This window comes from Mugil cephalus, chromosome 1 (genome assembly GCF_022458985.1).
Source record: "Mugil cephalus isolate CIBA_MC_2020 chromosome 1, CIBA_Mcephalus_1.1, whole genome shotgun sequence".
Lineage (NCBI taxonomy): Eukaryota > Metazoa > Chordata > Actinopteri > Mugiliformes > Mugilidae > Mugil > Mugil cephalus.
The window spans coordinates 5,575,046-5,645,276 of NC_061770.1; the positions used below are offsets into that span (position 1 = coordinate 5,575,046).

General features: G+C 38.8%; 6 protein-coding genes and 3 long non-coding RNA genes across 19 annotated transcripts in view; 2 read left to right on the forward strand and 7 right to left on the reverse strand.

Annotated features, from left to right (window-relative positions):
* Positions 1-6,430: 6,430 nt before the first annotated feature.
* On the reverse strand, positions 6,431-12,009 carry LOC125006411 (uncharacterized protein DDB_G0271670-like). Of its 3 annotated transcripts, none has more exons than XM_047582398.1 (7): positions 11,785-12,009; positions 10,740-11,081; positions 10,310-10,513; positions 9,613-9,714; positions 7,723-7,760; positions 7,468-7,635; positions 6,431-6,865 (listed from the first exon to the last, which is right to left on the reverse strand). In XM_047582398.1, the coding sequence occupies exons 1-7, from the start codon at positions 11,828-11,830 to the stop codon at positions 6,689-6,691; spliced, it is 1,077 nt and encodes a 358-aa protein (XP_047438354.1). In that variant the 5' UTR covers positions 11,831-12,009; the 3' UTR covers positions 6,431-6,688. The 3 variants fall into 3 exon arrangements, with proteins under 3 accessions (XP_047438354.1, XP_047438343.1, XP_047438363.1); XM_047582387.1 differs by having other exon boundaries at positions 10,304-10,513; positions 11,785-11,993; XM_047582407.1 differs by having other exon boundaries at positions 10,304-10,462; positions 11,785-11,975.
* Positions 12,010-13,027: 1,018 nt separating this feature from the next.
* Positions 13,028-15,382, reverse strand: LOC125006475. The gene is made up of 3 exons (XR_007112584.1): positions 15,207-15,382; positions 14,487-14,658; positions 13,028-13,416 (listed from the first exon to the last, which is right to left on the reverse strand). It is a non-coding gene; the product is annotated as an uncharacterized LOC125006475 (long non-coding RNA).
* A 3,893-nt stretch (positions 15,383-19,275) lies between these two features.
* LOC125006446 (putative protein TPRXL) lies at positions 19,276-23,131 on the reverse strand. 3 transcript variants are annotated; one of them, XM_047582502.1, is made up of 6 exons: positions 23,056-23,131; positions 22,010-22,351; positions 21,472-21,783; positions 20,728-20,829; positions 20,371-20,408; positions 19,276-20,270 (listed from the first exon to the last, which is right to left on the reverse strand). In XM_047582502.1, exons 1-6 carry the CDS (start codon positions 23,108-23,110, stop codon positions 20,166-20,168), a joined length of 954 nt encoding a protein of 317 aa, XP_047438458.1. In that variant the 5' UTR covers positions 23,111-23,131; the 3' UTR covers positions 19,276-20,165. The 3 variants fall into 3 exon arrangements, with proteins under 3 accessions (XP_047438458.1, XP_047438451.1, XP_047438466.1); XM_047582495.1 differs by having other exon boundaries at positions 20,371-20,420; XM_047582510.1 differs by lacking the exon at positions 20,371-20,408.
* A 1,171-nt stretch (positions 23,132-24,302) lies between these two features.
* Positions 24,303-26,776, reverse strand: LOC125006469. The gene is made up of 3 exons (XR_007112583.1): positions 26,488-26,776; positions 25,767-25,938; positions 24,303-24,691 (listed from the first exon to the last, which is right to left on the reverse strand). It is a non-coding gene; the product is annotated as an uncharacterized LOC125006469 (long non-coding RNA).
* Positions 26,777-30,946: 4,170 nt separating this feature from the next.
* On the reverse strand, positions 30,947-36,347 carry LOC125006423. 6 transcript variants are annotated; one of them, XM_047582482.1, is made up of 7 exons: positions 36,235-36,347; positions 35,451-35,789; positions 34,725-34,802; positions 33,992-34,093; positions 33,431-33,480; positions 33,176-33,343; positions 30,947-32,574 (listed from the first exon to the last, which is right to left on the reverse strand). In XM_047582482.1, the coding sequence occupies exons 1-7, from the start codon at positions 36,278-36,280 to the stop codon at positions 32,395-32,397; spliced, it is 963 nt and encodes a 320-aa protein (XP_047438438.1). In that variant the 5' UTR covers positions 36,281-36,347; the 3' UTR covers positions 30,947-32,394. The 6 variants fall into 6 exon arrangements, with proteins under 6 accessions (XP_047438438.1, XP_047438419.1, XP_047438429.1 ...); XM_047582463.1 differs by having other exon boundaries at positions 34,719-34,802; XM_047582473.1 differs by having other exon boundaries at positions 33,431-33,468; positions 34,725-34,817.
* A 5,335-nt stretch (positions 36,348-41,682) lies between these two features.
* On the reverse strand, positions 41,683-52,228 carry LOC125006396 (uncharacterized serine-rich protein C215.13-like). 2 transcript variants are annotated; one of them, XM_047582373.1, is made up of 7 exons: positions 52,131-52,228; positions 46,228-46,569; positions 45,795-46,001; positions 45,031-45,132; positions 43,478-43,515; positions 43,238-43,390; positions 41,683-42,720 (listed from the first exon to the last, which is right to left on the reverse strand). In XM_047582373.1, the coding sequence occupies exons 1-7, from the start codon at positions 52,186-52,188 to the stop codon at positions 42,544-42,546; spliced, it is 1,077 nt and encodes a 358-aa protein (XP_047438329.1). In that variant the 5' UTR covers positions 52,189-52,228; the 3' UTR covers positions 41,683-42,543. The 2 variants fall into 2 exon arrangements, with proteins under 2 accessions (XP_047438329.1, XP_047438322.1); XM_047582366.1 differs by having other exon boundaries at positions 43,478-43,527.
* Positions 52,229-55,427: 3,199 nt separating this feature from the next.
* On the reverse strand, positions 55,428-56,549 carry LOC124996754. The gene is made up of 3 exons (XR_007110911.1): positions 56,412-56,549; positions 56,175-56,222; positions 55,428-55,524 (listed from the first exon to the last, which is right to left on the reverse strand). It is a non-coding gene; the product is annotated as an uncharacterized LOC124996754 (long non-coding RNA).
* A 4,665-nt stretch (positions 56,550-61,214) lies between these two features.
* LOC125021407 lies at positions 61,215-65,476 on the forward strand. Its single transcript, XM_047607474.1, has 7 exons — positions 61,215-61,309; positions 62,415-62,753; positions 64,117-64,446; positions 64,575-64,670; positions 65,025-65,129; positions 65,218-65,252; positions 65,324-65,476. Exons 1-7 carry the CDS (start codon positions 61,273-61,275, stop codon positions 65,453-65,455), a joined length of 1,074 nt encoding a protein of 357 aa, XP_047463430.1. The 5' UTR covers positions 61,215-61,272; the 3' UTR covers positions 65,456-65,476.
* A 1,696-nt stretch (positions 65,477-67,172) lies between these two features.
* Positions 67,173-70,231, forward strand: part of LOC125022653 — a 4,159-nt gene continuing 1,100 nt past the window's right edge. Inside the window, exons 1-3 of the mRNA XM_047609494.1 lie at positions 67,173-67,260; positions 68,236-68,580; positions 69,184-69,261. Of these exons, the coding sequence (XP_047465450.1) occupies positions 67,203-67,260; positions 68,236-68,580; positions 69,184-69,261 (481 nt within the window). The 5' untranslated portion in view covers positions 67,173-67,202. The remainder of the gene's footprint in view (positions 67,261-68,235; positions 68,581-69,183; positions 69,262-70,231) is intronic.

The window sequence follows — 70,231 nt, forward strand, 5'->3', positions numbered from 1 at the left end:
AGATGCCTTCAGTCAAAACTGCATCATGCCTGAATCTGTGTATGAGGATACAGAGGCTCTTAACTCATGGTTTCTCTACATCTGTCAAACTGCCATAGACATTGCTGCTCCATTAAAGACCAGACATCATAAAACCAAATCGGGGGCAGAGCCCTGGCTGAATGAAACAACTCGTGCTGCCAGGCAGGATTGTCGAAGAGCTGAGCAAAAGTGGAAAAAGGACAAATTGGAAGTGTCTTTTCAAATGTTGAGGGATTACTGGCGTCATTACCGATCCACTGTGAAAAACAAAATATTTTTTTGATATTGTCTTGTTAAACTGCCACAAGCCTCGTGTGTTGTTTAAAGTGATCAGCTCTTAATGCACCGCAGACTGTTGGAATTGAGGCCTCCCCAGCTGTGTGTGAAAAATTTCTTCACTTCTTCACTGATAAAGTCAGTTCTACCAGAGCACTTATCTCATCTCCTGCCATTGACCCTTCAGTGTTTGTCCCCTGTTCTGCTGGGTTGGACAGATCTGAGCCTGTGACCATGCCCTATGTTCAGGAGATTGTTGGTCATTTGAAGCCTTCAGGTTCTCCAGATGAAATTTTCCCTCCCTGACTTTTTAAGGAGGCTTTCCAGAGTCATTAATAGCAGTCTGTCCTTTGGAGTGGTTCCTGTTCACTTTAAACATGCTGTTGTGCAACCTTTGTTAACAAAAAAAAAAAAAAAAAAAAACCTGGTCTGGATCCTAGTATTTTAGCAAACTTCAGGCAGGGTCTAAATTACTTTCCTTTCTAAAATCTTAGAAAAGATTGTCTATTCTCAGCTCATGGACTTTTTAAACGACTAAAATATTCTTGAGATTTTCCAATCTGGCTTTAAAACATTGCACAGCACCGAATCAGCGCTTTTAAGAGATTTTAATGACATATTTTAGCTACTGACTGGTCACTGTGTTGTCCTTGTACTTTTAGATTTGACTGCACCTTTTGATACAGTGGACCATGAAATCCTGATAGCTCGTTTGGAGCAGTGGATGGGCATCAGTGGCACAGCACTTGAATGATTCAGGTCCTAATAATTCAGGTGAGAATATATAAGGAAATATATACAAGTGTATGAAAATAATAAAGTTATGCATGTGTTATTGCTCAGGGTCAGTATAGTTATAAACATGGGTTATAGTTATAAACATTATTGCACATAGTAAGACCAGAGTCCCCTAGTATACAGGGAATATGCACTGGTATATGAGATGAGGTGAACATGAATTATTGCACATTAATGAATTATTGCACATTAAATAAATAATATGGGTTCTACACCCTCAAAGTGAGAAGTTATACAGGATAATGGCCACTGGCAGGAATGATTTCCTGTGACGCTCTGTGGTGTGATAAGTCTGGTGTTGAAAGAACTCCTGTGTCTGGCCAGCACGTCATGGAGTGGGTTCAAATCATTGTCCAGGATGGCTTTCACCTTGTGAAGCATTCTCCTGTCTGACACCACTGTCAGAGGGTCCAGCTTCACTCCCACAACGTCACTTGCCTTGCGTGTCAGTCTGTTCAACCTGTTGGTGTCTGCTACCCTCAAACTGCTGCCCCAGCAAACAACAGCATAGAAGATGGCACTGGCCACCATAGACTCATAGAAAATCCTGAGCATAGTCCTGCAGATGTTAAAGGACCTCAACCGCCTCAGAAAATAGAGGGGATTCTGGCCCTTTCTGTATAGGGCGTCTGTGTTCTTTCCCCAGTCCAGTCTATTATCAATGTGAACCCCCAGATACTTATAATCCTCCACTATGTCCACATTGACCCCCTAGATGGAAACAGGGGTCACCGGCACCTTGGTCCTCCTCAGATCCACCACCAGTTCCTTTGTCTTTGTCACATTGAGCTGCAGATGGTTCTCCTCACACCATGTGACAAAGTTGTCCACAACAGCCCTGTACTCCACCTCGTAACCCTTGCCGATGCATCCAACCACTGCAGAGTCATCAAAAAAACTTCTGGAGATGACAGTTCTCCGTGCAGTGGTGGAGGTCTGTGGTGTAGAGGGTGAAGAGAAAAGGAGAGAAGACAGTCCCCTGTGGGGCCCCGGTGTTGCTGACCAGCCTGTCTGACACACATCGTTCCAGGCGCACATACTGTGGTCTGCCAGTCAGGTAGTCAACGATCCACGACACCAAGAGGGAATTCACCTGCATCGCCATCATCTTCTCACCCTGAAAAGCCAGACGGATGGTGTTGAAAGCACTAGAGAAGTCAAAGAACATGATTCTCACAGTACTCACCATCTTGTCCAGGTGGGTGTAGACTCAGTTGAGTAGGAAGGTGATGGCATCCTCAACTCCGAGTTGGGGCTGGTAGGCGAACTGGAGGGGTCTAAATGTGGCTTGACCACGGGCGGGAGTTGCTCCAAGATGAGTCTCCAGTCTTCATGATGTGGGAGGTCAGCGCCACCGGTCTGTAGTCCTTCGAGAGGTCCTTTACCAGAGGTACATAAGCGGGGCTGAGGTGTACCAGGTTGTGATCTGACCTGCGCAGTGGGGGGAGGGGAGAGGAGCTGTATGCATCCTTAACATTAGCATACATCAGGTCCAGAGTCCTCTCCTCTCTGGTGGAACAGTTCACAAGCACGGTGTCATGGTTGAAGTATGGACGGTTGATGGTTTTATGACTAGGATTGCACCACTTGTTGTTCACTAGAACGGCAACCCCCCCTCCTTTCCGCTTACCGCTCCCGGTGCAATCCCTGTCGGAAGCCGTTGATGGAAACACATTGTCATCAGGAATGTCCTGGTGCAGCCATGTCTCCGTAAAGCACATTAAACTACACTCCCGATACTCCGTCTGACTCCTGGCTAACGCTGTTAACTCATCCACCTTATTGGCCAGCGATCTCACGTTTCCCATCGTGACCGCGGGGAGACTCGATCTATACCTCCTCTTATCCATTAGTCTCTGTTGTCTTTTCTTTCCTCCGCTGATTTTTCTTTCCTCTGCATCCTCGCTGAGTTCTTCTGCAGACCTCCTCAGATATATCAGCAGATCTGGAAGCCATGCCGGCGATCAGCTGATCCCCGCGTCTGTTGTGCCCGGCAGAGTGAAAGTGAAAGAAGTATCTCCACAACTGCTAACAAAGTGATCAAAACTGTTGCACCTCCAAAACTGTGGAATGGATTGCCGCACATTAGACAGGCCTCCTCACCGTCTCATTTTAAATCTTCTTCAAACCCACCTCTTCTCTCAGGCTTTTGACACTTGTAGCGTGTTTCGTCTTGTGTGAGAAGTGCGCTCTATTTTATTCTATTTCTCTTATTTATTTTTATCCTGTTTTATTTGATTTTATCTCATTTGATTTTATTTGTATCTTATTTTATTACATTTATCCTATTGTGTGCTTTATTGTTTTATTGTGTTCTGTTGTGCTATTTATTGTGTTTTTTTGTTTGTGTGTTTTTTATCTTGCTGTGCAGCACTTTGGAAACCTTGTGTTTGTTAAAATCGTGCTATATAAATAAAGTGGATTGAAATGGATATCACTGGTACCACGCTGGAATTCACTGAGCTCCTGAGAGACACATTCTTTCACAAATACTTGTAGAAGCAGTCTGTGAGACTAGGTGCTTGATTTTATACACATGTGGTCATGGAAGTGATTAGAAAACCTGAATTCAGCAATATAGTGTATTTCTACCAACCCATCACATCTGTATCTACTGTGAACACAGTTGTTCTTAAGCTGTAGTGGTACATATAAGCTCTCAACACAGCGGAGCTTCCAGTCAAGAGGCTGTATTTCAGAATCAGAATCACCTTGATTGGCCAAGTATGTGTGCACATAGAAGGAATTTGACTCCAGTCTCTTTGCTCATTGGTACAAAACAAAGCACTTAAAGGGGCTTTGGTGCAGTGGTGAGAGGCACAGCTTGGGGTTCGAAGGGCCACAAGTTCGCCTCCCGCCCTGTCTATGCCTGTGGTGCCCTAAGCAAGCACCTATCCCCCAATATGCTACCCGTGTGAACAAATGGATGGGTCAAACAGCAGGACATAATTTCCCCTCAGGGAACAATATAGTATATCAAAAAAGTGTAAAAATAAAAGTATAAAAAATAGTAAACTGTACAACATTTGACTAATCTTTAGTTTCTTGGCCACAAATGGAGGAAAGTCAAAGTTGAAACGTGCAGCAGAGAGAAACATCATGAACTTTCCTGATTTTCTCTTTAAGGAAACAACTCAAGGAAACAAAGTCAATAGTCTCTGGACCTTCATTCTAAACTATCAATCAAACAACCATGACTTTGACAAACGTTTGTATCCTACAGCTTATTTACCATAGCTCCTTTGAGTCTATGAAAAGCTGGTTTCATATTTTTATTCAGTCAAAATGAAAACTCTCCTACTGAAAACTCTCATATTGTTTCTTGTAAGGTTACTGGTATGTGAATCTAATTTGCTACTGCATTTAATTTTTATATTTTCTAAAGTTGAAATGAAAAACACTGATGAGCATTATTATTAGGAACACCACATTAACACAGGGTCAGACCCACTGACTGATGACAGTATGTAGATGGATGAACCTCTGTAACATCACCTATAGTTTCCTAAAGATGTCCCCCAGCAGATGTCGCTGTTGACCTGTCCACACCATGATCAGTGCAATTTCTGATCTTTTTTCTTTTTTCACAACTAACAAATATTTTTTTTTGTGCATTTTACATAAGACAATGGCAGCACCTCTGAAAATTCCAGGTATCCTGCTGTATCTATTGCCTTAAAGTCAGGACTGCTCCTAACAGTCTTCTTTGTTTTAGCAAGTGAGCAGGTGAAACCTGTAGGCACATGTTCAACGCACTTTCAGTAATGAGCACCAGGCCCCACTCCACCAAAAAAATGTATCTCCATTCTATTGAATGTATGTACAGATGTCATCATTAGTATTTTCAACCAAAAACAGGCTCTTCCCCTCACTAGCAGTACAACAAAATGAATCAAGTTGAAATTTAATTGAAAGTTAGATTTAGCAAATTACCACTAGAGCAAAATCAGATCTGAAAGGTTTCAGACCACACAAACCAGAGGATTTTAACATCAACCAGTTAGGAAATGACAAGAACTCCTCCATTAATCCAGGATGATTCAAAAAGTCACTTCTGTTTACTTGTCTACTTGAACCAAAGGTTCTGAAGCAACTTTCAGAATAAAAACAACTGGTTAATGCAGTCAGATTAGGACTGCATGGAAAGGCTAATAGAGCATTCACTAACATGCCATTGTCCTGAAAAACCAGGTAGAATAATATAATGTGAATGTTCTCAGTGAGGTAAGATATACAGTATTTTAGAACAATATTGTTGAGGGTGATTCCAGACACAGAAGTCATTACTATTCACAGTGGTGGTTCAAAGACACCAGCAAAGAATTAAGCAGTGACTCAAATGCCCCTTATATTAACACATGCTTGAGATTTAACTGATATGAGTTGTTCTTCATCATTAAAGATGTCACCTGTCACTGAAGACGACCAGGCTTTAAACCATGCTTAATTTTAAGACTTGATGTCACTCAAAGAGGTGTTTATTTTCACAACAATATGAATTTTTATTATTACATTTTGTTGATGGTTTTTACAGCATGATAAAACATAAATAAGATATCACACGGCATAAACTGTACAGCATATACATATATATACATATATATGTATATACACATTGTATAACTGCAACACAAGTGCTCATCTTTACTCTTAATATATTAAAGCTATACATATACAACACATAAATACTTATTTTTAACCAGAGTGTGACCTCTTCCTGTCTCTCAGTGCAGGAGACCAATCAGAAGCTTTATGGTGCCCTGGAAGTGAGATCACATCACTGTAAGCTGGCTTCATGTTTCATGAGGAGAATGACAATAAAGTATTTCTGAACAGCAACAGCAAACATGGTGAAACATAAATATATATATAAAAAAACAATAAAAATGAAATAAGGCTGTTAAAATGTTACACCAGCTATGATTTGAAAGAGTTAAGAGTCGGTTAAGCTTTTTTTGCTTGAAAGTTTTTCTTAAAATAAGCACAAAGTTCTTGTCTCTGACCAAAATATAAGATGTATTTCTTTGACTTCTCCAAATTGAGCTTCATATCAAACAGCAGCTTAAATTATTTTCTTAGAAAACATTTCTCAGTGAAAACTGTTCCAGTGACGTCGTTGGATCATCCAGAATAACAGACACGATAACACAAAGAAATCTTTGAATATTTGTCCAAAGCACTTTACAATACCTCTGAATAAAAACATTTAGCTTAACTAAAATGACCAACTATAGCAGCAGGTAACTAAAATATTACAGTTTATTTCAATCTGGCATATTTACCATTAATGTATCGACTGTGTCTCTACTTATTAAACCAATGACATGCTGGCTTTAGTCTGGTTAGACTGACCCCCTGGTTTGGACCAATATACTCTGTTATGTCCCTGTTATGTGTTAACAATTATCAGGAGCCAGTTGTAGTTCTATTAACGGTAAAGTTAGAATTAAGCAGAATGATCCTTAATCTAAACTAAAAGCCTCAATAAAACAGCTTGAACCTGAAGCTAACTGTTCAGGAGTCCTCACCACAGATAGAAAGTGACTTTTGTGTGAAATGAGTTGACCTGTTGACCACTGAGATAGCAGCATTACTACTGTAGAGTGGAGTACAGAGGAGGTGAAGCACCCATGGCGTGGTTGGTAGAGTTGGTCTCTGTCTTAGGTGCAGAGTAAATGACATTATCAACCAGGGCACTGTTGTGTGACTTGACAGCAACGTTGGAAAAATCCACTTCAGAGTAATCGAGTTTACTGGAGTCGTCTTCATCCTGGAGAAAAGAAGGAGACCAAACTTTAGGTTTTAATACTCTAATAATGTATAGAGGCTACTCATTTTAAAATAAACTAAAATAATACTCAGTTTATTCAGCCTGCCTTTGTTTATATAGATGATGGAGACAAAATAACATGAATACTTGTAACACTGTTCAACATCACCACAAACTACATCCTCTGAAATGGTTCTAAAGTTGGACATTCCTCAAAAAGTGTTTCCACAAAAACTGATCTTAATGCTCATGAGTGGAGGATTTACTGAAAGACTGTTGGATTATAATGTATTAGTTTTAATTTAGGTGTAGCTAATACATTTCTGAGCATTAGTACTGGTTGGCTGGCAGAGATACTGCAGTAGTATGAACGTCTTACATATTTGTTAGCACAGAGTTTGAATGTAGGTGGTTTTATTACAGATGCATTGATATCTGCACATACAGTATGTTAGACTGTAAGTAAAGCAAAACTACAATCATAGTATGTTCACTCTGTTGGAGTCTCCATGTTATTCCTCATTTAGAAACTCTTCAGTGTGGTTTTTATTTATTGTTTTTTTTTCTAAAGATGTTTTTTGAGCTCTGAGCTGAAACTGTACCACAGTTCTACTGACTCTCTCCTGAGGACTCTGGTTGAGGCTGTAGTCATCTGAGCTTTCAGCTCCGTTTGGTTTGACATATTTAGCGCAGGTGTAGACTGTAGATATTCCCTCAGGAGGTGAACTGCTCTGTTTGTCCTCTCTGATCTCCTCATACAGCTGGTCGGTCTGCAGGAGGAGGAACAGAAGTATGTTTTGTTAAAATCTGCTGGTTTCACAAACACAATGAAGCTCTAATATCTGACTCAGACTCACCCTTGTGATGTCAGTGTGGACTGATTCTATGGGAGACCCTGAAAAACATGCTTCAGAATATAAGGAGCTAAAACATCTCAAAACATCATTATCTTTAAGAAACTTTTAGACACTTTCCAGAAACAAAAACCAGAGGAACTAAACTTTCTGTTACAGTATAGTATAGTGTCAGTGTATTTCCAGTCGTTCTGTCAGTAGCAGCTACACAGGTGTCTTTGATCTAACGAGATAACCTGCTAGAACTAGACACTATAGTGACAACTAGAAAATTCCCTCTTGGAAATTTTGAAAGGGCTATGGGGGGCTACTGCCAGGGTTACCGTCTCTGTCAACATGGGAATTAGCACACTTTGCCTACATTTAGCACAGTTAGCTTAGGATTAGTACAGTTAATCTACATTTGGCGCAGTTAGCCTACATTTAGTACAGTTAACTCACATGTCGCACAGTTAGCACACTTAACCCACATTTAGCACAGTTAGCATACGGTAAGCATACGGTTAGCACAGTTAGCTTACAGTTAGCACACATGTGTGTGAGAGAGTAATGTGTGTGGGTCCTATTACTCTTTCTGTGTGTATCTGTAACTGTAATAACATTAAGTTACCTGTGTGTTTGTGTGTGTATGCGTGTGGTGCGCTTGCATGTTTGTAACTGTAATAACAAAGGTATCTGTGTGTGTGTGCGTTGCATTGCCTCTACAATAAACATGCACAATTGTAATATAGAGGCACGCGTTGCATTACATCCCTCTGTGAAATTTTAACCGAGGCAATGTCGCCATAACCACGTACTGGTATTGGCATGAGGTGGTCATAATGTTTTGGCATACTGACCTTTGAGTAGCGCTTTTCTACCTACTCAAAGGTACTCAAAGCGCTTTTACAGTCAGAGACACATCCACCCATTCACTCACACAAGCACACACACATTCACACACCAGTGCCAGTTGCACTGGGAGCACACACAGTATACACAGTGTCTTGCTCAAGGACACTTCGACATATGGCACACTTGGGGGATCGAACCACTAACTCTTCGGTTCATGGACAACACGCTCTACCTACTGAGCCATAGCTGTCCAATGTGGGGTGGGGGGCACATTTGGGTGTGCGGTAGGGGCAGGTGGTCATACATTACAGTGGGGCCTCTGAACAACTGCTTAGATCTTGGCATTAATAGGCCGTATGGGGAAAACGAACGCATTGTGAGCATCACATGAGGGTCCTCTTTGATTTTAATGTTGGTTCCACGCACATACAGTGAAAACTGTGGCCGCTGTGACGAGAGAGAGAAGAGCTTGTGCTGGCATTTTGCTCCCAAAATGTCATTTTGCTTTAACATGGAAACAAATGGGCAGAATGCTGGGCGCACTCCTCGCTCGGCTGTGCCTGGAGTCCAAACCGTAGGACCTACACAAATCAGAGACGCTCCATCGGAAAGCCAACAAAAATTCCTACGATTTTGTGTAATTTTTATTTCTGTAGTTCAAACAATGTGGCCACAACTTTGAACAACTTTTTTTCATTAAAAATCTCAAACTGCTCTCATCAGAGAGCGTCCATAGGGTCCCATGTTAAACGAGCCTCTAGCCCCTACAGTACAGGCTATTGCCTCGTTTAACATTAGCCCTAATTAAAGGTGTCAAGTGTCAAAACACTTCATATACATCAGAGAAATGTGACACTTTATGCAGTCCATGTTGTTCACTACCATTTTAGGTGTAAAATGTATCAGGAAGTTCAGTTCTTTGATCTTGAACTGAACTGATTGTTAATATGAACATGAGAGTTCTCTTGTTTGTGTATTTTTTATGGATGCCATCCATTATTACATTGATGTTAATGTCAGTTAAAGTATCGTCCTCTCAAGTGATAGTTGTAACCTCACCTTTTGGTTTCCTGGTCCTCCTCCACTTGCAGAAAATCATCAAAGCCACAGATAAGATGATGATCATGAAGACTAGAGTCAGAGCCACGTAAAGGATCAGATCTGAACAGTAGAACAGAAACATTGGAGCTTTACTCAAACAATCCTCCACATTCATCAACACACATACAGTATATACAGTATACACACAAACATTTAGCTGACATCAAATTATTTTACTGTAAAACACCAGGTGTCCTAAAACCAGGAGAGAAGGAGTTTAGAAACCTCCTGGTTCTGAGTAGAGCTGCAGATAATCACAACTGATGTGACATGTTGTTTAGCTTTGGTTAGACATGCACTGACTCTTGTATAATTAGTATCATGGACAGGAAGGACATCTAAAAAAAATCATGATGTTTATCTGTCAACTTTTCTGTAACTTCACTACAGTTCAGAGGGAAATACAGTCGTGTTTACTCCATGACATGTGTAACGTCACAGATAAAACAATAATACATTAGATTTACTATTACTTCAGTACTTTAACTTTTCTTTTACATGAATGAAAGTTCATTATTATACTTTTGCTGCTTTGACTTGATTAAAATATCAGATCACTTCTTCCACTGCTGTTCATGAGTCACTGGGACTCACTGACAAATACACATAGATATAAATGGATTCACACATCTACACATAGAAAATGTACCTGAACCTGTAGGTGATGCCTCATGATGCCCTGTGGCTCCAGAGGAGGAGGATGATGATGAAGATGTAGAGCTTCCTGAACTTGAACTGAGTGTTGATGATGATGTTGGTGATGATGATGATGATGATGTTGGTGAAGTGGAGGCTGATGTGAGAAATGCTGATGATGAAAAAGTTCCAGGAGTTAATGTTGGTTGTGAAGTGGTTGAAGCTGTGAGCAATGAACCAATCAGATTGATAGTGACATCATTAATACTCAACTATAAAACTATGTGTCTCTATGTGAGTATCAATTATCATGTGTTTCACAACAGAACTGATGAAAATCTGCTCTGTATTTTAGCTATAAATCTACTGTATAGGTGGATTAGAATCAGAAGTAGCTTCAGTGAAACAGACATGAAGCAACATTTTCATGACTTTCAGTAGAAACTCACCTTCTGTGACAGTGATCTTAAAATCCTCAGATGAATCTGGACTGAAAGATCTCTCCAAATAACATCTGTACTGTCCTGAGTCAGACTTCTTCAGCTGTGTGATGCTCACATACAGAGTGTCAGCTGATAGGACACCTGTGTTTATATATTCAATGCTGTATCTGTCTCTCTGAGCTTTGTCCTCAGTTGTGTCAATGAGAATGTTTCCTTCTTTACATTTATTCCTACAGAACAACCTCCTGCTTCCATATAATGAAAATGAACATCCAACTGTGATGTTTCCTCCTACTTTTCCTGGATGGATTCTTCCATTAAAAAGACCAGTGTTTCCATCCTGCAGAGCTGTTGAAAAGATGAACAATCAGATAATTAATTTCTGAGAAGACACTGTCACGGTCATTTCTTCCTTTTTTTTGAAAAAAAAAATAAATAAATAACACCAGCATGTTAAGTTGTTACTTATCACTTGACAAACTTCCTGTTTCACAACTGCACAAACCTGACAAAGACAGAGATGTAAGAACACTAAAGAGCTAGAAAGTGACTCAAGGGTTATTTTCTGTTTCTAATGACAGTTTGTTCCCTCAACAGCTTCTAGTTCAGTTAACCTGCAGGTTACAAAAGACATCCACTCTCTGTGCACTAGGAGAAACTTTATGATTTACTCTAAACATATTTTAGGTCTTTTTGAAGGCTACTTTCATGTGTTTCCTGTGTGTGAGAAGACACTCAACCTGCAGCTACATACAAATGAATTATGGTAGAAGAAAAAGTGAAGTGAAACTAAACTGTGTTTTGCAGATGGTGGAGTTAGAACATTTGTTTAAACAGTTTTAATTTATCACAGTTTATATTTTAACTGCTGCTTTAAAGACACATCTCCAGCTTCCAAACCACAGAAACCAACATGTCAGAGACACGGAAACAGAGCTCCCCATTAAAATATATTAACAAGAAAACTGACAATAAACTCTCAATGAATGAAGACAGTTCAGTTGAGAACAAAGAACGTGTCACAAGTTGAATGAAAAGTGAATGAACTCACCAAGGAAGAAGAAGAAGAAGAATATCCAAGTGTTTCTGACTTTCATCTTGAGGCTGAACGCTGCTTCTCTTCTTTCTTCACTAGCAAACCAGGAACTTGTCACTTCTCTAAATGATGGAGTTCCTCCTCTACAAACAACACTCACTCAGCTCTACACTCCTCCCATCTCTTTGTTTCTACCACAGAGTAAAAAACAAAGAGTCCATTTTAACCCAACATTTTATTTAAATCCTCCTTTTTAACTAAAATCATTTGGTTTTCAGAGTTGTTCTAAGCTGTTCATTAAATAACAATTATTATTCCTTCATAGCTGATACACTATATTTCCAAAAATATTCACCCATCTGCCTTCATACACATATGAACTTAAGTGACATCCCATTCTTAATCCATAGGGTTTAATATGACGTCAGTCCACCCTTTGAAGCTTTAACAGCTTCAGTTGTTCTGGGAAGACTTTCCACAAGGTTTAGGAGTGTGTTTATGGGAATGTTTGACCATTCTTATAGGAGCACATTTGTCAGGTCAGACACTGGTGTTCTCTCTGAGGTTGAGTTCAGGACTCTGTACAGGCTGGTCAAGTTCTTCCACACCAAACTCACTCTCCATGTCTTTATGGACCTTACTTTGTGCACTGGTGCACAGTCATGTTGTAACAAGAAGGAGTCATCCCCAAACTGTTCCCATAAAGATGGGAGCATGTAGTTGTTCAAAATGTCTTGGTATGCTACAGTATTCAGAGTTCATTTCACTGGAACTAGAAAATAAAAACATCCCATGAAACTCTGGTGACCTCTGTGTATCCACTGACCCCACTCTGTCATTTATGTGGTCTGACACTTCATGGCTCAGTTCCTGTTGTTCCCAGTCACTTCCACTTTGTTATAAAACCACTGACACTTGACTGTGGAATATTTAGTAGTGAGGAAATATCACGACTAGACTTGTTGCACAGGTGGCATCCTATCACTGGTACCACGCTGGAATTCACTGAGCTCCTGAGAGACACATTCTTTCACAAATACTTGTAGAAGCAGTCTGTGAGACTAGGTGCTTGATTTTATACACATGTGGTCATGGAAGTGATTAGAGAACCTGAATTCAGCAATATAGTGTATTTCTACCAACCATCACGTCCATATCTACTCTGTGAACACAGTTCAGCTGTAGTGCCACATATAAGCTCTCAACACAGTGGAGCTTCCAGTCAAGTGAACACACAGATGTTGAGGCTGTATTTCAGAGTCAGAAACAGAACCAGCTTTATTACAGTTATGGCTATACACCTCTGACAATGCAACAACGCCACTCTGGGACTTCCACACAGAGAATACCACACTAAATACAAGTTCTTATGTTTTAAGAGGAAAAAAGGAGCAGAGAGATGAATTTCTAGTATTGAACAATTTTCAGTTTTTATTTACGTAAGTAAATCTCACATCAGTTAAATAGTAGGAGGACTTAGCTTAACAATAAAGCCATATTATTGTAAAAGTATTTCTATATGCTAAAATGTCACTACACTGAAACATTTACCAGTACAGGGTGACTGTCAGAGAGGCCTACAGGGGTGGGGGAGTGAAGGGGAGAGGGGCCACCACCACCAGCAGCAGCAGCAGCAATCCAAACATGCTGCAAAAGAAAAGACACAAATTAGGGCACAACAAATATTAAACATGCAAATAAAACCAAAATGAGGAAACCCTCCCCCCAGTGAGCCACCACCTGCACATCTATGACCAGCCCACCTGTACTGGCACTGACAGAACCCCAGAATAGAATTAACTCAAAGTTCATTCACGAAAAGAAAACAAGAAGAAAGGAACCAAGAGAACTAACCCGAGTAACTGGCCTGGGGAGAAAACAAATCTCCCTTAATGCAAATTATAATCAAAACACTAAATGAAACAAGGTAACCAATAGTGCACAAAATATGGTTTTTGAAAGGGACAACAACAGCAGTGACTAGAGCTCAGCTACACCAGGAGCCAACATCACTTCTCCGTTCCTGAGGGTTGAACATTATACATAGTGCTGCACAGACGGGGGAGGGATTGCAGTGATTAGTCCCTTTAATGGTCAGTCTTTCACCTAAACAGAAGCAAGGGAAGTACTAAGTGCATGTGCCAGAAGTATGTTTTTGTTTCATATTGTTATTAAAGTGCATACAAAGGTAGCAAAGGCACTTACATGGCATGTTGGCATCAGCATTAAACATGTTTGAATACAGCTTTATGTAACACTGTCTACTGTACATGAACTAAGGGGACTATCATGTACTTTCAATTTAGGCCAAATCAGAAGGTATAGTTTCGCTCAAGGAGGATATATGTGACATGGAAAACAGTTTGCGAACAGTGACAAAAAAATATTTAATGGCAGGAAGTCACTCTTAAGTTTCACTCAAAATAGAAGCTAACGACTGAATTTATTTCTTTATCAACCCCCAGAAATCAACCTACTTAACAACCTCAGTTGTAACCAACAACCCAACAGTTTCACAGCATATAAAAAAGAAATAATACTGTTCAAAGTGCAAATAAAATAGGAAAAAATGGGCCCAAAATAATAAACCAACAAAGTTCAGTAAAGTCAACAGTCCAAATTAGTCCGTGTCCTCAGTGCGTTCATATTCAATGTAAGTATGTGCGGCAGTCCTTCAATGTATGGTTGTGTATTAGTTTATGTATCTGTTCATCTACCCGGGTAGTGTGGTTTTGTTTCTCATCTGTATGATGTGGTAGATGAGCTCCAGATGCGCGATGAATCTGCCTCCGACGTTACACCCTCCACGCATGTAAGCAGGTTTACTGCTCCACGTCCCTCTGGTCCGGGCTCTGGCTCCATCACAATCCACTCATACAAAACAACAACCTGCATAGAGCAGCAGTTTTTTTTAAATATGTGGTTAATCTCTTTATCTCTCTTTATACATTTATCTTAATCAACTGCGCAGTATCTATTCTCTTTTTCTTTTAATCTTAAAGCAACGAACGTGAACCATTCACATTGACCTTTGCAGATTGCATTTTTTTTTAGCTTTTCCCACCGCATGGTGTACAAATTTATGAATTAAATCACATTCAAATCATGTTTGAGAATGATTAATTGAATTACTGTCTCTCAATAACTCAAAAATGTACACGGGTGCGTGTTTTAGCTCATGAGATCAGCTCGTTTAACTATATAGCATTAACTAGCATATAGCAATAGTTTGATTAACACAGACAATTTTCCACAAAAATACCATGAGATACATCCTCAATTCACACATATACATTCATCGGTCTCCGGTTGGTTTTAAACATAGTCTCCAAAGCATAACAATACATAACAAAGATACCTTTTCCATAAAATAAGTGAGCAATTAGCCATCATCGAGAGCTGCTAGCATGCTATGCTAATCGCTAATGGTTACTCACCGGAGTTTTTCTTCTCACAAAACACGATGACACAGTGCTGCCCAGCACCCAAAAACAATTTACTCAAAAATTAAATAAAGTTTTAATCACGTTTCATCGAGTTATTAACATTAACATGCTCTCTCTCAGCCGTAGTGCGTCTGCTCTCGTCGGCATCAGTGCAAGAAAAAACCAACAACCCAGCAGAACAAACACAGTAGCTAAGAGCGCGAGTAGTGCTTATGTGAGTGAAATTGCGCGCCCTGCTGGTGAAAACAAGAAACTACAACAACCAAAAACTCATTCAGACTGTATTGCTCAACATAGTTAAACTGGAAATATTGGGGATTAGGGGGGTTACATTGTTGCAAAGAAGTTTATAAGTGGTTGCCACTTGTTGTAGAATTTGCTCACAATCCCCCTTCTTGAATATCTAATTTTCTCGACTTTCAAAAAGGACATAGCCTCTTTAATCCATTGCGTACTCGAGGGAGCTGTTGTAGATTTCCAATTCAGAAGAAGGTGGCGCTTAGCAATTAGTGAAGTAAAAGCTATCACTTCCAATTCTTTAGTAGATTATAGAGTATAGTCTTCCAGAAGACCAAAAATGCCTATGTGAGGTGAAATGGGAATTGTTCTTGAGAGTACTTTAGACATGGTGTTGAAGTAAATTTTCCAAAAGTTTGACAGAGCTGGGAAAGAGAAAAACATATGTGTAAGATTACAGGGTGAGCCTCCACATCTATCACAGACATCCACCATATCTGGGAAAATCTGTGCCAACTTTGTCTTTGAATAATGACATCTAAATTCAACTTTAAACTGTATCAAGGTCAGGCGGGCACAAATAGAGTTTTGGTGAATGACCTTCAGCGCAGACTTCCACCACTGTTCATCAAAGACCAACCCCAACTCACGCTCCCAATTCTCCCTTGTCTTGGTAGGTAAATATTCATCATATGATTGTATAGAACTGTAAACCTTTGAGATCAAAGACCTTTGCAAGGGATTGAATAATAAAAGTTCACCCCATGGCTGCTTGGGTGGGAGGTGGGGGAAGTTGGTAAATAAGGATTTTGCACAGTTCCTCACCTGGAAATATCTAAAGAGATGGGAGGGTGGAAGATTTAATTCAGTAGCTAGGTCAGCTAAAGAACAAAAAATACCTACCCTATAAAAATCCTCAAAACATTTCAGTCCCTTGTCATGCCATAAGGAGAAAGTTGGATCAGTAAACGTGGGTTTAAACACAGTTTTTTAACAAACTGTGGGGGCAGTAAATTCAAACTGTTTCCTAAACTGAAACCATATCTTGAGCATGGCGTTAATAATAATGCATCCGTTTTATATAGTACGGTCACACCCTGTCTGGCTGCCAATATGCACCAACGACCTCCACCAAACTTCACTCACTCTGGTCACACACTGGAGTTCACACTGGGAGCAGGGTGGGTTAAGTGTCTTTACCAAGGACACACCAGACAGACTAGGATAGGGTGGAGCTGAACCTCCAGTATCCTTTTGGTTATCGGACGACCGCTCTACCTCCTGAACTACTGCCGTCCATTAGCTTATGACTGACAATAAATGCAATGACAATGAACAGGCTACGTTGTCCATCTTGACTGATTCATAATCAAAAACACTGCTGATTGAAGAAGAAAAGGTAATTCCCCTAACTCAATTAGTCTGTTGGTTAAAAGTAATTTCATGAGAACTCAAAAACTCAAAAAGACTAATGGAAATTGTTGCGTTGATTTTCTTTGTTGAGCCAAAATATTTCTTTTTTAGAGTGCAGTCTAAAAAAATAATTCAGAGGACGTGTTTCAACCACTTAATTAAATGCATTGTCGCACTGTACAAAAAAACTACATTTATTGATTTAGATCAAACTTTTAAGTAACAAACAATATTTGATGGGTTCAGTTGACTCAATATTTTAGGTACTAAGATCAACTTAATATTGTGTGCAGTCTAAACTGATATTTCTGCATCACTGAACTGGTTTCAGGTTCTGGTAACTGAATAAAATTGACCAGACGACTTCATATTTTAATTCCCTAAGTGATGATGTATCCACTAACTCCAGCCACTTACATTCATGCATGCTTGAGATTTAATTGATATGAGTTGTTTTTCATCAGATTTTTCATCTGATTCAAAAATGATCAAAGAAGAGGAGAATAATTGGAGCGTGAGTGGAGCTAAGACAGACAGTTGGCAACCTGGGAGGAAATCCACCTGTCACTGAAGACGACCAGGCTATAAACTGCTTAACTTTAAGACTTGATGTCACTGAAAGACGGGGATGATGTAGAAATTCATTCTGCACAATGTTATGAATGGAGGAATCAGCTGTAAAGACCAAAACAGACTTTAATATCATATACTGTTAAAACTGCCAGTGACAAATTAAATGTCAAGTTTATTTTCAAAATATGGATTTTTTTTTATTACATTTTGTTGAGGGTTTTTACAGCAATATAAAATATAAATATGTTTACTGCAAGACAAGTGCTCATCTTTACTGTTAATATATTAAAGCTATACATATACAACACATAAATACTTATTTTTAACCAGAGTGTGACCTCTTCCTGTCTCTCAGTGCAGGAGACCAATCAGAAGCTTTATGGTGCCCTGGAAGTGAGATCACATCACTGTAAGCTGGCTTCATGTTTCATGAGGAGAATGACCATAAAGTATTTCTGAACAGCAACAGCAAACATTGTGAAACATAAAAACATATATAAAAAAAAATGAAATAAAGCTGTTAAAATGTTACACCAGCTATGATTTGAAAGAGTTAAGAGTCGGTTAAGCTTTTTTTGCATCAAAAATATTCTTAAAATAAGCATAAAGTTCTTGTCTCTGACCAAAATATAAGATGTATTTCTTTGACTTCTCCAAATTGAGCTTCATATCAAACAGCAGCTTCAGTTATTTTCTTAGAAAGCATTTCTCAGTGAAAACTGTTCCAGTGACGTCCTTGGATCATCCAGAATAACGTACACGATAACACAAAGAAATCTTTGAATATTTGTCCAAAGCACTTTACAATAGCTCTGAATAAAAACATTTAGCTTAACTAAAATGACCAACTATAGAAGCAGTGTTAAATGCCAAGAGTGGAAGGTTGTGTGTGTGTCTCTCTCCCTCTTTTGCTTCAGGTGATTGTTAGAAGATTGGCTGCCATCTGTGAGCTCCAGCATGGGACCGTATAGGCTGACTGCTCTCACCAGCTGGCCAATCAGAGACAGAGGAAACAATCTGAAAGCCCTCCAACTCCCTGGGACCCTTCTCTTGCTCTCTTGCTTGTTGGGCCCTGCTATTGTTTGAGTTAAGGTTTGTTTGGCTCAACCCCTCACAGCTCTTCCTTCACCCCCACATTATGGAAAACCTTTATTTGTAAATAATATGGTCTCTTTTGCGAGCGTTAAAGAGGAACAGCAGGTAACTAAAATATTACGGTTTATTTCAGTCTGGCATATTTACCATTAATGTATCGACTGTGTCTCTACTGATCTGAGTATAAAAGCAAGGACATGCTGGCTTTAGTCTGGTTAGTTACAGTAATCTTTGTTTGGAGCTTCCAGTGCTTGAAATAGCAGATAAAAGTATCCAGATAAAAGCTTCCTGTTCCTTGTACAGTGAAATACAAGAACAGAGTTGAGGTAAAATGTCTACAAAGGACAGTTTCCATTCATTTTAAACAGCAGCCTTGTTTGAGGCGTTTGAGTACCAACAGGGACTTCTTTCTCTTGACTCTCACCTATTTGCCTCTGGCACCAACGTCTTGTCCCTCATCTACATAGACAGATATGTGAGAGATTACTCTGTGACTGTTATGAGGATGATGCTGCTCATTTCAATTTGATACCTGACCCCCTGGTTTGGACCAATATACTCTGTTATGTCCCTGTTATTGTGTAAACATTTATCAGGAGCCAGTTGTAGTTCTATTAACGGGAAAGTTAGAATTAAGCAGAATGATCCTTAATCTAAACTAAAAGCCTCAGTAAAACAGCTTGAACTTTTTGCAAAAAAAAAAACAAAACACCTATTTAGGATGTACCCAAAATAAATTGAATGTTGTTCATGAACATTTTGGAGCTCATGCTATGATGTCTTTTATCAGTGAAATCAGAAGAAAATGACATATTGCATGCAGCATGTACTCAAACACAACTCGTGTACAGAGCTCTGATTGGTTTATAAAGCTACTACTGTCCACATGACACCCAGTGAATTGTTAAAGGGTTAATACTGTTTAATACTGTGGTCGACTGGCTGCTGCTGAACTGTGTCAGCGGCGTCACTGGTGGGCTGGAAGGCTGGTGGCTGGGCACTGGTTAAACTGAGCTACAACGACTTTTGACTAATATGCTTCAGATAAGTTGTAGTGTATTTTGGTAATATTACCAATAATAGTTAGTAGCAGGCTGTTAGTATAGGTAAAGTGCACCCCCTATGGATCCACGATGGCCTTAGCATTTGAATATACTGTGGATACTTAGGGCCAGCTCTGCTGTTTATATAATGTATTAGTCTTAACTAGGTGTAGCTAGTCCAGTTTCAAATATATGGTCTCATGGTCTTGTAAAAACACCGATCCAATACGTACCCAAAATCAACAGAAGGCTGCTCATGAATCATTTAAAGTCACAGACATGATTTAGGATACTTTTGTAAAGTAATATGAATAAAGGTTAATTCCCCAACTTCAAAATAGCTCTAACTGTTGATGGTAAAACTGTTGCATTAATTAAATTTGTTTAAAATATTAACATTAATTAGCTGGAAAACACAATAGGACCACAGCACTAAGCCGTTCCTTGTCCCAGTTCAGAACTGATAACAGTACCACTAAGCATGTTTTCCTAGAGACAGTTTTTGAGCTGTGAGCTGAAACTGTACCACAGTTCTACTGACTCTCTCCTGAGGACTCTGGATGAGGCTGTAGTCATCTGAGCTTTCAGCTCAATTTACTTTGACGTATTTAGCGCAGGTGTAGACTGTAGATATTCCCTCAGGAGGTGAACTGCTCCGTTTGTCCTCTCTGATCATCTCATACATTAGGTCGGTCTGCAGGAGGAGAACAGAAGTATGTTTTGTTAAAACCTGCTGGTTTCACAATGACACAAACAGTAACACAATGAAGCTCTAATATCTGACTCAGACTCACCCTTGTGACGTCAGTGTACATTGATTCTATGGGAGACCCTGAAAAACATGCTTCAGAAAATAAGGAGCTAAAACATCTCAAAACATCATTATCTTTAAGAAACTTTTCAACACTCTCCAGAAACAACCTTATCCTTATGACATTTCCCCTAAATATACGACCTGTTGACATGTGTCTGAAAGCAAAGTGTCATGTTGTGTTTTTGTTTCACGGCTCACTTTAACTGAACTGAAGTGATTGTTAATATGAACATGAGAGTTCTCTTGTTTGTGTATTTTTTATGGATGCCATCCATTATTACATTGATGTTAATGTCAGTTAAAGTATCGTCCTCTCAAGTGATAGTTGTAACCTCACCTTTTGGTTTCGTGGTCCTCCTCCACTTACAGATGATCAGCAGAACCACAGATAATATGATGATCATGAAGACTAGAGTCAGAGCCACGTAAAGGATCAGATCTGAACAGTAGAACAGAAACATTGGAGCTTTACTCAAACAATCCTCCACATTCATCAACACACACACAGTATATACAGTATACACACAAACATTTAGCTGACATCAAATTATTTTACTGTAAAACACCAGGTGTCCTAAAACCAGGAGAGAAGGAGTTTAGAAACCTCCTGGTTCTGAGTAGAGCTACAGATCATCACAACTGATGTGACATGTTGTTTAGCTTTGGTTAGACATGCACTGATTGACTGATTGAATAATTAGTATCATGGACAGGAAGGACATCTAAAAAAAAATCATGATGTTTATCTGTCACTTAGTGACTGAGGAAGTCACCTCTCACTCTGCAAAGCAACAATTCAACTTTTCTGTAGCTTCACTACAGTTCAGAGGGAAATACAGTCGTGTTTACTCCATGACATGTGTAACGTCACAGATAAAACAATAATACATTATATTTACTATTACTTCAGTACTTTAACTTTTCTTTTACATGAATTAAAGTTCATTATTATACTTTTGCTGCTTTGACTTGATTAAAATATCAGATTACTTCTTCCACTGCTGTTCATGAGTCACTGGGACTCACTGACAAATACACATAGATATAAATGGATTCACACATCTACACATAGAAAATGTACCTGAACCTGTAGGTGATGCCTCATGCTGCCCTGTGGCTCCAGAGGAGGAGGATGATGATGAAGATGTAGAGCTTCCTGAACTTGAACTGAGTGTTGATGATGATGATGATGATGATGATGATGATGATGATGTTGGTGATGATGATGATGTTGATGATGATGATGATGATGATGATGATGATGATGATGATGTTGATGTTGATGATGATGTTGATGTTGATGATGATGTTGATGTTGGTGAAGTGGAGGATGTGAGAAATGCTGATGATGAAAAAGTTCCAGGAGTTAATGTTGGTTGTGAAGTGGTTGAAGCTGTGAGCAATGAACCAATCAGATTGATAGTGGCATCATTAATACTCAACTATAAAACTATGTGTCTCTATGTGAGTATCAATTATTATGTGTTTCACAACAGAACTGATGAAAATCTGCTCTGTATTTTAGCTATAAATCTACTGTGTAGGTGGATTAGAATCAGAAGTAGCTTCAGTGAAACAGACATGAAGGAACATTTTCATGACTTTCAGTAGAAACTCACCTTCTGTGACAGTGATCTCAAAATCCTCAGATGAATCTTTGAACCACGTTCTCTCCAAAGAACACCTGTACCATCCTGAGTCAGACTTGTTCAGCTGTGTGATGTTCACATACAGAGTGTCAGCTGATAGGACACCTCTGCTTATATATTCAATGCTGTATCTGTCTCTCTGAGCTTTGTCCTCAGTTGTGTCAATGAGAATGTTTCTTTCTTCACATTTATTCCTACAGAACAACCTCCTGCTTCCAGATAATCTAAATGAACATTCAACTGTGATGTTTCCTCCTTCTTTTTCTGTATAGATTCTTCCATTAACAAGACCAGTGTTTCCATCCTGCAGAGCTGTTGAAAACATGAACAATCAGATAATTAATTTGAAGACAATGTCACGGTCATGTCTTCCTTTTTTAAAAAAAAATTAAATATATAAATAAATACCACCTGCATTTTAATTTGTTACTTATCACTTGACAAACTTCCTGTTTCACAACTGCACAAACCTGACAAAGACAGAGATATAGGAACACTAAAGAGCTAGAACGTGACTCAGGGTTTTTTTTTCTGTTTCTAATGACAATTTGTTCCCTCAACAGCTTCTAGTTCAGTTAACCTGCAGGTTACAAAAGACATCCACTCTCTGTGCACTAGGAGAAACTTTATGATTTACTCTAAACATATTTTAGGTCTTTTTGAAGGCTACTTTCATGTGTTTCCTGTGTGTGAAGTGACACTCAACCTGCAGCTACAGACAAATGATTTATGGGAGAAGAAAAAGTGAAGTGAAACTAAACTGTGTTTTGCAGATGGTGGAGTTAGAACATTTGTTTAAACAGTTTTAATTCATCAAAGTTATTTTAACTGCTGCTTTAAAGAGACACATCTCCAGCTTCCAAACCACAGAAACCAACATGTCAGAGACACGGAAACAGAGCTCCCCATTAAAACATGTTAACAAGAAAACTGACAATAAACTCTCAATGAATGAAGACAGTTCAGTTGACAACAAAGAACGTGTCACAAGTTGAATGAAAAGTGAATGAACTCACCAAGGAAGAAGAAGAAGAAGAAGAAGAAGAATATCCAAGTGTTTCTGACTTTCATCTTGAGGCTGAACGCTGCTTCTCTTCTTTCTTCACTAGCAAACCAGGAACTTGTCACTTCTCTAAATGATGGAGTTCCTCCTCTACAAACAACACTCACTCAGCTCTACACTCCTCCCATCTCTTTGTTTCTACCGCAGAGTAAAAAACAAAGAGTCCATTTTAACCCAACATTTTATTTAAATCTTCCTTTTTAACTAAAATCATTTGGTTTTTAAAGTTGTTCTAAGCTGTTCATTAAATAATTATTATTCCTTCATAGCTGATACACTATATTGCCAAAAATATTCACCCATCTGCCTTCATACACATATGAACTTAAGTGACATCCCATTCTTAATCCATAGGGTTTAATATGACGTCAGTCCACCCTTTGAAGCTTTAACAGCTTCAGTTGTTCTGGGAAGACTTTCCACAAGGTTTAGGAGTGTGTTTATGGGAATGTTTGACCATTCTTATAGGAGCACATTTGTCAGGTCAGACACTGGTGTTCTCTGAGGTTGAGGTCAGGACTCTGTGCAGGCTGGTCAAGTTCTTCCACACCAAACTCACTCTCCATGTCTTTATGGACCTTACTTTGTGAACTGGTGCACAGTCATGTTGTAACAAGAAGGAGTCATCCCCAAACTGTTCCCATAAAGATGGGAGCATGTAGTTGTTCAAAATGTCTTGGTATGCTACAGTATTCAGAGTTCATTTCACTGGAACTAGAAAATAAAAACATCCCATGAAACTCTGGTGACCTCTGTGTATCCACTGACCCCACTCTGTCATTTATGTGGTCTGACACTTCATGGCTCAGTTCCTGTTGTTCCCAATCACTTCCACTTTGTTATAAAACCACTGACACTTGACTGTGGAATATTTAGTAGTGAGGAAATTTCACGACTAGACTTGTTGCACAGGTGGCATCCTATCACTGGTACCACGCTGGAATTCACTGAGCTCCTGAGAGACACATTCTTTCACAAATACTTGTAGAAGCAGTCTGTGAGACTAGGTGCTTGATTTTATACACATGTGGTCATGGAAGTGATTAGAGAACCTGAATTCAGCAATATAGTGTATTTCTACCAACCATCACGTCCATATCTACTCTGTGAACATAGTTCAGCTGTAGTGCCACATATAAGCTCTCAACACAGTGGAGCTTCCAGTCAAGTGAACACACAGATGTTGAGGCTGTATTTCAGAGTCAGAAACAGAACCAGCTTTATTACAGTTATAGCTATACACCTCTGACAATGCAACAACGCCACTCTGGGACTTCCACACAGAGAATACCACACTGAATACAAGTTCTTATGTTTTAAGAGGAAAAGAGGAGCAGAGAGGTGAATTTCTAGTATTGAACAATTTTCAGTTTTTATTTACGTAAGTAAATCTCACATCAGTTAAATAGTAGGAGGACTTAGCTTAACAATAAAGCCATATTATTGTAAAAGTATTTCTATATGCTAAAATGTCACTACACTGAAACATTTACCAGTACAGGGTGACTGTCAGAGAGGCCTACAGGGGTGGGGGAGTGAAGGGGAGAGGGGCCACCACCACCAGCAGCAGCAGCAGCAATCCAAACATGCTGCAAAAGAAAAGACACAAATTAGGGCACAACAAATATTAAACATGCAAATAAAACCAAAATGAGGAAACCCTCCCCCCAGTGAGCCACCACCTGCACACCTATGACCAGCCCACCTGTACTGGCACTGACAGAACCCCAGAATAGAATTAACTCAAAGTTCATTCACAGAAAGAAAACAAGAAGAAAGGAACCAAGAGAACTAACCCGAGTAACTGGCCTGGGGAGAAAACAAATCTCCCTTAACACAAATTATAATCAAAACACTAAATGAAACAAGGTAACCAATAGTGCACAAAATATGGTTTTTGAAAGGGACAACAACAGCAGTGACTAGAGCTCAGCTACACCAGGAGCCAACATCACTTCTCCGTTCCTGAGGGTTGAACATTATACATAGTGCTGCACAGACGGGGGAGGGAGCGCAGTGATTAGTCCCTTTAATGGTCAGTCTTTCACCTAAACAGAAGCAAGGGAAGTACTAAGTGCATGTGCCAGAAGTATGTTTTTGTTTCATATTGTTATTAAAGTGCATACAAAGGTAGCAAAGGCACTTACATGGCATGTTGGCATCAGCATTAAACATGTTTGAATACAGCTTTATGTAACACTGTCTACTGTACATGAACTAAGGGGACTATCATGTACTTTCAATTTAGGCCAAATCAGAAGGTATAGTTTCGTTCAAGGAGGATATATGTGACATGGACAACAGTTTGCGAACAGTGACAAAAAAATATTTGTTGGCAGGAAGCCACTCTTCAGTTTCACTCAAAATAGTTCAGCTAACGACTGAATTTATTTCTTTATCAACCCCCAGAAATCAACCTACTTAACAACCTCAGTTGTAACCAACAACCCAACAGTTTCACAGCATGTATAAAAAAATAAATAATTCTGTTCAAAGTGCAAATAAAATAGGAAAAAATGGGCCCAAAATAATAAACCAACAAAGTTCAATAAAGTCAACAGTCCAAATTAGTCCGTGTCCTCAGTGCGTTCATATTCAATGTAAGTATGTGCGGCAGTCCTTCAATGTATGGTTGTGTATTTGTTTATGTATCTGTTCATCTACCCGGGTAGTGTGGTTTTGTTTCTCATCTGTATGATGTGGTAGATGAGCTCCAGATGCGCGATGAATCTGCCTCCGACGTTACACCCTCCACGCATGTAAGCAGGTTTACTGCTCCACGTCCCTCTGGTCCGGGCTCTGGCTCCATCACAATCCACTCATACAAAACAACAACCTGCATAGAGCAGCAGTTTTTTTTTAAATATGTGGTTAATCTCTTTATCTCTCTTTATACATTTATCTTAATCAACTGCGCAGTATCTATTCTCTTTTTCTTTTAATCTTAAAGCAACGAACGTGAACCATTCACATTGACCTTTGCAGATTGCATTTTTTTTTAGCTTTTCCCACCGCATGGTGTACAAATTTATGAATTAAATCACATTCAAATCATGTTTGAGAATGATTAATTGAATTACTGTCTCTCAATAACTCAAAAATGCACACGGGTGCGTGTTTTAGCTCATGAGATCAGCTCATTTAACTATATAGCATTAACTAGCATATAGCAATAGTTTGATTAACACAGACAATTTTCCACAAAAATACCATGAGACACATCCTCAATTCACACATATACATTCATCGGTCTCCGGTTGGTTTTAAACATAGTCTCCAAAGCATAACAATACATAACAAAGATACCTTTTCCATAAAATAAGTGAGCAATTAGCCATCATCGACAGCTGCTAGCATGCTATGCTAATCGCTAATGGTTACTCACCGGAGTTTTTCTTCTCACAAAACACGATGACACAGTGTTGTCCAGCACCCAAAAACAATTTACTCAAAAATGAAATAAAGTTTTAATCACGTTTCATCGAGTTTTTAACATTAACATGCTCTCTCTCAGCCGTAGTGCGTCTGCTCTCGTCGGCATCAGTGCAAGAAAAAACAAACAACCCAGCAGAACAAACACGGTAGCTAAGAGCGCGACTAGTGCTTATGTGAGTGAAATTGCGCGCCCTGCTGATGAAAACAAGAAACTACAACAACCAAAAACTCATTCAGACTGTATTGCTCAACATAGTTAAACTGGAAATATTGGGGATTAGGGGGGTAACATTGTTGCAAAGAAGTTTATAAGCGGTTGCCACTTGTTGTAGAATTTGCTCACAATCCCCCTTCTTGAACATCTAATTTTCTCGACTTTCAAAAAGGACATAGCCTCTTTAATCCATTGCGTACTGGAGGGAGCTGTTGTAGATTTCCAATTCAGAAGGAGGTGGCGCTTAGCAATTAGTGAAGTAAAAGCTATCACTTCCAATTCTTTAGTAGATTATAGAGTATAGTCTTCCAGAAGACCAAAAATGCCTATGTGAGGTGAAATGGGAATTGTTCTTGAGAGTACTTTAGACATGGTGTTGAAGTAAATTTGCCAAAAGTTTGACAGAGCTGGGCAAGAGAAAAACATATGTGTAAGATTACAGGGTGAGCCTCCACATCTATCACAGACATCCACCATATCTGGGAAAATCTGTGCCAACTTTGTCTTTGAATAATGACATCTAAATACAACTTTAAACTGTATCAAGGTCAGGCGGGCACAAATAGAGGTTTTGTGAACGACCTTCAGCGCAGACTCCCACCACTCTTCATCAAAGACCAACCCCAACTCACGCTCCCAATTCTCCCTTGTCTTGGTAGGTAAATGTTCATCATATGATTGTATAGAAGTGTAAACCTTTGAGATCAAAGACCTTTGCAAGGGATTAAATAACAAAAGTTCACCCCATGGCTGCTTGGGTGGGAGGTGGGGGAAGTTGGTAAATAAGGATTTTGCACAGTTCCTCACCTGGAAATATCTAAAGAGATGGGAGGGTGGAAGATTGAATTCAGTAGCTAGGTCAGCTAAAGAACAAAAAATACCTACCCTATAAAAGTCCTCAAAACATTTCAGTCCCTTGTCATGCCATAAGGACAAAGTGGGATCAGTAAACGTGGGTTTAAACACAGAGTTTTTTAACAAACTGTGGGGGCAGTAAATTCAAACTGTTTCCTAAACTGAAACCATATCTTGAGCATGGCGTTAACCACCGGGTTGCGGGTAAGACCAGAGGGCTTGGCAGAGAATCTATGAAAAAAATAAACAATAGAAGGGCAGGCGCTAACTGGATCTGTGACATATAGTAACAGGTCGTCGGCGTATAATGACAATTTCAACTCTGTGTGAGACCTGGTGATGCCATTAAAAGTAAGAGAGGTCCCCAAACTCATAGACAAGGGCAGAAGTATGTTTAACAGAAAAACAAAGAGCACACCTTGACTAGGTATTGTCATCATGGAGCAAATGCAGGGCCAGGAGAACACGAGGCGTACATCTACCACTGGCTGCAGCTACATTTAAATAGAAATAGGAGGCAATAGCCTCACCTGTTGGGAATCACTGATTTTAGGGGGAGTGGCCGAACAGGCAGAGAAGGGAGGGGGAGCTCTACCCATCACACATAGAAGGAATTTGACTCCGGTCTCTTTGCTTATTGGTACAAAACAAAGCACTTAAATAAGTGTAAAAATAAAAGTATAAAAAAATGAAAACTGTACAACATTGGACTAATCTCTTATTTCTTAATCACAAATGGACGGAAGTCAAAATTCAAACATGCAGCAGAAAAAAACATCATCACTGACATCATGAAATTTCCTGATTTTCTCTTTAAGGAAACTCTACAACTGACTCATGTACATTCATACCTTCATCATAATCAACTCTATTTGTCTTCATTCTAAACTGTCAATGGAACAACCACGACAATATTTAGATAAACTATGTTTCCCAAAACTTATTTACCTCGGCACATTTGAGTCAATGAACAGCTGGTTTCATATTTTTATTCAGTCAGAATGAAAACTCTTCTGCTGAGGTTACTGGTATGTGAATCTAATTCGCTACTGCATTTAATTTTTATATTTTCTGAATTTGAAATGAAAAACACTGATGAGCATTATTATTAGGAACACCACATTAACACAGGGTCAGACCCACTGACTGATGACAGTATGTAGATGGATGAACCTCTGTAACATCACCTATAGTTTCCTAAAGATGTCCCCCAGTAGATGTCGCTGTTGACCTGTGTACACCATGATTAGTGCAATTTCTGACCTTTTTTTTCTTTTGTTCCACAACTAACAAATATTGTTGCGCACTAATTACATGAGACAATGCTGCAGCTCTGATCAAAATTCAGATAAATAAGACATACAGTAATCTGGAACAGTGTTGTTGAGGCACAGAAGTCATTACTATTCACAGTACAAAGACACCAGCAAAGAATTGAGCAATGATTCAAATGGTCACTCTACAATAGGAAATCAACAGAGAAAATCAATGCAACATTTTCCATTAGTCTTTTTGAGTTCCAACAACTTCTCATGAAATTATTTTTAAGCAACAGACTATTGAGTTACAGGGATTATCTTTTCTTCTACAATCAACAGCATTTTTAATTATGACCTGCTTAATATTTGCTAACATAAAAAATAATTTTTAAGTTGATAACTCATAAAAATGAAGTTGTTCCAAATAGTTTGTTCATATTATTTAAAAGAAATCTTAAGGTGTTATTTCTTAATAATTAAAGTTATGAACATAGTTTTTGAAGTTGACCTGCATTTTAAAATTAAGTTGTTCCAATTAGATATTTTCATTATCATTAATAATAATGCATCCGTTTTATATAGTACGGTCACACCCTGTCTGACTGCCAATATGCAATAGGATAGGGTGGAGCTGAACCTCCAGTATCCTTTTGGTTATCGGACGACCGCTCTACCTCCTGAACTACTGCCGTCCATTAGCTTATGACTGACAATAAATACAATGACAATGAACAGGCTACGTTGTCCATCTTGACTGATTCATAATCAAAAACACTGCTGATTTAAGAAGAAAAGGTAATTCCCCAAACTCAATATAGTCTGTTGGTTAAAAGTAATTTCATGAGAACTCAAAAAGACTAATGGAAATTGTTGCGTTGATTTTCTTTGTTGAGCCAAAAGATTTCTTTTTTAGAGGGCACTCTAAAAAAATAATTCAGAGGATGTGTTTCAACCACTTAATTAAATGCATTGTCGCACTGTACAAAAAAACTAAATTTATTGATTTAGATCAAACGTTTAAGTAACAAACAATATTTGATGGGTTCAGTTGACTCAATATTTTAGGTACTAAGATCAACTTAATATTGTGTGCAGTCTAAACTGATATTTCTGCGTCATTGAACTGGTTTCAGGTTCTGGTAACTGAGTAAAATTGACCAGACGATATTTTAATTCCCTAAGTGATGATGTATCCACTAACTCCAGCCACTTACATTCATGCATGCTTGAGATTTAATTGATATGAGTTGTTTTTCATCAGATTTTTCATCTGATTCAAAAATGATCAAAGAGGAGGAGAATAATTGGAGCGTGAGTGGAGCTGAGACAGACAGCTGGCAACCTGGGAGGAAATCCACCTGTCACTGAAGACGACCAGGCTATAAACTGCTTAACTTTAAGACTTAATGTCACTGAAAGACGGGGATGATGTAGAAATTCATTCTGCATAATGTTATTAGTGGAGGAATCATCTGTAAAGACCAAAACAGACTTTAATGTCATATACTGTTAAAACTGCCAGTGACAAATTAAATATCAAGTTTATTTTCAAAATATGGATTTTTTTAAATCATATTTTGTTGATGGTTTTTACAGCAATATAAAATATAAATATGTTTACTGCAAGACAAGTGCTCATCTTTGCTGTTAATATATTAAAGCTATACATATACAACACATAAATACTTCTTTTTAACCAGAGTGTGACCTCTTCCTGTCTCTCAGTGCAGGAGACCAATCAGAAGCTTTATGGTGCCCTGGAAGTGAGATCACATCACTGTAAGCTGGCTTCATGTTTCATGAGGAGAATGACAATAAAGTATTTCTGAACAGCAACAGTAAACATGGTGAAACATAAAAACATATATAAAAAAAATGAAATAAAGCTGTTAAAATGTTACACCAGCTATGATTTGAAAGAGTTAAGAGTCGGTTAAGCTTTTTTTGCATCAAAAATATTCTTAAAATAAGCACAAAGTTCTTGTCTCTGACCAAAATATAAGATGTATTTCTTTGACTTCTCCAAATTTGTTTTTTTGTTTGTTTTTTTGCAGTGAACAGAGAAAGAACTGAGGTTCATATCAAACAGCAGCTTAAATTATTTTCTTAGAAAACATTTCTCAGTGAAAACTGTTCCAGTGACGTTGTTGTATCAAATTATTCTGAAACAGGAGACCCTTGTAAAACTTAGTCTTTGAAAGATGTTCAATTCAGCCTGAAGATGACTTCTCTTTGGAGTCTTAAAAAAATCATCAGGAGTCTAAGTCCAGAGCATCAGACTGATCTTTATTGCCGGCAAAAAAGGAAAGCAGCATCACAGGTCAAAAAATGGTCACTACGACCCCACTCTAAGGTGCGAGGGCTGCTGTCCTCATCTTTTATACCTTTTGGACGTCACAAGTTACACCCTTGTCCATCCCCTACATGGGGCAAATCCTCACCAGCCCCTTATTTTAACCAGTCATACCCTTAGAAATTGTCTTCATCACTGTTGATGAGCCATGTGGCGTTAGATGCCAGATGTGCCACATGGCTCTGGAGCATCGTGATCTACTCCAAATACCTTTTCTATTTTTTCCCTCAGATTCAAACACCTGCAGTTACATCAGTAGATTTGAAATTTCCCTAGGCTCCCAATTTCACAAAGTTACTCCCGTCCATTTTACTCCCTTATCTTCTAGTCCACTCTTAAGCTCATTATTCTTTAAAATAACTTTACCAAGTGTGATAAGCACAACTATCTCCTACATACACATGTGCTCTTGTGAGGAATACAGTAGATATGCTTTTGGTTCCAGTGCTCTCCCTTTGTGTTCTGCCTGGTGAAGACCCATCATATCAAACATCATGTTGTAATCAAGCTAATGACATTATGATCGGACATATCATTGTAATTCAATCATAAACCTACAATCAAACATGATCAAACTATCATAATCAATACAACCTTATGATCAAACATGACGTCAAAGTCATTCAGCATGAATCTTATTCATGTATCTTCTTTTTAGCACATCACAGACTTTAAAATTACACTGCAACATCCTTGGATCATCCAGAATAACGAACACGATAACACAAAGAAATCTTTGAATATTTGTCCAAAGCACTTTACAATACCTCTGAATAAAAACATTTAGCTTAACTAAAATGACCAACTACAACAGCAGGTAACTAAAATATTACAGTTTATTTCAATCTGGCATATTTACCATTAATGTATCGACTGTGTCTCTACTGATCTGAGTATTAAACCAATGACATGCTGGCTTTAGTCTGGTTAGACTGACCCCCTGGTTTGGACCAATATACTCTGTTATGTCCCTGTTATTGTGTAAACAATTATCAGGAGCCAGTTGTAGTTCTATTAACGGGAAAGTTAGAAATAAGCAGAATGATCCTTAATCTAAACTAAAAGCCTCAATAAAACAGCTTGAACCTGAAGCTAACTGTTCAGGAGTCCTCACCACAGATAAAAAGTGACTTTTGTGTGAAATGAGTTGACCTGTTGACCACTGAGATAACAGCACTACTGCTGTAGAGTGGAGTACAGAGGAGGTGAAGCACCCATGGCGTGGTTGGTAGAGTTGGTCTCTGTCTGAGGTGCAGAGTAAATTACATTATCAACCAGTGCACTGTTGTGTGACTTGACAGCAACGTTGGAAAAATCCACTTCAGAGTAATTGAGTTTACTGGAGTCGTCTTCATCCTGGAGAAAAGAAGGAGACCAAGCTTTAGATTTTAATACTCTAATAATGTATAGAGGCTACTCATTTTAAAATAAACTGAAATAATACTCAGTTTATTCAGCCTGCCTTTGTTTATATAGATGATGGAGACACAATAACATGAATACTTGTAACACTGTTCAACATCACCACAAACTACATCCTCTGAAATGGTTCTAAAGTTGGACATTCCTCAAAAACTGTTTCCACAAAAACTGATCTTAATGCTCATGAGTGGAGGATTTACTGAAAGACTGTTGGATTATAATGTATTAGTTTTAATTTAGGTGTAGCTAATACATTTCTGAGCATTAGTACTGGTTGGCTGGCAGAGATACTGCAGTAGTATGAACGTCTTACATATTTGTTAGCACAGAGTTTGAATGTAGGTGGTTTTATTACAGATGCATTGATATCTGCACATACAGTATGTTAGACTGTAAGTAAAGCAAAACTACAATCATAGTATGTTCACTCTGTTGGAGTCTCCATGTTATTCCTCATTTAGAAACTCTTCAGTGTGGTTTTTATTTCTTGTTTTTTGTCTAAAGATGTTTTTTGAGCTCTGAGCTGAAACTGTACCACAGTTCTACTGACTCTCTCCTGAGGACTCTGGATGAGGCTGTAGTCATCTGAGCTTTCAGCTCCGTTTGGTTTGACGTATTTAGCGCAGGTGTAGACTGTAGATATTCCCTCAGGAGGTGAACTGCTCCGTTTGTCCTCTCTGATCTCCTCATACAGCTGGTCGGTCTGCAGGAGGAGGAACAGAAGTATGTTTTGTTAAAATCTGCTGGTTTCACCAACACAATGAACCTCTAATATCTGACTCAGACTCACCCTTGTGACGTCAGTGTGGACTGATTCTATGGGAGACCCTGAAAAACATGCTTCAGAAAATAAGGTGATGTACTGTACAGTCCTGTTGATCTTTGTATTTACTGTTTACTGACTTAATGTAATGAATAAGAAAAGGTGAAACGAGCAGCGGTGGGACTGCAGAGTGAAAACTGAATGATATATATCTAGTTCCTCAGAGGAAACAAACAGCATCAAGTGTATTTCTAGTCGTTCTGTCAGTAGCAGCTAGATAAGTGTCTTTAATCTAACGAGATAACCTGCTAGAACTAGACACTACACTGATAATTAAAGGTGTCACGTGTCAAAACACTTCATATACATCAGAGAAATGTGACACTTCATGCAGTCCATGTTGTTCACTACCATTTTAGGTGTAAAATGTATCAGGAAGTTCAGTTCTTTGATCTTGAACTGAACTGATTGTTAATATGAACATGAGAGTTCTCTTGTTTGTGTATTTTTTATGGATGCCATCCATTATTACATTGAAGTTAATGTCAGTTAAAGTATCGTCCTCTCAAGTGATAGTTGTAACCTCACCTTTTGGTTTCGTGGTCCTCCTCCACTTACAGAAAATCATCAAAGCCACAGATAATATGATGATCATGAAGACTAGAGTCAGAGCCACGTAAAGGATCAGATCTGAACAGTAGAACAGAAACATTGGAGCTTTACTCAAACAATCCTCCACATTCATCAACATACATACAGTATATACAGTATACACACAAACATTTAGCTGACATCAAATTATTTTACTGTAAAACACCAGGTGTCCTAAAACCAGGAGAGAAGGAGTTTAGAAACCTCCTGGTTCTGAGTAGAGCTACAGATAATCACAACTGATGTGACATGTTGTTTAGCTTTGGTTAGACATGCACTGACTCTTGAATAAATAGTATCATGGACAGGAAGGGCATCTAAAAAAATATCTGTCACTTAGTGACTGAGGAAGTCACCTCTCACTCTGCAAAGCAACAATTCAACTTTTCTGTAACTTCACTACAGTTCAGAGGGAAATACAGTCGTGTTTACTCCATGACATGTGTAACGTCACAGATAAAACAATAATACATTATATTTACTATTACTTCAGTACTTTAACTTTTCTTTTACATGAATTAAAGTTCATTATTATACTTTTGCTGCTTTGACTTGATTAAAATATCAGATCACTTCTTCCACTGCTGTTCATGAGTCACTGGGACTCACTGACAAATACACATAGATATAAATGGATTCACACATCTACACATAGAAAATGTAACTGAACCTGTAGGTGATGCCTCATGCTGCCCTGTGGCTCCAGAGGAGGAGGATGATGATGATGTTGGTTTTGGTGAACTGGAGACTGATGAGAGAAATGCTGATGTTGAAAAAGGTTCAGGAGTTAATGTTGCATGTGAAGTGGCCGAAGCTTCAGACTGATAGCGATATCAATAACACTCAACTATAAAACTATGTGTCTGCATATGAGTATCAGTACACAACAGAACTGATGAAAATATGCACTAGCTTAGCTATAAATCTAATCAAACTTTATTTATATAGCAGCTTTCATACAACTGAAAATGCAGCCCAAGGAGCTTTGGAAAGAACAAACAAATATAAAACCATCCGCACCATCAACCATTGGATTTAGTGTGGGTCTTTAAATGGGATGACCCAAATACAGGACAAACAACGAGACAGAGGATTCCAAATAAAGGTATTTAATGAACAAAAAGGAAACAAAAAGCCCTGCAGACAGCAAATAATCCAGAACTCAACATAAACTACTGAAACATGACTTGAAAACTCACAGGATAAGAACGAGGCCAGGAGGCAACACAAGCAGGAACACATGAACGTAACACAGGTAGGTGACACAACACAATGACACACGACAGGGAACAAAGGGAAGGCAGGGATATAAATACATACGAGGGCTGAGGGCTGACAAGACACAGGTGAAACAGAACATGAAGGAACATTTTCATGACTTTCAGTAGAAACACACCTTCTGTGACAGTGATCTCAAAATCCTCAGATGAATCTGGACTGAAAGACCTCTCCAAAGAACACCTGTACCATCCTGAGTCAGACTTGTTCAGCTGTGTGATGCTCACATACAGAGTGTTCGATAGGACACCTGTGTTTATATATTTAATGCTGTATCTGTCTCTCTGAGCTTTGTCCTCAGTTGTGTCAATGAGAATGTTTCCTTCTTCACATTTATTCCTACAGAACAACCTCCTGCCTCCAGAAAATGTAAATGAACATCCAACTGTGATGTTTCCTCCTTCTTTTCCTGTATAGATTCTTCCATTAACAAGACCAGTGTTTCCATCCTGCAGAGCTGTTGAAAATATCAACAATCAGAGATTAATTTCTAGGAAGACACTTTCATGACCATTTATTTTACGTTATTTATTTAAATAATCCCAGCACATTCATTGGTTACTTACTCCTTGACCTGTTTCTTTCCTGCTTGAGTTGTTTTTTTTTTTCCTGTTTCTAACGACAGTTTGTTCCCTCAACAGCTTCTAGTTCAGTTAACCTGCAGGTTACAAAAGGCATCCACTCTCTGTGCACTAGGAGAAACTTTATGATTTACTCTAAACATATTTTATGTCTTTTTGAAAGCCACAAACCACAGAAACCAACATATCAGAGACATGGAAACAGAGCTCCCCGTTAAAACATATTAACAAGAAAACTGACAATAAACTCTCAATGAATGTTTCAGTTCAGTTGAGAACATAGAACATTTCACAAGTTGAATGAAAAGTGAATGAACTCACCAAGGAAAAAGAAGAAGAAGAATATCCAAGTGTTTCTGACTTTCATCTTGAGGCTGAACGCTGCAGTCCTAATCTGACTGCATTAACCAGTTGTTTTTTTTTGTGAAAGTTTCTTCAGAACGCTTCTCTTCTTTCTTCACTAGCAAACCAGGAACTTGTCACTTCTCTAAATGAGGAGTTCCTCCTCTACAAACAACACTCACTCAGCTCTACACTCCTTCCATGTCTTTGTTTCTACCACAGAGATAAAAAAACAAAAAACAAAGTGTCCATTTTGATCCAACGTTTTATTTAAATCCTTCTTCATTACTTAAAGCTCCATGCAGTCTCTCCTGCATGGAGTTGAACGACGTTATTTACATTATTACAACATTATTTAAGTTATTCTAAAGTTACATTTAACTGAATTCTCTGAGTCTAACTCTTGACTTGAACACCAGTGACACACATAAACTCGAAACAGCAAGTGTATTCTCTGTCCAGAGAAACTCCCTGACTTTATGAACTCCTCAGATTTTCCAAAATGTTCAACTGACAATATCTCATCTCATCTTCCATACCGCTTGATCCTCACTAGGGTCGCGGCGGTTGCTGGAGCCTATCCCAGCTGGCATTGGGTGAGAGACGGGGTACACCCTGGACAGGCACCAGCCTATCGCAGGGCTAACACAGAGACAAACAACCATTCGCCCTCACACACACCAACTGGCAATATATTTATTTTTTCATGTTATGTGTGAGATGTTAATCATGTCATTGTAGTTTTATAATACCGTCAGTTTAGTTCCAGTTTATTAGGGAACATCACAAGGTCAGGTCCATTGTAACATTACCATAGCATGGTGTTTGAGAGTAAAAGCACAGCCAAATAAGAGGTTAAAAGGTTATGTTAGACAGCACCTTCTGTGACCCTTAGAGGGCGCAAGAACTGTATTATCAGTGTCAATGGGGTTCCTCTCTGTTCAGTGAGGGGTTGGTTCACCAGCCTGCACTTGAATAAATGGCCGCTCATGCTAGCACTCCTAGTCATATCTATGCTCCTAGTCATCATTTTTTACCGCCTTTCCCACACAGTCTGGGCACGACAGGATGGGATTTCCTGTCGGTGAAAAGAGTTTTATTCAGTGAAACTCCATCGAGATGAGAGGGCGTGGAGCAAAAATGGCAGCCGCGTGCGGGAAAAGTGAAGACCTTCACGTCGATGAAAACGAAGAAGGTTTTGATGCTTATGTGGAAAGGTTAGAACAGTTCTTCGTGGCAAACGGACTTAAACTAGGTTGAAGCAAAGTCCAAGGCCGTGTTCCTCACTGTGGTGGGTAAAAAGAACCATATGCTGCTCATGGACCTGTGTGCACCGTAAAAACCGTCTGAGAAAAAGTTATCGGAACTCCTTCAGTTAATGTGCGCACACTTTGTGCCCAAGACAAACTTTATTGCTGAGAGATACAAGTTTAATACCAGAAACCAAAGAGAAGACGAGTCTATCAGTGAGTACATGTTGTGCCACTTTGGGACTTTTCTAGAGGACGCTCTCAGAGACAGGTTTGTGTGCGGAGTTAAAAGTGCGGAGCTATGGGACAGCAGGCTGACTCACACAAAAGACTTGACTTTGGCAGCAGCTCATGATATGGGACTGGCACATGGGGTAACAAAGCAAAATGCGCAGAAGTGGTCACACAGAGCTTTCAAGGCTAACGTCATCTTCAAAGCCATGTCAAAGAAGGAAGAGCGCGGGAAGCCGTGTTATAGATGCACCAGTAAAGGGCACGCGCCAGAGGAGTGCCACTTCAAAGACATGGACTGTCGGGTGTGTAAAAAGAAAGGACACGTCGCCAAGGCATGCCGTTCCCAACCAGAAGGGAGAAAAAAACCCCCGACTAAATGGACCACGCATCTGGATGCTACAGCCCAAGCAGAAGACAGTTACCGGGGTAACGTCCGCGAGACGCCAGCTGGAGTATCCAGCCTGCCGGACAATACACCGGAGTACGTCGCTTCACTGGAGAAGGAGATGACATCGCCTGTTGAGCCGGTGTTGGTACCAGATGTGCTCGCCCTAGTATCTGGCGCTTCCAGATGACGTCACCTCCAGTCAAGTCATGTGACTGGAGGTGACGTCACTATCATTGCTGCTTATATGTTTGGACAGGGGGATGTCCGCCTTTCTCTTCATTTTGATGACTGAAGAGCAAAAATGATAGGACAGTCATGCAAAAGCACTAGCAAGTACTAGCAATTCTTTTAAAATTATATGTTGAAAATAAGGGGGCTGAAATCATTTCACTCTTGTAACATGTCGACTCGGGGCTAAACATTCAGGAAATTCCTCTCTGTTCAGTGAGGGGTTTTGTGATGGTACCATTGATGGTTCACCAGCCTGCACTTGAAAAAATGGCTGCCTGCCTGCTCTGGACACGACACATAGGTCTCCTGAAGATCAATGCAGTGTCTCTGGCCATGGCCATCTGGGCCGCGCTGCCTCCTCATAACTGGCCCAAAATTTATAAACTAGATTTAGCAAATTACCACTAGAGCAAGCTCACAGGTGAAACGTTTCACACCACACAAACCTGAAGATTTTAACATCAACCAGTCATGAAGTGACAAAAAAACTCCTCCAATTATCCAGGAGGGTGTGCGTCATTATTGTTGTTAGTGTTGTTATTGGAAGTGTAGTCATGTGAGAAATGTATGAATATATGACTCTATGCTTAAATGTGACGGAGCGTCTTTGAGCGCACCGTCATTCCCAGACCGGCGCTCTCTCTCTTCCTCTCTCGCTCGGCCTCGGCCGGAGAATGCCGGTGTCGGGACGCGCTCAGCGCATTCATGGTGCATATGGGACCATGTTCTCTGTCTGTAGTTCCTGCTTACCCACAAACTTTTGATTTATTGTCTGGACTCTGGTTTTCCTGCTGTAGGGGTCCGAGGGTGCACACTCGGTCCCTACGCATCACTCACACGCTCATCTGCTGTTGTCGTCGGCATTTGCCTCTGGGCCTCGGGCCAAGCCGAGGAATCTCCTGTCTACGCTGTAAATAGCTCTTCGTGGCGCGCTTCTGATGGTCATGTGACCATGGACTATACCAATATGGTTTATTCATCTAATATTTTGTGATTTGTTGTGTTTTGGGGGAATAAGGGAATCGTTGTATGAAAATATTTTGTGCCATATTGCAGATATCAGAATGTATTGGTAAAGTGTGGGTTTTTTGCCCACAGTTGGATGAGTTATATTAATACCCCTGTAATTTGTAATTGGTTTCCCCGGGGTAGGGGCTATGGGGTATTTAAAAGGAGCTTTGCTCACTTGGTAGGGGAGTTCTTGCGTGGGCCACTAGTTGCCGTTGTAAGCTGACCTGGAAGCTGCTATTTGCAAACTAAATATTCCTGCCTCACCTGTAAGTGTTTTTGCCTCACCATTTTCTTTCCTTTTTGGGAATCTGGTGTAAATAAAACTCACCACACAACTGGAGTCTACTGTGCCATCCTTTTTCTTCGTTTAAAACGAACCCGTGACAAACCTCAGGAAGAGTAGTGGTGGTGTTGTATATTGATGTGCTGAAGAAAGAAGTGATCACCGCTGACAAGTCTTATCTTGTATTTAAAAAGGTTTATTTACAAGAAAGAACGATGTCAAAAACACAACCGAATCTGAGAGGGCTTCTGGCCTATCGTCGAATCCCCTTTTCCCATTCAGCTCCTAGAGACCCCTTATATATGGTTGTTATCCCCAAGAACCCCCATTCACAAACAAAACTTATCTCCTTACGTCCTTATCTCCTTACAGTTTTACGGGCTGACAACTGGTACATTACCCTTTAACATTTAAACTTCATATAGACATCCCCAAAAACAAAAAACAGATGCTAAGAACAAATGGAGAGGACCATATACTACAGTGGCCAAGGCAAAACAACAAACACCTGGGAGGAAATCCACCTGTCACTGAAAACAGCTACTCTATAAACCATGCTTAACTTTTAGACTTGATATCATTGAATGTTATGAATGGAGGGATCAGCTGTAGAGACCAAGGCAGACTTTTGTATCATATACTGTAAAAACTGCCAATGACAAATTAAATGTCAAGTTTATTTTCACTAAAATGTGATTTTTTTAAAATTACATTTTGTTGATGGTTTTTACAGCATGATAAAACATAAATAGTATATCACATGGTATAACAATGTACAGCATATAGAGTGGAGGAAATAATTATTTGATCCCTCACTAATTTTTGCCCACTGACATAGAAGCGAACAGTCTATAATTTTAAAGGTGGGTGCCTTTTAACAATGAACGACAGAATATCAAAAAGAATATTCACAAAACCACATTATATAAAAAAAATATAAATTGATTTGCATTTCATTGAGTGAAATAAGTATTTGTTCCCCTGTCAACCATTAACAATTCTGGCTCCCACAGACTGGTTAAATACTCCTACTCCTTAGACACACTGAAAAAAAACATGTCACCTGCAGCAAAGACACCTGTGTCAATCAGTCACCTGTATAAAAGATGCCTGTCCATGCAATCAATCAAACTCCAACCTCTCCACCATGGGCAAGACCGAAGAGCTGTCTAAGGACATCAGGGAAAGATTGTAGACCTGCACAAGGCTGGATTGGGCTGCAAGTCCATAGGCAAGAAGCTGAGTAAGAAAGAGACAACTGTTGGTGCCATCATCACACAAAATGACCATCAATCGACCTTGTTCTGGGGCTCCACACAAGATCACACCTTGTGGGGTATCACTGATGATGAGGAAGGTGAGAAATCAGCCAAGAACTACACAGGAGGAGCTTGCCAATGATCTCAAGGCAGCTGGGACCACAGTCACCAAACAAAACGTTGGTAACACACTATGCCGCAATGGATTAAAATCCTGCAGTGCCCACAAGGTCCCCCTGCTCAAGAAGGCACATTTACAGGCCCGTCTAAAGTTTGCCAATGATCACCTGGATGATTCTGAACAGTCTTGGGAGGAAGTGCTGTGGTCAGATGAAACCAAAAATCGAGCTTTTTGGCATCAACTCGACTTGGAGTTGGAGGAAGAAAAATACTGACTATGACCCCAAGAACACCGTCCCTAAGCATGGAGGTGCAAACATTTTGCTTTTGTGGGTGTTTCTCTGCTAAGGGGACAGATGGAGGATGGGGCCATGTACCGTAAAATCCTGAGTGACAACCTTCTTCCCTCCGCCAGGGCACTGAAAAATGGGTCGTGGATGGGTCTTCCAGGATGACAATGACCCAAAACATACAGCCAAGGCAACAAGGAGTGGCTCAAAAAGAAGCACATTAAAGTCATGGAGTGGCCAAGGTAGTCTTCAGACATACATCCCATAGAAAATCTGTGGAGGGAGCTGAAGCTTCGAGTTGTGAAGCAACAGCCTCGAAACCTTAAGGAATTGGAGATTTGCAAAGAGGAGTGGACCAAGATTCCTCCTGATTAATTTATTAAAGCAATACATATACAACACATAAATACTTATTTTTAACCAGAGTGTGACCTCTTCCTGTCTTTTAGTGCAGGGGGAGACCAATCAGAAGCTTTATGGTGCCCTGGAAGTGAGATCACATCACTGTAAGCTGGCTTCATGTTTCATGAGGAGAATGACAACAAAGTTTCTGAACAGCAACAGTAAACATGGTGGGAAAAAAGGCTGTTAAAATGTTATACCAGCCGTGATTTAATAGAATAATCACTCACAGCGAACAGAGAAAGAACTGAGCTGAACTGAGCTTCATATCAAACAGCAGCTTAAATTATTTTCTTAGAAAACATTTCTCAGTGAAAACTGTTCCAGTGACGTCCTTGGATCATCCAGAATAACAGACACGATAACACAAAGAAATCTTTCAATATTTGCCCAAAGCACTTTACAATACCTTTGAATAAAAACATTTAGCTTAACTAAAATGACCAACTATAACAGTAGGTAACTAAAATATTACAGTATATTTCAATCTGGCATATTTACCATTAATGTATCGACTGCGTCTCTACTGATCTGAGTATTTAACCAATGACATGCTGGCTTTAGTCTGGTTAGACTGACCCCCTGGTTTGTACCAATATACTCTGTTATGTCCCTGTTATGTGTAAACAATTATCAGGAGCCAGTTGTAGTTCAATTAACGGGAAAGTTAGAATTAAGCAGAATGATCCTTAATCTAAACTAAAAGCCTCAATAAAACAGCTTGAACCTGAAGCTAACTGTTCAGGAGTCCTCACCACAGATAGAAAGTGACTTTTGTGTGAAATGAGTTGACCTGTTGACCACTGAGATAACAGCATTACTACTGTAGAGTGGAGTACAGAGGAGGTGAAGCACCCATGGCGTGGTTGGTAGAGTTGGTCTCTGTCTGAGGTGCAGAGTAAATGACATTATCAACCAGGGCACTGTTGTGTGACTTGACAGCAACGTTGGAAAAATCCACTTCAGAGTAATTGAGTTTACTGGAGTCGTCTTCATCCTGGAGAAAAGAAGGAGACCAAACTTTAGGTTTTTCATACTCATACTCTGTAACACTGTTCAACATCACCACAAACTACATCCTCTGAAATGGTTCTAAAGTTGGACATTCCTCAAAAACTGTTTCCACAAAAACTGATCTTAATGCTCATGAGTGGAAGATTTACTGAAAGACTATTGGATTATAATGTATTAGTTTTAATTTAGGTGTAGCTGATACATTTCTGAGCATTAGTACTGGTTGGCTGGCAGAGATACTGCAGTAGTATGAACGTCTTACATATTTGTTAGCACAGAGTTTGAATATAGGTGGTTTTATTACAGATGCATTGATATCTGCACATACAGTATGTTAGACTGTAAGTAAAGCAAAGCTACAATCATAGTATGTTCACTCTGTTGGAGTCTCAATGTTATTCCTCATTTAGAAACTCTTCAGTGTGGTTTTTATTTCTTGTTTTTTTTTCTAAAGATGTTTTTTGAGCTCTGAGCTGAAACTGTACCACAGTTCTACTGACTCTCTCCTGAGGACTCTGGTTGAGGCTGTAGTCATCTGAGCTTTCAGCTCCGTTTGGTTTGACGTATTTAGCGCAGGTGTAGACTGTAGATATTCCCTCAGGAGGTGAACTGCTCCGTTTGTCCTCTCTGATCTCCTCATACAGCCGGTCGGTCTGCAGGAGGAGGAACAGAAGTATGTTTTGTTAAAATCTGCTGGTTTCACAAACACAATGAAGCTCTAATATCTGACTCAGACTCACCCTTGTGACGTCAGTGTACACTGATTCTATGGGAGACCCTGAAAAACATGCATCAGAAAATAAGGAGCTAAAACATCTCAAAACATCATTATCTTTAAGAAACTTTTAGACACTTTCAAGAAACAAAAACCAGAGGAACTAAACTTTCTGTTACAGTATAGTATAGGGTCAGCGTATTTCCAGTCGTTCTGTCAGTAGCAGCTACACAGGTGTCTTTGATCTAACGAGATAACCTGCTAGAACTAGACACTATAGTGACAACTAGAAAATTCCCAAAATTTTGAAAGGGCTATGGGGGGCTACTGCCAGGGTTACCGTCTCTGTCAACATGGGAATTAGCACACTTTGCCTACATTTAGCACAGTTAGCTTAGGGTTAGTACAGTTAATCTACATTTGGCGCAGTTAGCATATGGGAAGCATACGGTTAGCACAGTTAGCTTACAGTTAGCACACGTGTGTGAGAGAGTAATGTGTGTGGGTCCTATTACTCTTCCTGTGTGTATCTGTAACTGTAATAACATTAAGTTACCTGTGTGTTTGTGTGTGTATGCGTGTGGTGCGCTTGCATGTTTGTAACTGTAATAACAAAGGTATCTGTGTGTGTGTGCGTTGCATTGCCTCTACAATAAACACGCACAATTGTAATATAGAGGCACGCGTTGCATTACATCCCTCTGTGAAATTTTGAGCGAGGCAATGTTGCCATAACCACGTACTGGTATTGGCATGAGGTAGACATAATCTTTTGGCAGGTTGTCTGAGACCCAGCATTGTGTTGGTAGAGAGACCAGAACGTTAATAAGGATCCCCTTATTACTGCTGTAATTGCCTGAGTGGTCATAATGTTTTGTCAGACTGATTTGAATGTAAATGGTCTTATATAGCGCTTTTCTACCTACTCAAAGGAACTCAAAGCGCTTTTACAATCAGAGACGCATTCACCCATTCGATCACACAAGCACACACACATTCACACACCAGTGCCAGTTGCACTGGGAGCAACTGGGGGTTCAGTGTCTTGCTCAAGGACACTTTGGCATATGGCACACTTGGGGGATCGAACCACTAACCCTTCGGTTCATGGACAACCCGCTCTACCTACTGAGCCAAAGCTGCCCAATGTGGGGTGGTTATTTTTATTTCTGTAGTTCAAACAATGTGGCCACAACTTTGAACAACTTTTTTTCGTTAAAAACCTCAAACTGCTCTCATCAGAGAGCGTCAATAGGGTCCCATGTTAAACGAGCCTCTAGCCCCTACAGTACAGGCTATTGCCTCGTTTAACATTAGCCCTAATTAAAGGTGTCAAGTGTCAAAACACTTCATATACATCAGAGAAATGTGACACTTTATGCAGTCCATGTTGTTCACTACCATTTTAGGTGTAAAATGTATCAGGAAGTTCAGTTCTTTGATCTTCAACTGAAGTGATTGTTAATATGAACATGAGAGTTCTCTTGTTTGTGTATTTTTTATGGATGCCATCCATTATTACATTGAAGTTAATGTCAGTTAAAGTATCGTCCTCTCAAGTGATAGTTGTAACCTCACCTTTTGGTTTCGTGGTCCTCCTCCACTTACAGAAAATCATCAAAGCCACAGATAATATGATGATCATGAAGACTAGAGTCAGAGCCACGTAAAGGATCAGATCTGAACAGTAGAACAGAAACATTGGAGCTTTACTCAAACAATCCTCCACATTCATCAACATACATACAGTATATACAGTATACACACAAACATTTAGCTGACAGATCTTAACCTCAATTTATCTCTGCATCAAATTATTTTACTGTAAAACACCAGGTGTCCTAAAACCAGGAGAGAAGGAGTTTAGAAACCTCCTGGTTCTGAGTAGAGCTACAGATAATCACAACTGATGTGACATGTTGTTTAGCTTTGGTTAGACATGCACTGACTCTTGAATAATTAGTATCATGGACAGGAAGGACATCTAAAAGAAATCATGATGTTTATCTGTCACTTAGTGACTGAGGAAGTCACCTCTCACTCTGCAAAGCAACAATTCAACTTTTCTGTAACTTCACTACAGTTCAGAGGGAAATACAGTCGTGTTTACTCCATGACATGTGTAACGTCACAGACAAAACAATAATACATTATATTTACTATTACTTCAGTACTTTAACTTTTCTTTTACATGAATTAAAGTTCATTATTATACTTTTGCTGCTTTGACTTGATTAAAATATCAGATTACTTCTTCCACTGCTGTTCATGAGTCACTGGGACTCCCTGACAAATACGCATAGATATAAATCGATTCACACATCTACACATAGAAAATGTACCTGAACCTGTAGGTGATGCCTCATGCTGCCCTGTGGCTCCAGAGGAGGAGAATGATGAAGATGTAGAGCTTCCTGAACTTGAACTGAGTGTTGATGATGATATTGATGTTGATGTTGATGTTGATGTTGGTGAAGTGGAGGCTGATGAGAGAAATGCTGATGTTGAAACAGTTCCAGGAGTTAATGTTGGTTGTGAAGTGGTTGAAGCTGTGATCAATGAACCAATCAGATTGATAGTGACATCATTAATACTCAACTATAAAACTATGTGTCTCTATGTGAGTATCAATTATTATGTGTTTCACAACAGAACTGATGAAAATCTGCTCTGTATTTTAGCTATAAATCTATTGTATAGGTGGATTAGAATCAGAAGAAGCTTCAGTGAAACAGACATGAAGGAACATTTTCAGGACTTTCAGTAGAAACTCGCCTTCTGTGACAGTGATCTCAAAATCCTCAGATGAATCTTTGAACCAAGTTCTCTCTCTCAAAGAACACCTGTACCATCCTGAGTCAGACTTCTTCAGCTGTGTGATGCTCACATACAGAGTGTTAGATAGGACACCTGTGTTTATATATTCAATGCTGTATCTGTCTCTCTGAGCTTTGTCCTCAGTTGTGTCAATGAGAATGTTTCCTTCTTCACATTTATTCCTACAGAACAACCTCCTGCTTCCAGAAAATGTAAATGAACATCCAACTGTGATGTTTCCTCCTTCTTTTCCTGTATGGATTCTTCCATTAACAAGACCAGTGTTTCCATCCTGCAGAGCTGTTGAAAACATGAACAATCAGAGATTAATTACTTTGAAGACAATGTCACAGTCATTTTTTTGTTTGTTTGTTTGTTAACTTCTTTTTTAAAAAAATAAAGAAATAACACCATTAATTCATTAATTATCACTTGACAAGCTTCCTCTTTCACCGTTTTTTATTTTCTGTTTCTAATGACAATTTGTTCCCTCAACAGCTTCTAGTTCAGTTAACCTGCAGGTTACAAAAGACATCCACTCTCTGTGCACTAGGAGAAACTTTATGATTTACTCTAAACATATTTTAGGTCTTTTTGAAGGCTACTTTCATGTGTTTCCTGTGTATGAGAAGACACTCAACCTGCAGCTACAGACAAATGATTTATGGGAGAAGAAAAAGTGAAGTGAAACTAAACTGTGTTTTGCAGATGGTGGAGTTAGAACATTTGTTTAAACAGTTTTAATTCATCACAGTTTATATTTTAACTGCTGCTTTAAAGAGACACATCTCCAGCTTCCAAACCACAGAAACCAACATGTCAGAGACACGGAAACAGAGCTCCCCATTAAAACAAATTAACAAGAAAAATGACAATAAACTCTCAATGAATGAAGACAGTTCAGTTGAGAACAAAGAACATGTCACTAGTTGAATGAAAAGTGAATGAACTCACCAAGGAAGAAGAAGACCAATATCCAAGTGTTTCTGACTTTCATCTTGAGGCTGAACGCTGCTTCTCTTCTTTCTTCACTAGCAAACCAGGAACTTGTCACTTCTCTAAATGATGGAGCCCTCCTCTACAAACAACACTCACTCAGCTCTACACTCCTCCCATCTCTTTGTTTCTACCGCAGAGTAAAAAAAGGTGTAAATTTAAACACGACTTTTAATTTAAATCCTGCCTCATTGCTTGGAGCTCCATGCAGTCTCAGCTGTTGTTGGTTGTTGGAACACATTGGATAATAAACATACTTTTAGTTATTTTAAAGCTACATTAAACTGGATTCCCTGATTCTAATTCCTGACTGAAACAGCAGTGACACACATAACCTCTAAACACCTACAAATATACAGTGGTTGTGAAATAGTAACATTTTCTGAGAAGCAGCAAGTGAACTTTCCAGAGAAACTCCCTGACTTCATGAACTCCTCCAATTTTAGAATGTATTTAATTTTTTTATGTTGAGGTGTTAATCACTGTATTGTATTTTTTACTGCTGGTTTACTTCCTGTACTCTAGTTTTAAATATCCTACATGTCACCATGAAAAGTCAAAACAAAGATCACGCAAAGCATACGTGCATTTCCCAATATGCACAGAATGTTTCATATGAATGTTTCGACATTCATCCGAAGCCCCTGACTGTTATCTGCATGACGCTGCAGTGCTGTTAAATGACTGTCTGACTGGATCATTACACAAAGGCAGGCTGGGAAGCAGCAAACAAAATGAAAACACCTAGAAGAGTCGGTCAAAGGCAAAGTGGTACGCCCCACGCCCTCTGCTGCTTCGGTGGATGCGTACAAGAGACAGAAGTAAGATCAATGTCTGTCAGAGAGAGAAGAGGCAGAAGGAAGAATGATGCAATACATTCGAATGCCACAATCACCACACATTGGGAAACATTCTGACAAGAACTTAAGTTTATAACAATACATTATTTAATAATATACGTTAATGTGGAACAAAATAAACATCAAACTACAGGAGGGATGATTACTGCTGGGTTGAAAATGAAACACTTTCAGAAACATAACATATATTTGATATGAACGTTAACTGAGGCTCCTGCTGGATTTCATGCTCTACTGCAGCCTTGTGATCAGCTGAGTGGATATTCACATGTGCTGAGTGAGACGTCAGAATATTATTCACTATGTTCTGTCACTTCGTAGAAGAAATAAGAAATACACTGAGAAAAAAGGCAACATCAGCAATGGAAATAATTGTTACTAAACACACGCCACGTTGCGGCGTGAGCTTGTTTGATGCGAAAGTAGCAGAAGAACTAGAATAAAGAAATGTGTTGAGTCACTATGTCGTGGCATTACAACAGTAACCATCACAGAAACAAAACCCAGGGTTTCATGTAATTGCTGCGAGTGTGGAGTAGGTTTGGTCGTAGTCCCTGGTCGCCGGATTGAGGCTCTGGTAGGTGGAGTCGTCACATGTGGAGACAGGACGACGGTTGTTGTGGAGAGCGATCTGGAAACATAAAACAACTTCACTGGTCTGAGAAGAAGTAACAGCGACTAAACACAGCAACAGCAACGTTGTGATAAAGCAGAAGCTGCCGACATGCAGGAGGTTTGGGTGCGGAAACAGAAGTTGTAGATTCAAGAGTGTCGGAAACTTCCTGAAACAGGGAAGTGGTTTGCCAGATTATGGCCGGAGAAGTTTCAATATGCTGTATACTTCATTTGTTTTTGATGCAACAATTCTAAGAAGAGAAATGTGGCCCTTACGTGTTAAATATGTCACTCCCTTCATTAGGTCTGTCTGTGCATTAAACCAAAATCCTGAGCTGAAAAACAATAAAGGCCACATGGAGCTGTGTAGTGTTGGCTTTTAAATCTCTTAGTTTATCAAAGTAATCTGAAATACTGATTAGTAGAGACTACGTGAGTGTTTGCTACTGAAATGAATGTATTTTATTTTCATTCCATTTCTTTTCTTGTGCTCATGAAACATTTGCAAATAGAACTTTTAAGATAAATATAATGATAAACAGGTGCATTCACTGCAATGATGATGACACTTTCACTTTCTCTACAAATATAAGTTAAACACTATAAGCCACATATTTTACTGTAACAACTGTTACACAACTATATGGTTTTCATTTTCCATCTTACAAGATTGCAAAATCCCATCTCTAGTCAGTACATGCCTGTTTGAATTCAACACCCTAAAATACAGTTTTAGAGAGCAGTCTGAAAAAGCTGAGCTCACACTCAGTCGTCTTTTTTTTTATAGCGCAGTGGTGGACATCGCAAAATGAGACAGTGAGAGTAAAAAAAGACAGATGAGTCACCTCAGTCCTGTTATGCTCTGAGTTTCCTCTCCTGTTAAAACCTGCAGAAGAGAAGAAAAGTCAGAACTATTTCTCTCTGTGTAACTTATACTGCGGGTTAGAGCGGGGTGATAAATCAATTTCATCAATTAATTTGAGTTTGTGTTTTAGGATTTTATATTTATTTTTTAATGAAAATCTGATTCTCCTTTTTAACTTCTACTGCCTTTGTTCCATTTGAGCTTTTGTAGATCCGAGTTCTGACCTCTGTCCTCCGCCTTCATTTACTTACCCGCAGATAATCAACATTGCAGCAAGTGGAGAAGAGCTTCTTCCCCAAACAAAAGTCTCGACAGTGGTTGGTACCCATTTGTTTTTTCCTGTGTCATATGTCAAGCAAACCATGGTGTGTTGCAAAGTGTTGCAACCAAAACACAGCATGTCGAAAAGCCATAGACATGGTGCATACATGTCACTCAACCCCAGGGGTGAGCTACCAAGCTACGAGTGTTCTGATTACCAATTTTATATATATATATTAAAAACAATTAAGATTGTAAATGGAGTTTGCTGTGATATCACCCCGCCCGAATGCCGGTAAGTCTGAAGGGTCACTCACAGACACAGTCCTCTCTCTTCTTTCTGTAGATGAGCAGCAGAACAACAGGCAGCAGTAAAACTGTCACCACCACAGGTACACATACAACCACTGACCAGAGGCAACCTGGTGGAGAGACAAGAGGAAACATTACGGAATCTGTTTCTACCCCTAATGTCTCTGTTAATGTTTGTACATTTACTGAGAGGAGCAACAGTGAATATAACTGAACCTGTCTCAGTGATACTGGAGGGGACTGATGAGCCCGGTGCTGAAAAAAAGAGGTTCAAGAAGAGAAGAGAAATCATTTTTGAACTTGTGTGCGTCATATATGATGCTTTTAAAGACAAAGATAAAAGTAAATAAATAAATAAAATGTAAAACTGTGAAACCTAACATAAGAAGAACCTAACCTAGCCCTGAACAAATACACGGCCGAAGCACATTGGATTTTGTTACAGCACTCAATCTGTTCGGATGACTCCATCAGCTTGGCGCTTGATTTGAAAATATGAGTTTTTCACGATTCCCTCCACATTCACTAAAGCCACAGCTTAGGAAATACAGCCTCCAAAAATGTAGCCGTGACCACCAGAGTGGATGTGACCGTCTTTGGATGATGAACTCTTTTTGCATCAAACAAACCTTTTACAATTTTGGGTAATGTTCAGTATTGGGTCTCATTAGATCGTAATAAATTATTTTCACATGGTTCAAACGGCAGAAGTGGTTCATCTCTTGAGAGCCTCCACATTTGTTCATGACAACTTTCACTGTGTAAGTGAAAAAAAGCTAAAAAAATCAAAAAGCTTGTATATATTTAAGTAGTATTTCTGAGCAATACACGTCAACAATACAATCCCATTGGTGCTTTATAAGCTCTGTGTGGCTGGCTGCATGCAAACACGAAGAAATCAGAGAAATATTAGTCAATCACACGAGCTTGAAAACAAACATGCAACTACTTCTAAACAGATGCACACACGTATGCAATCAGGTTATTTCCCACTCTTCTGTAAAAGAAGAAGTTTGGGAAGTTTTAATTTTGTGTTGTAAGCATTGAGTTCTGATATATTAGACTTTGACATCATCTGCATCCTAACAGCCCCAAATCCTTGCTCACAACACTGCATGAAGTAGGAGATGAACTGATTAGAAAAAGAACCAGCTTTTAGTGAAAGGGACATGCAAGAGCACTTTTTAAATTTCAGTAGAAACTCACCCGTGACGACGATGTCAAAATACTGGTACGAATCTGGATGTGAAGGTTTGTCCAAATAACACCTGTACCGTCCTGAGTCAGATAGTTCTAGCTGTTTGATGCTCACACAAAGTGAATACATTGATTGAATACTGCTGTATGTATATTCAATGCTGTATCTGTCTCTCTGAGCTGTGTCGTCAGTTGTTTCAATCAGAAGGTTTCCTTCTTCACATCCATCCTTACAGAAAAGCTTCTTGCTTCCAGAGAAAGAAAATGAAAATCCAATTGTGATGTTGTCTCCTTCTTCTGTATGGATGTAGCCGTCTTCACTGACACTACAAGTGTTTCCATCCTGCAGCGATGCTGAAAGGATGAACAGTCATTAGTTGCTGTAGTCTGAAGATCATAACTCCTGCTTCACATTCACATCCACAGGGTCACACTGAGAGCTGCAGAGTTCAACCACAGTCCAGCGGAGATTTGATCCAGTCAACAAAGAGATTTAGAAAACCTCACATTGTATTTAACAGTTAAAATGAACTCTGCAGCTTAAACTGAGCTACATCATTTTAATTCACCACAATTGCGTTTTATCGTCCAACAGTCAATCCAAAAACTGAGCAGACAGTCATTTTGTTAATTAATGTGTTCTGATTTATTTTGGGATTGGCTCAGTTGCGCTGTCCTGTCAAGTGACGCCACTGGTCCGTGAATAAATGGCAACAACCTACGACTGTAACAGAATCCGAAATAAATGTACTCACTGAGGAAGATGAAGCAGATCAGAGTGTAGCAGACTTTCATATTCAGGCTCTGATGCATTCCTGCTGACTTTTTGTCCCTTTTCACCGTCAAACCAGGAACCTACTACTTCTCTTAGTGATGTCGGCATTGCTCTAAACGCAAGACACCCTCTATTCCCCTCCCCTTTGAATATGTGGTACACATGCAACAGACAACAAGATTTTTTTTTACAGGTGCCAGTGGGGAATGTGGAAATTCAACCCTGGAGGCAAAAGTCACTGATTAATTTGGGTGAAAGAAAGTTATCATGGTGACAACCACTTTATTTAATACTTAACAGGATCAAGATTTATTGTTCCAAAAAAGCATTTTGCTCTGATTTGCAGTGACTGCTTTCAGTGGGACTTCCAAACTTCCAAACCAGTACCAGCCATACCTCACTTTCTTCTTCTTATTGTGTTTCTTGATTTGCTTTTGCTCCAGACCTTCTATGTTCTTTGGGGATTTTATTAATTATGAATATTTTAACCAGTATATCTTTATGTTTATGAATGGTTTGCAAGGCATTTGATTTCTTATATCATTCACCAGTGTTTTCTTTTGTGGAGGTTCGTAGCATTTTATCTCACCAGTGGTTTCCCCACACCAAATTTTTAATCAATTTATGAGCCTTTTGATGGCATGTTTGACTTGCGCTAAGGACTCCTTACAGCTAGTATATTTGGGGGAGTTCACATGAGCAGTTTCCAAATCCAATTGCCTCACTTGGAATCAATTGCTTAACCAATGGAGAAATAATGGAGTAACATCACCCATCTGTCCACAAATCTATCGTTAAGTGAGAACTCATCTTTGAGAGAGGGCTGCATGTTATTTGCCTAATAGCATAATTCATAAGTCATATTTGAATTTTAGCTTAAGCAAGAATGTTAGGTATTTTTATTGATATTGGGACAGCAAGTACAAAAATGACTATGAAATGATAGTAATTAAGCTATTAAGCTAATTATATTAAAAGGCTGAAATTCCTACACCATCGCAAATACTTTCAAACTAAAGCTGCGAGTCTGCACTTACAACACGTAAATATTGCACATAAAACATAATCAAACAAACTGTCTGTTAGTGTAGAAACATAAGTGTCGTGTCATTTCATTTTGTATTATGTCTATGTGCTGCATGTGTCATCAAAAGAAAACAAAACAGGACAGATAATTGAGCTCCCTCATTTATGATGCCATAGGTCAAGACTGTTGGAAGAACCACTTCCATCAAACACTGTGTGTATGCAGGATGTATGCATCACATACAGGATGGATTAAATTGCACAAATAACCCCAGGTCCCAAAGAAGCACAAAAATGGACTTCCTGGTGTTGCCTATAAATTTAGACAAATTATTTGTAATCACACATGCTTTAAACTGGCGTTGATAACACATTTACACTTGCCATTTCACATTCCCCCCACTGTTAAAATGGAACAGTCCAAAACCTTCTCGGACATGATTACGCTACTGCCAACAAGGGAATAAGTTTCTAAAGACCTTTGACTCTGACACTTCTTCCCTTTTTTTAAAAAAAGCACCTAACACCTTTCAACAACCTTGTGGTTAGTTACCCAGACTGGCACAATGCAATGCGTGACTAAGAAACTTTTTGTCGATTCAAATTGATTCTCAGTTTGAAGCTTTTGCAAGATATTGTTGCATGCAATTACAAAATAAAAATAATAATAAAAAAAAATAAATAAATAAAAAATCAAATGGATGTTAAAGGCTGATACCTTCTGACACCAGGTTGAAGAAAAATATGACACAACCAGGACATACACAACCAGCATGTGAGTAAGTCTCTGCTTATATTATTATCATCATTTCAGCTTCTATCCACAGACACTACAAAGTATTTCAGTTCTGCACACAGTGTCTGGCACATTTATTCACTTCAACCTGGAAGCTGAATTCTACATTCTACATCTATTTGTATACACATATTTGACTGATTTAATTTACTTTTCTCTTCTCAGACGTTCTTATGAGGGATCAAAATTTTCTTGTTATTTTTTTGTCACAACCAAGATTTCTTTTTATTTTTTTATTTTTTTACACAGATCTAAACAGTATGACTTTGATTAATCTGTAATACTTGTTTTGGTTGCCAGAGTGTCCATGTACGTTCAAATATCCCCTAGTGTAGAGTAGGTTTGGTCCTGGTCCCTGCTGGCTGGATGGAGGCTCTGGTAGGTGGAGTCCTCACATGCAGAGACAGGAGGGATATCCTCATAGATCACAACCTGGAGAAAACAAAAAGTGTCATCTTTTCCTGTGGCAACCTGCTAAATTAGCTAAATATTTACACATTAAAGCTCTGTGTTAGTGTGCATGAATTGTATAGTTAATTATTTGGAGTCACCATTTGGTGTTCTCCATTCATCATTCAGACTTCAAAAAAGAGCAATATAGATTGTGAACAAAAGCACCTACAATGTACCATCAAACCCACTCTTCATCAAACTGAAAGCACTAAAATCCAAGGATCTGGTCGATCTCAAAACCATTCAAATCATGCACAAAGCAAAAGATCATCAGTTACCACATGGCGTCCAAAAGTTATTTCATTTAAGGGAAAATAACCACTCAGGGGAATATGTATGTTCAAAAAGCAGCAGGTACGCAGTAACTCAAAAATGCTTTGTACATCAGTAAGCTGTAGCGAAGATTTGAAAACATGTATGTCACCAAGAAAGTTCGAGCAAGTTCAAACAAATCTTTACAAACAATATTCTGAATAGATACAAGATGGAAATGGACACTAAAATTTGTGTCCAATGAACAATGTGCCTCGTTTGGCTGATATGCTTCTGTTTTGTTAATAATATGATTGATAAACAAACAAAAATGGAGCAGGACTAGATGAGTTTTTATTATGAATAGCAATTTATGTTTGTTTATTTTTTTTTTTTTTTTTTTTTTTTTATGAAATGAAAATGAACTGATTTGAATTCTTAAACTGTACATTTGGAGCCAGTTACCTGAGTCCTGTTGTAGTCAGTGGTTCTTCTAGTCTTCAAACCTATAAAGTAGAAATTTAAAAAAGCAGACTGCTATGTGCAACGTGAAGAGAAACAACCGTTCATACTCACATACATCCCTCCCTATAACAAATTTAGGAGCACTCAATAACCTGTATGTACAGGAAGAAAACATATGTGGAACTTCAGGTGACAACACTGCCTGGTGAACTACTGTGCTGCCCAAGATGTTCAAATTACTGATTTCTAAAGGTGCTTATAATGATGCAAGGTCACTCACAGACACAGTCCTCCCTCTTCTTTTTGTAGATGAGCAGCAGAACAAAAAGTAGTAAAACTATCACCACCACAGGTACACATACAACCACAACCAAGAGGAAACCTGGTGGAGAGACAAGAGAAGAACAGTTAAAACACACACACACACACACACACACACACACACACTCACACATACACACACACACACACACCATTGAAAACGGGGACCAACAAGTAGAGAAATATGGCAAAATAGTGACTTTGTATCCACAACTGAAGAGAAGACAAAGAGAAAACTGGTCAGGGAGGATGTCAAGAGCCCGACAACAACATAAAAGCAGATTCTGCTCTTTCTGGTGTAGGTGTCACCCCACATGTGACAACAACACCTCTGTTCTTCATCTGTCTGGCCTATGGTAAAGGATGTGTTATCACAAAAACACCACACCATCTAACACCATTCCCAAGAAACAGTTTGAAAATGGTCACAGGATCACCTGGAACTTTACTGGTGGAGGGAATCATGAAAAGCTTGAAAAGATTTTGCAGAAAACAATTCCTAAGAATAGTCTTTCTTTGTGAAATGTGCCAATTTGGATGTCATTACATTAAATATGGAAAAGTTCCAATATGGTTTCTCTTTCTTTGATTTCTTAACATCACAAAGGCAGTGGTGACAACTATTTTTGTGCTTTTGTGAGGATGATGTTACTGTTAATATTTCTGGGCAATAAACGCTTAATGTATTAGGTGAAATAACAGTGAACATACCTGAAACTGCTGGGTTGCTGGGTTCAGAGGAGGCTGGTGTACTTGGCACTGAAACAGAGTCGACAGTGGTATTGAAATGATCTGGTAACAATGAAATTATCAAAATAAACGAGACAAATAACAGTCTGTTTGAGAAAATTATGATGACTCAATGACACTATTAAATTATTTAACAGTCAAACAGGAGGTGAACTTCAGGTTTGCTTCATTAACATTCAGGTAAGAGAAGAAACTCACCTTCCGTGACAACGATATTAAAATCCTCATATGACTTCAGATGTACAGGTTTGTCCAAAGAACACCTGTAACGCCCTGAGTCAGCTACCTCCAGCTGCGTGATGCTCACATACAGAATTGTAGGAATTTGGGGAAAAAAACGCTTTATATATTTAATGCTGTATCTCCCTCTCTGAGCTGTGACGCCATCTGTTTCAATGAGAATGTTTCCTTCTTCACATTCATCCCTGCAGAAATACTTTCTGCTTCCCAAGAAAGGAAATGAACATCCCACTGTGACGTTTCCTCCTTTTTCTATATAGATTTCTGCAGCTACAAGACCAGTGTTTCCATCCTGCAGAGCTGGTGAAAAGAACAAAACAAACTGTTAATGTAAAGCTCATATTCTACCATTTAATTTAATTTCAGTGACTGCAAGTCAAGTTGATCATTCAAACAGATAAGCTGCACACAGTGAGACTTCAGTCTCAGTTCATTTTGGCCACTTCTTGGGGAAGTTGATTGCATCTGTCTAGTTGATGCAACTGAGCCGTTGCTTAGATAATTATGCTTTTCATAACCACTAGTACACTTGTCCAGGGTGTGTCCCACCCCGTCCCAATGCCAGCTGGGATAGGCTCCAGACCCCCTCATGAGGAAAAGTGGTTACAGAAAACAAACAATCACAACTACTATTTATGACACGTCTAAAAGGACTTTGATTCAACCTCTGCATCAATTTACCGAATGTGTCTTTCTTAAATGAGGCATTAGCATCCATAGCGTTTAGGTTGGAACAGCACTAAAACCAGATTCTGTACTTTTTCTCAGTTCGATGAATCTTGTGTCTAGTGAGCTTGTAATTTACAAAAAAAAAAAAAAGAAGAAGAAAGAAGCACTGACTTTCTGTGCAGCTTTAGAAAATGTGGTTTAACAAATAAACGAATTAACAGAAAGACTGAAGCTGTCAATGTACTCACTGAGGAAGGTGAAACAGATCAAACTGACACAGACTTTCATACTGAGGCTCTGATGGTTTACAGTCGTCTGTCTGTCTTTCTTCACAGTCAAACCAGGAACTTCAAAGCTCTAATGTTTTGTTCACTCCTCTGAACACAAGACACGCTCTATTCTCCTCATCTCTATATCTCGCTGATGTCATTTTCTACTGCTCAGTTCAGGAATATTGAGGCAATCATAACTTTTTAAATAATAAAAAAAGGCATTTTGTTTAAAGCCATCTATGTTGTTGTAATTTCTTGAGATCACACAAAAAAATGATTTTAGGTACAAAACTGCAAGTTATTATCTCTGGTTTGTTTTAGATTTCATGCTTACATAATTAAACTTCAGTAAAGACGTCTTCTTGATATACTAAGTTAGAAGGACGAATAAATGCCTCTGAGTTCAGATATCACAATTAAGAAGTTTAATTTTAACTCACTCTCTGTAGAGTCAAACATGCAGTCTGCTGACTGCACAGCAGACACAGAGCAACATTAGCATTTAGGAGCAGTCTCAGACCATCCAACTAAAATTATTTTACATATTAGCACAGATAATATTACTTGTTTTAAGAGCCAATTAGAATTAAGATCCTCGATAGTGCAGCATCAAGTTCTGTATTTATACCAAATCCATTTTAATTTCAACTTTTCATTCCAGTTTTACACAAGTATATAGTATATACACAAGTTTACTAAAGCTTTGTGTTGTGTAGAGCCATAGGAAATATTGTAAGGATAATGTTTTTAAGCAGAGCCTAACTTTACAGTTTGATAGGAAGTAACCAAGTCCTGAGGTTTGTGAGTACACCACAGAGTGGTGCCTTTGAGTAAAGTCAGATTGTCAGTGGGTGTTGTCATCAGGTTGTCACTGGAAACAAAAACATTATAGGCACATCACAGTAAAAGGCAGGGTCGTTTCTGTTGTGCCTCTGTGAGTGTAGAGTAGGTTTGGTCCTGGTGCCTGTTGGCTGTGTCTAAGCTGGTAGGTGGAGTCCTCACATGTGGACAGTTCTCAGGTGGGGGCAGTGAGGGGACAGTTCTCAAAGAGAATATCTGATATATGCAGAGGTAAAGTCAAAGAAAAATAAAAACAAAAGAATAGAAGAACAGTGTTATGTTACTGCTACACCTAAAATAAAGTCTGATGAACTAAATCTGATGTTGATCTGATTTTTCATTAAGAGTAGTTGTCTTAACATGTAAAGCTGCTAAACTGATAAACGGCCATTGATGATATTGTAAAAATCAATTGTACAACGCGACCCGACAATGTCTAAGTAGACTATGTTGATTTACTTTAAGTCAGAGCAAAGATTTGCAGCGTTGCCCACACTGAGAAATTTGACAGCATCAGCTGCCAGTGATGGGCCTCATTGTCTCATCCATGAAGACACGTTAGTCCATGTGCACATGGAGGTCATGAGGTCTCACAATATTTTACTGATCGGGACAGAAGAAGACTGTCAAAAACAATCTGGGATTCAAAATCTGTTGTGTTGGCAGTGTTGCAAAAAGCACGTTCTTTAGACCTCAAATGTACACAGTGCACTGTGCGACACTGAAGTATAAGTTATTGCTCTGCAAGATAATTCAACAAGGTTGGCAGAACTGCCAGGTCATCATTCAACAGAGATGGTTTGTTATGTGATGGTGAGTTATCTTTTGTGACATTTTCTGTCACAAACAAAAAGGTTGTCAAGTGCTAAAGTTCATTCTTTGGTTTTGTTATCCCGCATGAGGAGAAACTCGAACAACACAGACAAAGCTTTTTTCACCACCAGCAGTGGTGTTAAACCTCAACCGCACTGTGCATGGCAACTAGAGTAAAACAAGCTCATAAAGAAAAACAGAGAGAGGGCACAAGCAAGCCAAGAAGCTGTAATGTGTTGGATCCATGAGGCTATAGATATGTGTGGAGGGTCTACTCTTTACTCTTTACTGTGCCTGTTAACATGAGCTAAGAAAGCAGGTATTAAGCCACTGACCTTCCTATAAGCAATTAGCAAAATTGCTAACACGCACACATTCAGAAAAAGAAAAAAACATTCCGGTGTGATCATCTGCGGCCTCTGTAACAATTTCACCTACACTTACTCCCACATCTGTTATCAGGATATGCTATGATGTAGAAAGCCTTCACCACTTGTTCCATGTCATAATCATAACCCTTGCCCCATTACTACTTGTAATATGTTTAAATAAGCAGAAACACGGCACATGTATAATTATCAAACCAATGGCTCATTTGAAATGTAACACGAAGACTCAGAGAGATCAGGACCAAATCTACCATAACCTCATACGTAACGCTGTTGAAGAAAGGAGGATGTGTCTTCCTTCTCCTGCTGTAAGACTAAGTGAATCATCATCACCATCATTCACAAGTCAAACTGGATGTCAGTAATCAGTTCAAACTGAGATAGGGCAGAAAAAAAAGTGTTAAGAGGAAGTAACAGTTAAGTTGTAATGCATTTCTGAGAACTGAGGGTTTGTACAAGAACAGGAACATATGTGAAAAGTTGAAGCTGCTTAATTGAGCAATGCTGTGCAACTACTAAAATGTAGAATAAAATGTATATGCTGCAGTAAAGTGAACAGCAGTCTATTAATCTATCAGGGCCAAAAGATGAATTCAACATCAATATGCACATAATACTTGGACATAATCAGAAAATAGTAGTCAAGACAACTCACAAAATGTGGAACCAATTCAGTCATGTCTTTCGTTGGCAGTCCTTTCCTCCACAAAGTCTCCTTTACACAGAAACCACGCTTTCCCTTCTTCTCTTAAGGGTGGAATTTTATCAGTATGGGTTGATGTTGACATGAAGTCTTTCAATCATCTGTATACCAGGGGCACCTTTGCCTCCTTCTAACCGATTTCAGCCAAATTTAACTCCCCACAACGCTCAAACCCTCAATTCCTCTCCCAACTCCCAGCTTCCAAGCTCTCCTATCAATATCTTCAATAGCACTTCGACTTAAAGAGGCATCAGTTCATGTGAATATGAAATGATGTTTATTGGGACAACAGTCCAGCCTCTCCCGGACTGTCGCGGATTTATCCTGACATTAACCCGATCTCTGACTGGGTGCTAGCAGACAACTACATTTAATTTAATTCTCCTTCTACTCCATCCTATAAGGCTTGGATCATTAAACATGACGACACCCTTTCTCACCATATTGAAACCCCGTACAGATCCAGACCATGCCTTGGTGAGGTTGACTCATCTCTGCTGTAGTATCTGTAACACGCTTGAAATAAAATAACGGGAAAAAAGTTAAAAATGCTGTATGCATTGCTTGTACTTGCCCAATAACTCAAACACCACACACACAAAAACAAGGTGACACCTTCGTTCTTAATTTTTTTTTTTTTTTTTAGAACTTTTGCAATAATGGTTGGCCAATAATGAAAGACTGATTTTATTAATTAGTTAAATATGTTCAATCAGCATTTGTGGACCAAATACAAAAAAAATCTATGCCCAAAAGGTAAAAACTACTATTACTAATGTTAGTTTATATATTTATTTATTTACTGTTAATTATGTTAGAGTGATTTTGATTATGTCTGATACAGACAACAGCTTAAATAAAAATGCCTCGTATGATACTGAATAAAAACGGAGGCATCGGTCAGGAGTAGGTTGTAGTTTATTTTCAGGTTCAAGTTCAGGAAGAAAAACATATTACAGATTACAAAAGAGATACAGAGGAAGAGCTCAGTTCAAGGGAAATGGGAGGGGCAGAAAACAAAATTCTTTAAAACTCTCTTATAAACCGAGGAACTTAGATTTCTTTACACACCAGACACAAAGAGTGCCCTGGACAGAGGCAGTTGATCATTCTCCATTAGGATCTAAATCAGTATGAAGATCCACGTTCTGTTTGTTTGCTTTGTATCAGGTGAGGACATGCAGCTCATATCTTCAGCTATCTTATGTCCTCATAGCATCAGGAATTCTTCCAGAGTTGAGGATGATGTTTTTATCCTTATTCGTGTGAGAGAAAATAATCATTTGCACTGACTTATTTCAAAAGATAATTCAATCAAGTAATCAAATTACTGTCAGTTATCCATTTGCTGTTGCCCGTGTTACAATTTGCAATTAAAATCTTCTCATTATCGATTAATCTGCAGATTTATTTCATTGACTGTTGGTCAATACAGAAAACAGTAAAAAAAAAAAAAAAATCCTGTTAAGCTTTCTTCCATTATAAGGTTAGGTTCGCAGATGTCTTTCTTTGACTTTATTATTCTTTGTTCATAGATCTTTAATTAAGCAATAGTCTATTAGATTATGGTCATATCGATGATTAATGTGAGCATCAGATATTTATTCTGTTTGAATAAAACTGCCTTCACTTTCTGACATATGGGGTTTAAAATGAACTGTACCATTTAAATAACTGTACTGTAAAGAACTGCACTGAACAGCTGTCCAGTACTTTTGATAAAAGCCAAAAGGCGCCTGGAGAAGGATGCCTCTGCTTTCAGCCTCTAAATTCTCAACTTGGTGGAATAATATGCTACAAGGTTCATAACTGCACGTACATTTTTTATCACTGCCATGTTTTGTTCAGCAAACTGACCTATCACACTACGCATGCTTTGAATTACGCTTTTACAGGTTTATTACCTAGATTAAATCACCCTGATAGCATCCAACCCTAATTCAGATTAAGGAAAGGATTAAAGCCTTAAATTAAAGAATTTGATGTTTAAAAGCCAGCATTTTGCAAATTTGCAAAATGGTGGCTGGTATATTTTCAGTTGTTTGAACTATCAATAAAGTGACTTGTTGCAATGCTAGTGCGAATATAGCCATGTACATCTCTGCATTTTGGGTAATGTTGCCATATATCCCACCTTAAAAATAAGTGGTCTCATAAATAATACAATCCAGGGGATCTGAGTTTGCATTGTAATGAAAGGCATATTTTTAAACTTGACAAGACTGTGTAAATACCACCACTCTGACCATCAGTATTGTTCTTTTATCTCCACAAGTGGCATTCGATAGAAATGCTGTCATTACAGCGCAATCAACACTTTATACAAAGATGGAAGGCGAAGACTTTAGAACACAACTCCAGTTCACAGAGGCTAAAAAAAGCAGAAAATACTTCTGCAGGAATGACTGCCAAAAAGAGCAAGACCTCCTCATTGAGACGCATGGAAACAGAGCTAAGAGTGGCAGATACACCATTAGATACGATACGGACACCAAAACAGTCCACGCTGTCATCACAGAGCTGACCAAGTCTGACACTGGAAGTTACAAAGTTGGCGTGAGAAACTCCTCCTCCTCACTGGGTTCATTTAAGGAGTTTGAGATCACAGTCAGAGGTGAGTTTGTCACAGCACTTAAACTGCATGTACAGTCATAAACACTGACACCAGTCTCTATGTGAAGATTTACTACCTCAAAATCCTTTTATATTCTAAAACCAGTGACCTTATAATGCTCAGCCATTTAAGTTTTATTTGGATATACAATATGTGAAACAAATGTGAACCGCTGAATATATTGATATCATAATCTAAAATCTCTCATTGCAACATTTAAAATACAGTTACAGTTTTTCCACATTTTGTTATGTTACAGCCTTAGCCCTAAATGGATAAATGCATTTATTACACAGTACACCCCAGGTACTGTGTAAGTGGGAGAAGGGGAAATATAAGTGGGGAGAACTCAAATCAATCATATTTCCATACAAATTAAACCAATAAGCAAAATAATCAATAAACCAAAATTAGGGGTTGGCAGCAACCAAATGTTCAAATTAACCAAATTAGCAAAACAAAACTTAAATACCAAAAATAATTTAAAAGGATAATTCACAATTGTACTCAAAATGACTACAGAAAAATATCAGCTGCAGTGATACGCGGACAGTGTAGGCGGCTGGACAAAACAAATCATAAACTACTTGCTATTAAAAAAATAAATAAATAAAAAACAAATAACAAGAAAAAAACTACAAGTGGGTAAAGCACGGTTACCCCTCAGACTGGGGCAGGACGACGACCTGAAGCACACAGCCAATATATCAAAGGAGAGGCTTCAGGACAAGTCGGTGAATGTCCTTAAGTGGCCCAGGCAGAGCCCAGACTTGAATCTGATTGAACATCTCTGAAAAGATCTGAAAATGGTTTTCCACTGATGCTTCCCATCCATCCTGAAGGAGCTTGAGAGGTGCTGTGAAGAGGAATGGGCAAAACTGCCCAAAGACAGGTGTGCCAATCTTGTGGGGCCATATTCAAGAATATTTGAGGCTGTAATTGCTGCCAAGGGAGCAAGTACTGAGCAAAGACTTTAGATTGTCATTTTTAATTTTTAATAAATTTGCATTTCGGAATAAGGCTGTAACATAACAAAATGTGGAAAAAGTGAAGCACTGTGAATACTTCCCAGATGCACTGTGATTGGAGTTATGCATTGTCTTGCTGGGAGTATCTTTTATGCTTGATACTTGGTTTTCAGTATGGTTGTTGCATTATTTTTGTTTGACAATTCAAATGAAACAGTTAAAAGGTAACAATTAAAATAGAAAAATATGATGATCACTTGCTGGCCTAGAAAAGACAGCGAGGCTTATGAAACTGACGGGGAATTTAAACCTCATACCAAATATATATGAAATCTGAGTCACTTGAACTTGTTGATTTATTTTTAATGAATGCACATTTTCCATGTCATCACCAGATCTGTGTGATGGGGGCGTCGTCTCCAGACAACCCAGAGTCTACAGCGCTACTAAAGGAGGAGAGATCACAATTGGATGTACCATATCTTTACAACCACTTAACAGGAAGTTCCTCTGCAGAGAGGAATGTAACAAATATATCATTGACACCAATGACATGGCAGCTATGAGTAGCAAGTACAAAATTAACTACCTGAGCAACACACTCTTTAATGTCACCATTTTGGAGCTGACTGAGTCAGACTCGGGACGGTACAGGTGTGGTGTGGGAAGACAGAATGATGTGAATACATGCCTGGAGTTTGAGATCACATTTGCAGGAACAGATGGTGAGCGCACACAAGACCATGGATAAAATACATCTGAATTTATTGCTTACTACATTCTTCATTTTTTTTTTTTTTTTTGTAAGAGCAAAGTTTTGACTTCTGAATGTTTCTCCATGTGACCATCACAGAGGTGACTGAGTCAGACTCTGGACGTCACAGAGATGGTGTGGGAGGTCAGAATAAAGAAAATACATGCAAGGAGACCACATCTGCAGGAAAAGACGGTGACTGTTCATTAGCCCATGGACAAAACAGGCTTGAATCAATTTGCTTACTCACTTCTATCTGTTTCCAAGGTTATATAGACTATATTCTGCCACACATGAATATACTCGTTCTATTCTAGAGACTATTTACATGTATGTACACAGCCACAAACTCCAAAAAGTGAGATTAAGTGCTTGCATTCAGCTGTTCTACACACAAAAATCTTCTAATCAAACAAAAACAAAAGTATAACAAGCGTCATCAAAACAGTTATAAGCTTAACCCCTAAAAAAAAAAACCATAGCAACCACTAAGCAAAAGCCCCCAATCACTACATGTGTGACTCCTCCTCTCTTGGTCGTCTCCATCAGGTAACACGCTGCTGCCTGTGGTCGGTTGTGTGACCGTGGTTGTCATGGTGTTGGCTGTCTGTGCGCTGCTCGTCTACAAATGGAAGAGGAGCACTGGTGCTGAGTGTGAGTAGTCTTTATGATCATTTAATTACTGCAACAATAAAAAAGCAACAACACAGGAAACACCATCATACCATTGTTTCTTCCACAGATGTGAACACCATAGGAAAGAAAAGAAGCAACGAGGTAATGATTTGCATTTCACTCTGTAATCAAGTTCCCATGGCTGCAGGTGTTACCGATTCCTTTCTTTTCAGATTACCGTATATGATGACTGTGAAGCAGTTTCCCACAATGACCAGTCACACTACCAGGAGCTCGATCAGTGCAGCAAAGAAGAGAATCTGTACTCTTCAATGAATGTTTCACCAAACAGAACTGATAATTAGAACTGATAATTAAAGATAATCGTACAAAGGAAAACAATAATTTATTCAATACACAATGCTTTTTTTGTTTACAGAATGAATTATTGTTTTGACCTGAGAACTACTTTTAAATTCATTTACGGCACCAAGCTAAAAACATGAGCAGTATCACTCACATGATGTGATTTGTACAGTCATTATGTTTTACTCCATTTTATATCTTCAATCAATTGAGGAAGTTTTGCCTTGGAATGATATTTTTGTGCTTTTAATAATTATTTTATATGTTATTGTGATCATCAACAGACAGAGATTCTTCTTTCATGTAAACATACTTTTTGATGGATGTTTACATGTAACATGTTACCTATTTAAGAACATGTTAGTTACATTTAATCAGCATCATCTCTACTTTCTTCTCATTACTTTGTTTTAAAACTGCACGACAGTGTACAACGAAATATTGATAATTCCAATACCAGGGGACTCATTTATAAACCGTGCTTTTATTTTGTGAATAAAAGACAGTGACCCTCTGTTGTTTTCCGTGAATGTCCAACTCATCATCTCACTCTTTTTTTTTTATGTAAGATAAGAAAGATAAGAAAAATAGAAAGAAAAAATAAAACAACATAATGTCCTTCTGGCTCTGTTTCATGATGATCGCCTACTAAAAAGAAAATGGAGAGGATTGTAGCATCTACTTCCAGAAGGCCATTGAAGTTTTTCTGTCTGTCACACCGGCAGAAAACAAGAGAATCAGAAAACAGGCAGAGAATTATTTCATCAATTTATAATAAAATGCCACAGTCCTCACAAACATGTACAGCTTCATTATTTGAAGGAAACTCTCAAAAGTAGCTTGTAAGTAGTATTAATAATCCCTTTTTGTTTTTAACATGTGCAATGCAAAGTGCGATGCAGATGTTCTCCAAAAATATCAAACTAAATATTACATCTGCTATATTTTAGATGACTTATACCCCACATGACACTGATCCATTCAGGTAGTTTTGCCCTATAAATAAACTTGATTATTCTGCTGAAGCCCCACAATGAGGAAGCGACTCACTGAGAGACACACATCTGATGTTGTTTTAATCTCTTTTTAGGTCGTGGCACACTTACGCAGTAACAGGCAGGAAAATAGATCTCAGTACAACTCCTATTTGTCAGATATTTAAGATTGTTAAATGAGCCTAACACCTATCCACATTAGATCTGTATGGCTGGTCTGGTTTTCACAACTTTACATAATTTGAGATTTAAAGGGAATTTATAATTTTTGCCTTCATAGTTTCTGCCTCGCATCATCACCATATAGACAAAAGACTGATCATTAGATCAAAAAAGAAAGTCAAATTACCATTGCTGTGGGAGATCAAATTGTTGTAGTCTATAACCATAACTGAGAATTCGTCTTAGGTTTTGAAGTGTGAAGGGATAAGGAGCAGGGGTGGATCAGGTCACTTGAGGAAAATAGTTCAGAGGTGTATATATGTGGTATAAAAAAAACAATAAAATCATTTTGAAGCTGATTTTGTGCTTTAATGATAAGAGAAAAGATGGACAAGCAGTCCCTCTCAGTTCTTGTTAACGAAGGGGAGTTTCACTGCTGTGTTTTGAGACAGTTTTGTGTTTAAACCACAGAGGGGAAGGGAGACAGCAAATTGTGTAGCTTCACCTTCTTTACTCAGATCAGATGAGCAGAAACTGGACAGAGGGAAGTGACAGAGCAGCTTCTCCTGCAGTTTAGTAATTTTTCTTCATGAGAATCTACTTCAGAATGAAAATCCACAATCTTCTCTTCATCTGCCTCTTCTCAGGTGAGGCCAATTTAACAAATCCAAAAGTCCAAAAGGTTTAGTTTAGTTTAGTTTGGATTGTTATCTGATCTGTTCCAGCAGTGGAGACGACATTTATTGAAGTGCTGATGTTCTGTACTCAGATAAAGATTTGAGTTATTTTACTGCTCTGATTTATTTACTGTTATTTTGTTTTATTTATGTGCATAGAAAGTTATTTTAGCTCCCAGTAAATCATAAATCCCTCACAATACCTCTGTACCCTGCCTTGGGATAACCTTTACAGAATTTAGAGGAACTTCCGTATCCTCACGTACCATCAGACTGTGCTCCCTCTGCTTTGTCTGAGGCCTTTTTTGGCAGTGGCATTTTAAATATCCATAAGTTAATGTTTTAATGTACACAGAAGTTCAAGATCACTTAAATGTTTTTTTCTCTTTAGAAAATCAATAAAACAGATAAGTCTCTGCATGGCAGTATTTGCTGATAAGAAATTTTCAAAGAAAAATATCATGCATTGCGTTTATTGTGTTCATTTAAGGTATACGGTGAAGTTAATGTTTTTCACAAGCAACCAACAGTAAATTATATTATAACACATTAAGATAATAAAATAGTCATAAAGTAATATAAAGTAATAGTCTGTGACGATCATAAAGTAATAGCTACAGATGAGTCTGCAAGTACTTACTTTAAATAATGAGTAGTTACCTTAAAGGATTTCTACTCATCTATATTCACACATTTATCACCTAATCATTTTTATTGAATTTAAATTGTGCTCGGCACTATACTTTTGCTAAAAAAATAGTAATTGATCAGATTAATGGCAAAAAAAAAAAAAAAAAAGAGTTGTATTGATTTTCCTTTTTTGGTTATTTTCTCAGATTTTGTTTGTATTTAAGTAAATTCAATATGTCTGTGATTTTGACTGGTCAGAAAAAATAAGAAGCCTGTTAATAGTGACTCAAATATTCATGCTCATTTTCTCAACAGCACTCTGTGATGGAAAAGTTGGGCTTGTCAACGCAAAAAATCTCACCCGCGCCGAAGGAGGAAGTGTCACAGCTGTATGCCAATTTTCTTTCTCTGGTAGAAAAAAGTTCCTCTGCAGGGAGGAATGCAAAGATGGAGACGTTCTCATTGAAACTCATGACAATGCAGTTCAGAGAGGCAGATACAGCATCACTTATGAGGAGGGAACTTTTCCAGTGTCTTCTACGTTTCTGTATGTGAGCATCGCGCAGCTGAAAAAGTCTGACTCTGGACGCTACTTGTGCGGTTTGGAAAGGCCGTTACTACCTGACTCATATGAGGGGTTTGAGCTCCAAGTCACAGATGGTGAGTTTCTAAACGAGGTTAGACAAACTTTATTGACATGTAAGACAAGGTAAGAGAAAAATACTATGTAAGTATTTGTATATGTAAGTAACAGATTCAAGACTGATTAATGCTGAAACAGCTGTAAATGATCATATTTTATCCATGTAGCGAAAATGTACTGTGTTTAATGTCAACATCTGATCAGAGCTCAAGGTTTACACACAAAAGGTTTCACTGTTTTACCTGCGTAGGGCTCATACTGCATAGCCTGACTATGAACCTATAACTAAAGTCTTAAACAAAGTAGACACTAGAGATATAGCAGTAAAGTCAACACACCTGTTCCCTCTGCACTGTCTATAGAAGACCTATGCAGTAAAAAATAGGATATGTACAAATATAATTGTTTTTATGGAAAGGTCTCATCTTGTTTCATTTCTTTTTTTCCGTGACTCGAATTCTGCAGAAAACTTCCACGTCACCGCCAGCTGCCCATGCTTTAAATATCCCAACACACTTTGAATAGCAAACATATTTAGCACTCCACTTTATGTCTGTGCAAATGTTAGAAAAGGGCCTTTAGTGGAAGTTTGTAATTGTTTGTGTTTTTGTTGTTCGCAGCTCCAAAGAGTGAGAAAGCGAGGCATCCTGATCGGCAACAGAGCGAGGAAAATGCAGTTGCAATTTATAGTTCGAAAGGTTCATGCCTGCAAAACTCAATGCCTGTCTGTTATCAATGGATATCTGATCTGTTCTCAACTTCAGACATTAAAACATTAAATGTGAAACTTTCAGTTCAGATTGTGCTGAAGCAAGTATAATTAAAAATATACTTACTTTACACTCACTTGCCACTTCATTAGGTACACCTGTTCAGTTGCTTGTTAACACAAGTAGCAATTCAGCGTGTTTACTCATGTAGAGGTGATCAAGACAACTTGTTGAAGTTGTAACCGAGCATCAGAATGGGGAAGAAAGAAGAAGGTGAAGAAGATTAGCTACACCAGCAGAAGACCACACAGGGTGCCACTCCTGTCAGCAAAGAACAGGAAACTGAGACTAGAGTTCACACAGACTCACCAAAATTAGACAACAGAAGATTGGAAAACGTTCCCTGGTCTGACGAGTCTCGATTTCAGCTGTGACATTCAGATGGCAGGGTCAGAATTTGGCACAAACAACATGAAAGCATGGATCCATCCTGCCTTGTATCAATGGTTCAGGCTGGTGGTGGTGGTGTAATGGTGTGGGGGATATTTTCTTGGCACACATTGGGCCCCTGGGTACAAATTGAGCATGGTTTAAACTCCACAGCCTTCCTGAGTATTGTTGCTGACCATGTCCATCCCTTTATGACCACAGTGAACCATATTCTGACGGCTACTTCCAGCAGGATAATGCTCCATGTCACAAAGCTCATATCATCTCAAACTGGTTTGTTGAACATGACAATGAGTTCACTGTATTCCAATGGCCTCCACAGTCACCAGATCTCAATCCATTAGAACACCTTTGGGATGTGGTGGAACGGGAGATTCGCATCATAGATCTGCAGCCGACAAATCTGCAGCAACTGTGTGATGCTATCATGTCAATATGGACCAAAATCTCAGAGGAATGTTTCTAACACCTTGTTGAAAGTATGACACGAAGAATTAAGGCAGCTCTA

Coding starts and splice junctions, on each gene's coding strand:
- LOC125021407 (XM_047607474.1), top strand. CDS start 61,273: ATGAAGATCCACGTTCTGTTTGTTTGCTTTGTATCAG. Junction 61,310..62,414: donor GTTTGTTTGCTTTGTATCAG/GTGAGGACATGC, acceptor TATCTCCACAAG/TGGCATTCGATAGAAATGCT. Junction 62,754..64,116: donor GTTTGAGATCACAGTCAGAG/GTGAGTTTGTCA, acceptor TGTCATCACCAG/ATCTGTGTGATGGGGGCGTC.
- LOC125006446 (XM_047582495.1), bottom strand. CDS start 23,110: ATGAAAGTCAGAAACACTTGGATATTCTTCTTCTTCTTCTTCTTCTTC. Junction 22,352..23,055: donor CTTCTTCTTCTTCTTCCTTG/GTGAGTTCATTC, acceptor TGTTTTCAACAG/CTCTGCAGGATGGAAACACT. Junction 20,271..20,370: donor TGTACACTGACGTCACAAGG/GTGAGTCTGAGT, acceptor CTCCTCCTGCAG/ACCGACCTAATGTATGAGAT.
- LOC125006396 (XM_047582366.1), bottom strand. CDS start 52,188: ATGCATCAGAGCCTGAATATGAAAGTCTGCTACACTCTGATCTGCTTC. Junction 46,570..52,130: donor GATCTGCTTCATCTTCCTCA/GTGAGTACATTT, acceptor TGTTTTCAACAG/CTCTGCAGGATGGAAACACT. Junction 45,133..45,794: donor GGCATCACCTACAGGTTCAG/GTACATTTTCTA, acceptor TCTACTGTTCAG/ATCTGATCCTTTACGTGGCT.
- LOC125006423 (XM_047582435.1), bottom strand. CDS start 36,280: ATGAAAGTCAGAAACACTTGGATATTCTTCTTCTTCTTTTTCCTTG. Junction 35,790..36,234: donor CTTCTTCTTCTTTTTCCTTG/GTGAGTTCATTC, acceptor TATTTTCAACAG/CTCTGCAGGATGGAAACACT. Junction 33,481..33,991: donor GAGGACCACGAAACCAAAAG/GTGAGGTTACAA, acceptor TATTTTCTGAAG/CATGTTTTTCAGGGTCTCCC.
- LOC125006411 (XM_047582387.1), bottom strand. CDS start 11,830: ATGAAAGTCAGAAACACTTGGATATTCTTCTTCTTCTTCTTCCTTG. Junction 11,082..11,784: donor CTTCTTCTTCTTCTTCCTTG/GTGAGTTCATTC, acceptor TCTTTTCAACAG/CTCTGCAGGATGGAAACACT. Junction 9,715..10,303: donor GGCATCACCTACAGGTTCAG/GTACATTTTCTA, acceptor TCTACTGTTCAG/ATCTGATCCTTTACGTGGCT.